At 34.7% G+C, this 72,089-nt stretch overlaps 1 long non-coding RNA gene and 1 other non-coding gene across 16 annotated transcripts; both read right to left on the bottom strand.

The window, feature by feature from the left end:
- Window positions 1-43,409: 43,409 nt before the first annotated feature.
- On the bottom strand, window positions 43,410-49,666 carry LOC141671489 (uncharacterized). 15 transcript variants are annotated; one of them, XR_012555157.1, is made up of 6 exons: window positions 49,146-49,662; window positions 48,675-48,798; window positions 48,246-48,299; window positions 48,042-48,102; window positions 45,257-45,395; window positions 43,410-44,450 (listed from the first exon to the last, which is right to left on the bottom strand). It is a non-coding gene; the product is annotated as an uncharacterized LOC141671489 (long non-coding RNA). The 15 variants fall into 15 exon arrangements; XR_012555151.1 differs by having other exon boundaries at window positions 48,212-48,299; window positions 48,675-48,715; window positions 49,146-49,659; XR_012555149.1 differs by having other exon boundaries at window positions 48,675-48,715; window positions 49,146-49,657.
- A 12,517-nt stretch (window positions 49,667-62,183) lies between these two features.
- LOC141676073 (small nucleolar RNA R71) lies at window positions 62,184-62,290 on the bottom strand. The gene has a single exon (XR_012556682.1). It is a non-coding gene; the product is annotated as a small nucleolar RNA R71 (small nucleolar RNA).
- Window positions 62,291-72,089: the final 9,799 nt, after the last annotated feature.

The following is a 72,089-nucleotide window of genomic DNA, read 5'->3' as shown; positions in this document are numbered from 1 at the left end:
GTTTTTAGGACATGTGGTGAGTAGCAAAGGAGTTTTAGTTGACCCTGCCAAGATAGAGGCGGTATCCAATTGGGAAAGACCAGCAACCCCAACAGAGGTTAGGAGTTTCGTGGGTTTAGCAGGATATTACCGAAGATTCGTGCAAGACTTTGCTAAGATAGTCGGTCCACTGACTAGACTTACCCGGAAGGCAGAAAAGTTCGTATGGACGGAAAAGTGTGAGGAGAGTTTTCAAGAACTGAAAAAGAGGCTGGTGTCAGCACCAGTGCTCGCTCTTCCCGATGGAAAGGGAGAGTTTGTGATATACAGAGATGCATCGCTTAAAGGATTAGGATGTGTACTAATGCGGCACGGCAAGGTTATAGCGTATGCCTCTCGGAAATTGAAGGAATATGAGAGCTGATACCCTACGCATGACCTAGAATTAGCAGCCATAGTATTTGCCCTAAAAATTTGGAGACACTACCTATACGGTGAGAAATGCGAGATCTACACTGACCATAAAAGCCTCAAATATATTTTTACTCAGAAGGAACTGAACATGAGATAGAGGAGATAGTTAGAGTTGATAAAGGACTACGACTATGAAATTTTGTATCACCCGGGTCAAGCCAATGTGGTGGCTGACGCCCTTAGTAGGAAGGAAAGACTCAAGATAATAATGACATCGGAGGAATTAATTAAGGAATTTGATAAGATGGAAATTGACGTGAGAGTGACCGGTAAGGGAACGGAAGGATTATTTGAGATTAAGCTAGTACCAGAACTGACTGAAAAGATACGAGTATGTCAGGAAAAGAAGATGAGTGAGGAAAAAGGGACATTGACCGGTGAAGAAGTGAGATGCGAGAAGGATAAGAAAGGGATCATGAGGTATGCGTCCCGGATTTGGATTCTGAATGTGCAAAAATTAAAGGACGAGCTGCTGCATGAAGGGCACAGCTCTAGATATTCAATCCACCCAGAAAGTACGAAAATGTACCGTGACCTTAAGGAGTATTATTGGTGGCCTAACATGAAGAGAGAAGTTGCGGAGTGGGTCAGCAAGTGCTTGACATGCCAGAGAGTGAAGGCGGAACACCAGCAACCTAGTGGACTGTTACGACCCCTAGAAATTCCGGAATGGAAATGGGAACACATAGCCATGGATTTTGTGACAGGCTTACCAAGGACAAAGACTAATCACGATGCGATATGGGTTATCATTGATAGACTGACCAAGTCCGCACACTTCCTACCAATCAATGAAAGGTACACTGTAGACAAGTTGGTAGATATTTACTTGAAGGAAATTGTAGTAAGACACGGCGTTCCTGTAGCCATAGTGTCAGATAAAGACCCGAGGTTTAATTTCGGATTTTGGAGAAGCTTCCAGGAATATGTAGCACCAGACTAAACATGAGTACCGCTTACCACCCCCAGACTGATGGACAAAGCGAAAGGACTATACAGACCCTAGAAGATATGCTGCGAGTGTGTGCCATCGATTTCAAGGGAAATTGGGATGATCACTTACCCCTAATCGAATTTTCTTACAACAATAGCTATCACGCTATCATAGGAATGCCCCCGTATAAAGCTCTTTACGGGAGAAGATGTCGCACTCCCCTGTGTTGGGATGAAGTTGGAGAACACAAGATATTAGGACCAAAGTTAGTCCAGCAGACCAGAGAAATGGTAGGACTCATCAGAAAGAGACTGGTAGCAGCCCAGGACAGACAAAAGAAGTACGCCGACCAGACCAGGAAGGATAGGGAATATGAAGTAGGAGATTTTGTATTATTGAAGGTATCTCCGTGGAAAGGAGTGATGAGATTTGGAAAGAAAGGGAAGCTGAGTCCCAGATTCATAGGACCCTTTGAAATTTTGAGGAGGATATGACCTCTAGCTTACGAGCTCGCCTTGCCTCCTAATTTGTAACAAGTACACAACGTGTTCCACGTATCCATGTTGAGAAAGTACCATGCCGATGCCTGACATGTAATAGAGTATGAGCAGGTAGATTTACAACCAGACCTGACCTACATCGAGCAGCCAGTGAGGATAATGGACCAGAAAGAACAAGTGCTGAGGAACAAAATGGTGAAGCAAGTTAGGATCTTGTGGAGTAATCAAAATGTTGAGGAATAAACTTGGGAACTTGAAGACACAATGAGGAAGAGATATCCCCACTTATTTTCTAGTTGATTCCGCGATGGAATCCTTGTTAGAGGGGAAGACTGTAATAACTCGAATTTTTTAGACCCTGTAAAATGTTATATTGATAGTAACCCTGACAGATGGGAGAAAAACTTTTGAGCCCACACTATATAGTGCATGAGAAAATGAGTTTCGGAATAGATATTACGACTATACGTACCAAATGAGTGTATGTAGGCGCTATTAGTTTTCAAAGAAAACGAACTTTGAAAAATGATCGTAATTACGACTTATCGAGGATTACGGGAATCATAATATAATTATGAGAATAAAATCCTACGGATTTATATTCAAGTAGGATAAATAAAAAAATAAGGAATAAATACGAAAGGAATTTCATTGCGAACCACTTACGAGTAAGTATTACGGAGAACGTTTAAGTAACTGAGCGAACGCGTAAACGATTAATTAAACGTAACACACTAACTAAACCATGGTAAGGAAGTAACCATGGTTACTTCATCAAATAGTGAGCTAACCCTAGGATGACCAAGCTAGCTAGCAAATAGTGTGCTAAGGAGCTAACCTTGTAGTTTAGCTTGTAAGCTAGCAAGCTACAAAGATAAGTCCATGGATTTGGAGACAAGGAATAAACCTAATGCTATCCTAGGAAGAATAAAGATCAAGTTACAAAGATATCAAGTCACCTTCCAAGAAGCAACCTAGAAATCATCCAAGAGAAGCAACCAAGTGCTATAAATACCCCCCCCCTCACAAAGCTCCCATTCAGCTATTTTGAAGAAAAAAGGGGAATTGGAATTCCAAACTCCAAGCTCTAGTTCTTGTAAAATCACACAATTAATTCCCAAGCCTCCTAGAAACTAAACTAAGGTAAAAAAAATCTTTCATCTCTTTTTATCAAGGTTTGATGGGTGGAATAAATTCAAGAAACTCACTAGTGAATAGTGTCAATAGTAACCTCTCTTTGGTTTCTTGATTTTAATGGTGGTTTTAGATCCTAAAAATCATACCAAGCACTTCCAAGCCTCCACCATCCTCAAGAACACATCTCAAGATTTCAATAAAGGTAAAAATCTTTGGCCTAACTTTATTTAAGGTTCATGTTTAAGATCCATTTAGTGGGTGTTAGTAAACCTAGCTTACTAAGTGTTATTGATGAAATCTTGATGATTAAGTTAAGTAGATTTAAGGCCGATTATTGTTGCCTCAAGAACATGATGTTCTTGAGAGGAGTTTGTGTGTTGATGATAATTTGATGATTTTTGGTGGTTGTGTTGATAGTTAAGGCGTAAACAAAACCCCGATCGTAAACGTAACTTCGTTAAAACCAACAAACCGTAACTTTAAGTTTCTGCAGAAAGTACCAAAGTTGTAAACTGTATATTCTTGAAAAATAACATTTTTTAGGATATAAAATGTTATAAGGATCGTTTAGGCGCTTGAATCACTTGATTCCGATTTACGGATCAAAAGTTATGGTCGTTTTAGTAAAAGTGATTTACGCGACAAAAACTGCTACGAATTATGAACTTTGAAAATATAAAGGATAGACTTAAAAGTATTCATAAATCATGAAATTTTTACAGAGAGTAACATATTGAGTTTCCTAACTGTCATATAAATTTCAAGTGAAAATAATGAATTCCCAATTTTATAAAAATATCGGAGCCGAGACCGCACGAGTAGAAACCGTAAGAATCCTTAAGCGGAGCCGACGACGATATTGAGAATGAACTCAAGATACTTAGGAAAATGAAGTGACCATAAAGTGATTATGACTTAAAAGAAATGTTAAGGATAGTATGAGTTGAGAGGGTGTATAATGAGTAGCACATGAGTGCGAGTTACCGTAAGTTATGATGGAACCTAACGAAATGAAATATGTTTATGGTTATAGATTTCCGAGCGGAACCTAGAGCATCCTCCATCTCGAGATACCCAGGCAAGTTTACAAACCCAAATCTATTTTTACTGTGTGTTGTGAAAGGACTGTTTTACTATCATCGCTTAAATACCATGTTTGCCATGATACGTAGTTGTTGAATTTTAGCATAATATAGCGATGTTGTACGATAAGTATATATCATGAAATATTATTTCGCTTTAAGTGTGACGTATTATATAAGACCGAGGGTCGGTCGGGATTTAAGATAAAACCCGGGAATCATTCCGGAGATATTATAGGACGGTTATAAGTCCATAGTAGTACGTTTTAAAGGGACTCATCGTCCCATTACGAAATATTAAAACACCTCGAACTTTTAAAATGATTTCCCAACGAGCATATTCCCTCAACTATATTTTATTGATTCGGATAATAAATATTATTTATGTATCCCTTTATTATAAGAGTAGTATACTTCAAAGTTTATTTATTCAAACTCGATTAATCATTATAGATTATTAATTATATAAACACAAACTAGTTGAGGAATATTATTTAAATAAATCTTTTAGAGAGTAAACTCATTCGAGGTATGATTAATATCAATCATCATTTAATTATTTATAGACTATTATTTAATTAATGATTATTTATTAAAGAATTGTTATTGATTTAAAGATCATAGATCCTGATATACCTTCTGATTTAGAAGTATTATTCGAATAATTTCAGATCGTCGGTGAATGTTATCCCGACTTATTATTATATTGAATATAGTTCCGAGAAGAGACTTTTCCCCTTATTAATTATCTGTTGACAACGGTCAACTCACATCCCTAGTACTTCCTCCGAAATTCTCGGATGTACGTATATACATATATATACACTTATATTTTAAAAAGATAAACTATCTCTATCAACAAGCAAAACGCTTGGGGAACTTCGATGTGGTTCAAGTTCTCGAGATTGATAGAATTCTGTTGAAGGACAATGGAGGGGTAGACTCTGGTACTATGTTTGCTAGATGGGCTACCAAAGGTACCGCAGGCGAAGGTACTCTGTGTACTCAGGAACTTGTGAAGTATGTGCATACCCGAAAATGGGACACGTAGCCCGAATGCGGCCAGGGTGATACCCGAGAGATGACGGTTTCGTCCTTTTACTAGTAAAGAAGGTTATTTCCGTAGGACGACTGATCATCGTATGCGGTGGCTCCTGTGAGATGTCCAAACTCTTCCAATTGGAATTGATATGCAATACCGTAACCCAAGCCTAGGTGCTGGGATTACTATTAAGGTATTCGCAGGTTATAAAACCCCTTAAAGAATTGTTTTCGTAAGAAGGTGTGGGACACCAAGAAATCTATTTTTAAATAAAACATATACATAATATATGATATTATTATACAGTCATTTTCATACTGTACATTATTATGCTGAGCATTATAACTCACACTTATTTTCTTAAATTGACACAACACAACAGTGAATCAAGATGCCTGCCATGAGAACTACAGCCAGGAAACGGGTAGGAAATGGCCAGTTGTTGCGTAGATTGTTTGGTGCGGCACCTCAGGTAGTCAGAATAAACTGGATTAGTTTTCAGTTGTTTATAGTTCGACTTATTTATAAGTATGGTTTATTTAAGATAAGAAATAAGAAACGTATATTTGGCCGACGGATTAACCTTACTTAAAGGTCACCCCCGGTAAGACTAATTATATTTGGGTTGTAATAAAATTTCTCTAGTAATGATGGTTTGTTTCCAAGACAATAACCTGTAAGTGTGTGTGTGTTAAGTGTGGGATCGTGAAGCGTGAGTATTTACATATTGTAGTGTGAGTTGTATGAGTTTAGATAGCGTGGCTTCCGAGACTCCTAACCCCGGGTTTTGGGGCGCCACAGTCATAATGCACAAGTTTGGGGAAATTGTTAGATATAATTGATGATATCAACAGAAACTATTAGAAGTCCATATCAGGACTTATATCAGCATTTACTGAAGAGTGACATCATCAATACTTATATCAGTACTTGATGATCAGCAGATGATGTCATCAGGATTTGTCACTTCAATAGATATTCAATATGGAAAAGGAAAGCAGGAATTCAAGGAGGTGAAGGACTTTATCTCATAAGCAATCATACATAGATAGGTTTCCTTATTATAATAGAATATGATTCCTTATTTTATTGTGTAGCTGTGCTCTATATAAAGCACGGATTAGGTTAATGCTATATGCATTGCGAACATTGTTATATCATTGGCATAACCTAGAAGCTCTCAAGGATATTTGTTTATCCTTTTGAGAGAGTACGTTTGTAAACAGTTTTTATCAATTAATATAAAAACTATTTGATTCTGTTGAAACTTTATCGAATTGATTGCATAAACTGTATTCACCCCCTCTACAGTTGATTATGGGCCTAACATATCTAATTTAAAAGTACTAATAAATTATGTAATATAGATAAAAGTAATTATTTTACTATGATGCACTAATAAAAATATTACATTATTCCCTACTAAAAATAAAATTTGTCCTTGAATTTCAAATCAACTACCTTCAAACAAATATGGATGTTTATCACGCATTTCATCTTCCCTATCCCAAGTAGTTTTCTTGATACCATGGTTTTTCCTCAACACTTTTATAAATTTCAGAATTTTATTCCTAAGTACTTTATCCAAATGATCTATAATTTTACGGGTCATTCTTCATAAGATAAGTCATGCTGCAACTTTAAGGGTTCATCGTTTAAAACATGAGAATGGTTAGGAAGATATTTTCCGAGCATTGATGCATAAAACATGATATGGACGCCTTGAAGCGATGATGGAAGCATTAATCGATATGCAACTTATTCAATCCTTTTAGTGATTTCATACGGACCAATATATCTTGGGGATAACTTCTCTTTCTTTCCAAATTGTAAAACTCCTTTAAATGGTGAAACTCTTAAGAAAACCTTATCTCCAACACTGAATTCTAAATCGCATCTTCAATGGTCAGAATAACTTTTATGGCGACCACGAGCTACTAGAAACTTATCTTTTCTGGACGTGATTTTTTCTGACATCTCTTTCATAATATCCATCCCAAGTATACGATTTTCTCCCACTTATGTCCAGAAAAGTGGTGATCTACACTTTCTTCCATACAATGCCTCGTAAGGTGCCATGCCAATACTTGAGTGATAGCTGTTGTTGTATACAAATTCCATGAAAGCTAACTAACTGTCCCAACTACATGTTAAATCTAGCGTGCATTCCCTTAACATATCCTCAAGTGTCTGAATGGTTCTTTCTGTTTTTCCATCAATCTAAGGATAAAAAGAGGTACTAAAACTTAATTGTGTTCCCATTGCTGAGTGTCAGGCTTTCCAAAAGTGTGAATTAAAATCGAGGGTGATGATTAGACACAATATTCACAGGTACTCTATGTAGCTTTACCACTTATTTGATATATAATTTAGCAAGCTTCTCCATACTATCACTTATATTGACTGAAATGAATCTAGCACTTTTGGTCAAACGGTCAACAATTACCCAAATTACATTTTTACTGCCCGTTGTTTTTGGAAGTCCTATAACGAAATCCATTGTCATATTGTCCCACTTCCATTATGGTATTCGTTGTTGTTGTAGAAGTCTAGCTGCTCATTTATGTTCTGTTTTCACCTTTTGACACAATAAACACATGGACACAAATTCAGCGACATCTCGTTTCATGCCATTCCACCAAAAATATTTTTTGAGATCTTTGTACAGTTTCTTTGATTCCTTCAATAATTGGTATTCAATTTCATCCTTGATACCTTAACAGTCCATTATTTGATACGATAAAGTAATTAAATTTGGATAATTCCAGTTTGGACTTGATCTTCATAATATCGGAACCTCTTTCTTGTCCATGTTTAATTCTTAGTAATAGTGATGATCGAATCCTAATACTTGCCATAATTAATCCATGGTTGCTTGAAAAAGACTTCCATTCATGAACATCTTCAAACAATTTCTAGTCTCTTACCATCAAGGATGCTATTGACATCTTTCGACTCAAGGCGTTTGCCACCATGTTGGCTTTTTCAGGGTGATTATTGATTATACATTAATAATCACTAAATAATTATATCCTCCTTCGTTGCCTCATGTTCAAGTCTTTTTGAGAGAATAGATATTTTAAGCTCTCATGGTCGTAAAAGATCTCAAATTTGGCCCTGTACAAGTAATCTCTCCATTTTAAAGAACGAAAATAATAATAACTAATTCTAAATCATGTGTAGGATAATTGAGTTTGTGAGGTTTCAATTTTTTGGAGGCATATGTTATTACCTTTCCTCGTTGCATGAGTACGCATCCTAATTCTTCTTTCGATGCATCACAATAAATTACATAGTCTTCACAACCATCAGGCAAACCTAACACAGGCACGGTGATCAACTTATGCTTTAATTGTGAAAGATTTTCTCGCAGGGTTCGTCCCACAAGAACTTGGTAGTCTTTCTCATCAACCGAGTTAGAGGTTGAGCAATCTTCGAGAATCCTTTGACAAAGCGACGATAATAGCCAACCAATCCAAGAAAACTTCGAACTTCTTTCATATTTGTAGGATTTTTCCAATTTATTATAGCTTCATTCTTTATAAGGTCTACTGCCACTCCTTCCCTAGTAACAATGTATCCTAGGAATGCCACTTTCTTCAACTAAAACTCACACTTACTGAACTTCACGTATAATTTTTCTTTCAATAATATTTTCAACACTGTCATCAAATGTTGTTCGTGTTCCACGTTATCCTTCGAGTAAATCTATATGTCATCGATATAAATCAGTATAAACTTATTCAGAAATGGTTTGAACACTATATTCATCATATCCATAAATGATGCCGATGTATTAGTCACTCCAAAAGGCATTACTTTAAATTCAAAATGGTCATACCAAGTACTAAAAGCCGTTTTCGGGATGTCTTCTTCTCTCACCCGTAATTGATGGTAACTTGTCCTTAGATCCAATTTAAAAACATTTTAGCTTGACTTAGTTGATCAAATAAAACATCAATATGAGGTAATAGATATTTATTCTTTATGGTAACTTGGTGTGGTTGTCGATAATGAAAACATAAGCGCAAGGTTCCATCTTTTTTCTTCACAAATAATACTAGATCCCCAGGGTGATACATTAGGTTGTATTAATCATTTATTCAACAAGTCATCTAATTGAACTCTTAATTATTTTAACGGTGCTCTAGAAATCGGTGTTATATCGGGAACAACCTTTATACAAAATTCCAAGTCTCATTTCGGAGGCAAAGAGGTCAATTCATTAAATAGTTCCTCGTAATCTTTTACTACCGGAATATCTTCAATTCCTAATTCTGTAGTCGACTTCTCAATCACACAAGCAATATATGCTAGACTTCCTATTTTAAAGTTTATTTGCTTTAATTGCTAAAATTAAACATGTTGAGAAGAATGGTTTATTTCTTACAAAACTGAACTGCACTCTTTTTTGAAATTTTAAAAGTGACAAACTTTTCACGAAAATCAACTGTATCATAATATTTTGCAATCCAATTCATCCCTAATATAACCTCAAAATCATTCAAGGGTAAAGACACAAAAATCTGCAGGTAGGGTTTCACTTCCTATTCTTATGGGACAGTCTTTAAAAACTGTTTGTACTAACCAACTTTCTCCCAATGGCGTATTAACTTCAAGCGTATAAGATAACAACACTGAAGGTAAATCAAGTTTGCGAGCAAAATTTTAGGCAATATAAGAATGAGATACTCCAGGATCTATTAATACTTTAATATCAAGGTGAAGTAGTCGAAGTGTACCTCCATTACGTTAGTAGCAGTTTCAGCATCTTGTTGTTCAATTGCATTTAGCTTACCCTGCACACGATTTCTTGATCCAACTAGTCCATGATTTCCTGAACCCACGTTCTGAGGTCTTCCTACTTGAGCTGGCCTTTTCCCAATCCTATTATTCATTTATTATCATTTTCTGCCATCCCATTTGTGGTCGGTTTGAAGCCATATGACAATCCTTTGCAAAATGATTTCCAGATCCACACAACATACATCGATTATTTTTCGATAACAAACATCTTCAGTATATCCTTGACGTTGACAAAACTTACAACTGATTGCATTTTGCACTTTACTAATTTTTTGTTGACCATGTTGTAAACCTCGATTTAAATTCCACGTATTCCCTACATGATGTGCCGAACCTCGTTGAGCAAAACTCTGACTTCCTTGATTAGCTCTCATATAACCATTGCAATAATTTTGATTCTACCATGTGGAAGAACCTCTTTTTTCAGTACCAGGTTGATATTATTTCCCTTTCCACCTCTTATAACTTGCCTCAATGTCCAATGCTCATTTGACTATATCTGAGTACATTCTCAATCGTAGCAGTATTAACTTATCTTGAATTTCCCTCTTTAGACCCTTCAAAAACCTTTTGATTTTCTAGCCTCCCCTTTAATCAGATACAAAGCAAACCTCAATAACACTATAAATTTTGACTCGTATTGGGATACTGTCATTCTTTTTTGTTATAATTCCATGAACTCGGCTTCTCTTTTGTCTTTCAGCCATTTAGGAATATCTTTAGAATTGAACTCTTCCAAGAAGTCATCCCATTTATTTTGAGCAGTCCTCCTATCAGTGGCGGAGCCAGCCCTAATATGCACTGGGGACGAAAAAAATTTCTTGAAACATTATAAGAACTAATAATTTATAACAAAAAATAGTACGTTTAGCATATTTTACGATTCATAGTTGCATTCGTGAGTTCCTATTAAAATCTAGCAAATTGGAATAATTTTTATTTGTCAAAAATTGTGTCGATCCCAAGGATCAAAAAAATAGTTTTTTGAGTATTATTAGACTATGATTCGACTAGTATCCGTTTTTTTCTTATTACAAAATTATTTATGCCTAATACATATTTATTTAGTTTTATGGATGAAAACCTTTTGAATCAAATTAGAGATTTGATCAATACTAGTATTTATAGTTAGCTTTTCGTTCCAAAAAAAATTAATTTTGAAAAAACTACTAGGATGATCTTTTTCAACTAAATAGTAAGAAAAATTAAGTAATACATCTATTTACCAAATAATTGTTTTTGAAACATCTGAATTCAACGAGACAGTCAAAACAATTAACCCAATCCGTTAATAATAGTTATTTTAAATGAATACATTTATTTAACTAGCTAATACCGAACACGACATATATATATGTAATAAAAAATTAAAAAACCTAGTGGGGTCCGGTGCCCCCACAAGCCCTTATCTCCCTCCGCCACTGCCTCCCATCCCAATTTCCTTTTATCATTCTCTACCAGTACTTAGCCTCCTCCTCTAATTTAAATACCACCAATGTAAATTAATTAGTATAAGGATGGGATTTCAATAAGGAGTCCTTGCCATATTAATTGGATTTGGAAATCCTGTAAGGTCATATAGAAAATCCCGTCCCTTGATAATTCGAGGATGGTCTCCGTTAAACCTTTTTGATGGAGCAATAACAACTCCCTTCATCGATCTGCATGCAGTTGATCATTATACTCTTCCAATTCTCATACTACCCTTTTATATGTATCCAGATCTTCTAAAGCACCTTGGGTTTTTGCTTCTTGTATCTTGAGCTTGTGATAGGAACTTTATTCTAGTTGTACTTATTCTGACATACCAAAAATCCCTATCCACTTTATTCATTTCTGCTTGTGAGGGTGTGTGAGCTCGTAATGCTCTCTGGAGATTTAGGGGTACGAGAATCTTATCCTGATGTAGCTGATCTCAGCTCTGATGCCAACTGTAATGCCCAGCCCAGATTAACAAGCCCGAATTAGGATGTTATAATACAACTAATTTAAGCACACTGCAAACCTTATAAAATAAAAACATCATTACAACACAACTGGATCATCCTGAACCAAAAGTTATAATTTACAGAAGTTTAATAGAATATATTACAACCTAGCTAATATATCGGCTTCTCGGTTACACAACCTACACATCTGTATCATTAACTAGTGGGTCCACAAATACCTCCTAACCAGAAATTTTAATTAAAAGAAAATGCGTCAACCCAAATGGGTTGAGTGATTTTGAAATTATTAAATAATATAAGTGCACAAGTTTTGAAACGTTAACAAATTTTAGCGAATACTAAATCATACTCTCTCTGCCCTCTTTATATCATTTTTTATCACGCTTTTCAACGTTATTAAATCATACTCTCTCTGGCCAAATGTGTGGGTTTGAACCGCACATTCTGAAAGAATATCTTTGATGTATTATTTATTTTGGTATTTGTACGATTAAACATAAAATTAAGAACACGTAGATCCTCTCCATTATGACATGAATTTAATTGATCCAAATCAGTCAAAAAGTCAAACTAGCAAAATCATTTCTTTTAAACAGATAAAAGAGATATTCCATTTTTGCAAGATATCAAAACTATATCTTTATGAAATATATCTTTAAGGAAATATGATCAAAGAAGAAACATCAAGATATGATACTTCTTAGATCTGTGTTGCAACAGGAATATAGCAACAAGCTCGAATAAGAAATATTGCAAAAATATTCTTTAGAGGTCTCGTGCTATATCAAAAATATTCAACTCTTCACTCCAAAATGTATCTCTATATATTAAAAAAGTTTTATTCAAAAATTATTAATATTCAAGGTTGGAATATTAATATCCAGTTCTGTAACTCATTTATGAATACTTACAGTAATTTTCTCTCGTTTCGTAAAATCAGCATTTCTCGGAGAAAATTGTTCAAAAATACCCAAACACATTTCCTATCATCCAAATATATTTTATATATTAGGAAATATATTTAAGTATTTATATAAGTCAAAACTTTGGTCAAAAGATCCATCTCCTTTATTTCAAGACCAACAATATTTTTATTCGGAAGAAAGGCTGACAGAACAATTTCATTTTTAGATAAAACACTTCCACATGCTAGAATGACTTGAAATATGGTATGGATCATTTAAATGGTATTTTCTAAGTATGCTAAAAATTTTGTAGCATTCAGAGAATTTTTGTCCGGGCACAAAAATCGAGGCAGTTGGTCCCACAGTTGACCACATTTGATACACTCCATCCACCATTCATTCCCACTTGCATATAAACATAACCTACTTGCCATGTCATCAATCCATGTGATACACTCCATCCACCATTCATTCCTTCTCAAATCTCAACCATTCAATCCACCCAACTCCTCCTATAAATAAACCCCCACCCCAACCCATTTTCTTCAAGCTAAATAGCCACAAAGTTGCTGGGATTTTTTCAAGAAGTGCTTCTCTTCATCTTTTTCAAATTCTATACACACACTTCTTCTCAAAAACCTTCTCTCTCTTCTAAATACTTACATATATACAAGGTTTTTGAAACCCAAGCTTAGTTTCACCCAATCAACCTTTATCCCACCAAGTGAGCTCATCCATTACCACTTCGCGGCCTCCCGAAGGGCTGCCCAAGTTCGACCAAAGTGCCAAAATCCGGCCGAACCTCCGACGAATTTTTCCGGCGAACTTTTCCGACCGTTTTTCAAAAGTGGGTAGTTTTAGCTTCTTATTTGAGTTCTTTGTATTTAAGCTTTGTACTTAACTTCTCTACTTCATCTTAAGCTCTAATACAAGCTCTCTTATAAAGGAAGTTCTCGGGGAGAACTTAGATTCGAACTCGGAATTCGAATAAGTACTTGATCTTCACATAAATCATTACAACGAGAAGATCTAAAAAGAAAAGTACTTTATCTCCAAGGGGAGATTATATTTGACACAAGTACGAGTTAGCCAATTAGTTCTTGCACTTTAATTGGATCTTGGCTAACATTCATTCGTGCTCATTAAATAATTACAAGGTTTAAGTGTAATCCTTTCTAGCATCTTTAGTGCTCTCTGGGGGATTATTACTTGTCTCATATAAACACTTCGTAATTTGTCAAATCTTAAAACGGATCGTACGAGTTAGACAATTACTTAACGCTCTTTAATTGGATCTTGTCTAACTAATAACGTACATATAAAATATTACGAAGTAAAAGTGTAATCCCTTATAACATCTTTAGTGTTCCGGGGGATTATAGCTTGTTCCATATAAACAACTTCGTAATCATCCGTTAAAATTAAGGACGAATCAAATCCACGAATTAGCCAATTAATTTACGCTATTTAATTGGATCTTGGCTAACACATATCGTGTATATAAACAATTATGAGTCATATCGTATAAGCCACTTCTAACATCTTTCAGTGTTTCATGGGGTTATACTACGATATCTATAAAATACTCATAATTATTCGTCCAAACTTCGAAAGCACAATCTTAAGCCAATTACTTGCACTTATTTAATTGGATCTTGGCTAAGACTCATAAATCTTATAAACGTGCTTGAAGTTAAGAGAGTATACTTTGACCTTATAATCGTCAATATACAAGTATACCTTAAAACCTTAAGTTGATATACTTAAAAGTAAAATTACAACTCCGAGGTTGTAATTAAAGTATTCTTCGATCTATAAATAATTAATCGAAAGAAGAAGAATACTAAATAATTCATAAGCCATAAGTGCTTAATATAAAAAGACTTCTTATATTACTCCACCTATCTATTTAATCTATAAAGGAGTAATCATAAAAATACTTGGACTACTATTTATTATCTTAAGTCAAGTATTCTTATTTTGTTTAATATTCTTATTTGAATATTATACTATTTGTGGGCTAGTACAGTAACATACTAGTTCAAAACAAATCTTTTCCTACTTGTTTTGTTTCGTGGATTGTCTTATTAGTTTTGTTGTGAGGTGAAGTGACGTGAGGTAATTCTCCTTCTAAGACCCAAGTCCTAGACGTACTAACGGGGAGTTAGTAGTCTTTGCACCATGAAGAAGAGGAAAGACCCGAGACCGGATCACTAAGATCCAAGACCGGCAAAAGCTAAGGAAGACAAGTCCACACAAAGGCTCTACAACAACTTTGAAGAAATAGCGGGAAGTTATTGTCTAAGATAAGTTGTGTAGGTATTACATTTATTTTGAGGTGTGACCCTTGTGTTACGCACCAAGGCAAATACTTGTAAAGGGTGTAAAGGCTTCTCCGCCTATTAAAGGAGCGAGTTTATTATAAGGGAAAATCCCGAGTCCGGGAGAGGAGCTCGGGGACTGGAGTAGGGGTGAGCGAATCTATTAGAGGTTGCGCCATCGCGAAATAGGATAAAATCACTATGTGGTATTTTCTTTCCTTGCACTTTATTTTCCGCACATATAAACTGCATAACCACTCAGAAAGTTTTAAAAAGGGATAAAATATTTTTAAAACGCCACAAAAATTTTTTAATTGGTAATTAAGCTATTCAACCCCCCTTGTAGCTTAAAATAGCCCTCTTACGGGACCTTACAATTGGTATCAGAGCAGTGCTTTTTAACGTGTTTGTTAAGTGATTTGTAGATTTACAGGCACAACAAAAAGTGATCTGGAATGGCGTATATTAATCCCGTTGGATGTGGTGAAGGTCTATCTAGCTCACGACCTCCTCTATTTGATGGCACCAACTTTGCAACATGGAAAATGAGGTTTCGCATTTATGCTAGATCGCAAAGAGTCAAAGTTTGGATGGCTATCAAAGACGGTGTTCGCATTCCTACCAAAACTATCAATGACATCATCGTCAAAAAGAAGGTTAGTGAATACAACTTAGAGGAAGAAGCCACAATGAATATAGCCGCAAAGGCGGAAATGGTTCTCACAAGTGCACTTGCAGAAAAAGAATATAAAAGAGTAAATAATTGCAAGTCGGCACAAGAAATGAGAAACAAATTAGTGGTAACCTATGAAGGAACCACTGATATAAAAGACTCTCGGATGGATACATTGATCCAAGAATACGAGAACTTTAAACTCCAAGAAGGAGAAAATATCATCGATATGGAAACAAGATTTACTCGTATTATCGATGAGTTATCTCAACTTGGAAAGAATTATACTCAAAATGAAAAGAATAGAAGAGTGCTCAAATCTCTACCTCCTAGTTGGAAGGTTAAAGTCACTACTATAAAAGAGATGCACAACTTAAATGAGTATAAGATTAATAACCTATTCGGAAATCTTCGTGCTTACGAAGAAGATAATGTTCCGGAAAAGGTTGCTCCAAAGGTGGAGGATAAAAAGAAAAATATGGCTCTAAAGGCCATATTAATTGATGAAGATGAAAATGACGAGGAGTTAAATGAGGAAATCCAAAATCTAGATGAGACTGAAATTGCTCTACTCACGAGACAACTTCGTCGTGTGCTTCAAAGCAAAGCTCAAAGATACGGAAAAGGCTTCCTAAAATCAAATAATCAACAAAGAGTTTTTAACTCTAACGGAAGGCCAAATTACTCTCAAAATTATTCTTCCAACTATAAGAGTAATTATCCATCAACGAGTTACAATAAAGGCAAAGGCAATCAAAATATAAATACTTTTAGTAATGCCAATGCCTCTACAAACCATCCTGTTTACACTCCTCCAAAACCTAAAGATCCATCTCCGGAGGAAACACAAGATGTGTGTTTCGAGTATAAACAACCCGTTCATTATAAAAGAGAATGTCCTAAACTTTTAAAGGGACGAAGTCACGTGGCCGAAAATGGTTGGGATCTAAGTGAAGATGAAGAAACTCCGGAAGCTATTGAAGAAGTGGTGAATCTATGCTTGATGGCTCTCGGAGAAGAAACTACATCTAGGGAAATCTCCTCTACAAATGAAGAGGTAACATCTAACTACGTCTCAATTAAATCATTATTGGATGAATCTAATTTATCACTTATGGACATGAATAAGCATGATTTAATTGGACTTGTGGTAGAATATAAAAGTAAATACAAAGATGTTGATCAAAGGCTTCACTTAGTATGGTCCGAGAAAATGAAAATAGAAGAAATACATAATACTCAAAATAAAGAGTATACTCGGATGATGGACTCAAGAGTCCAAGATGAAAAAGAGATTACATCTCTAAAAGATCAAAACCATCTCATCAAGGTTGAAGTAAATAAACTTCAAGAAAATATAATCAACCTTGAAACAAAGAATATATCATTAATTCTCAAAGACGAAGAGATGGAACGTGAAAAGATACAACTGAATGATAATATTTATAAACTTCACGTTGATCTATTGAACTTAAAGATTCTAAATGAATCAAATGTTCAAGATATAGAAACATCTTATAAAACCAATCTTGATAAAGAAAATGAGCTATTAGAAACCAATGAGCTTAAAGGTGAAGCTCTAAGGCTAAAAGAAGAAAATTATAAACTCAAAGCTCAAATTAAGGATCAAGAAAGAATCCTTAACAACAAGATTGATGCCTTAAAGAAAGAAAATGAAAATCTTGAAGAAGTCATTCAAAGATTTACAAAAGGCAATAAGATGTTGGATCAAATGGTGCATACAAAAACCTCATATAATCATGAAGGTTTGGGATATAATAAGAATTCTTCTCCTAAAGGAAATACTCGGAGATTTGTATCACCAATAAAGACTTCACCCGCATCACCATCTTATAAATGTTCTTATTGCAATAAAATGGGACATACCATTCAATATTGCAAATTCAAGAATGGTGAAGTTAAGAGGAAGCATGTATGGATTCGAAAGGAATCATACAAGAAAGATGATAAACGTATGCCTCATAAAAATATGGAATATAAGAATCCAAGGCAACAATGGTCTCATCAACCAACTATGGGTCAAAATAGAAACACACAATATCATGTACATGGTAATGCATTTAGAAGACAAAAACCTCTTAGTAGAAATGCTTATGCTACTTACCATGCTAATAATAGATATAACGTTTATCATGCTCCATCAAGATTTCATGATAGCTCTAGGTATTATCAACCTCAAACTAGGCCTTATGGATCTAGAAATATTTATATGCCTAATGATGATTATACCATGCCTAGATTCTTTCACAAATCAAATGTTATATATGATGTACTAACCCCAGGACCCTCAAGACAAAGGGGTACCTATAAATTTAACTAATCATGTATGTAGGTTTATGTAATATCCCATATTTTCAGATATTATTTTTATAATTATTTGGAATTGTTTATGTGATTTTATGTGAATTTTGGTGAATTATCTGATAAGTGGAATTGATGTTTGGGTGTTTAGATGTGATATTATTTGAGTATTTTAATTTTTATATGTCCAGAATAAAATATAGATAATTGTGATATATTTCTGGTAATTTTTGGACTGTTAGATGATTTTATATTGATTTATGTATTATTAATTATTTTCTGAATAATTACCAAAATTATTTTATAAAGCCGGGAATCGTCCAACCTCAACCGTTTTTGCATTTTTATAACCCGAAACTCTTCCGAAAACTCCTTCCTAACCTAATCTGGTAATTCCGGACATTTTCCGTGTTTTGACTTTTTCGATCCGGATTACGGTTTGACCCGTGCGTAGCCCGGCGCAATATTTTCGATACGATAATCATTTCGGTAATCGACAAAAACCCGTATTCTCGAGAGACGGGATATTTCTACGTTATTTTCGTATATAGTGTTTTATAAAAAGCTCGGTTTTGATAATTATCCAATTCTGGTATTGAATTGTATTGTTTTTGTAGTTACTTAGCGGCTAAGCAACTAATTTAACGATCCAAAACGATCCAGAATGATCCAATATTTCATAAATATAAATAGCCTATTTCTTATTTCTTTTATTCCGTTTATTCATTTGCAACCAGTTAAAACACCGTAAATACAGAGAAAAACCTGAGAAACCGATACGTTCCCGAGAATCAAACACACGAACGAAGGCGTTATCGAACTCTGATTCGGGCGTGCAGCATATCAAAACGAAGCTCTCGAAATCTTCTTTCTGAATCAATCATCAGTTTCTGCCCAGAAATCATGGTAATTTTCTTATTTATTTATTTATATTCGAATTATTTGATAATTAAATTATGAAAATTTGTACTTGATGTTGTTGATGTGATTTGATGCTTCCATGTTGTAGAGCATGTTTTTCTGGTCGATTTGGTATATTATACTTTAAAAATAGAGTTCAATATCATATAGAAATTAAGGTTTGATTTTCTGAAAATTCTTTGAATATGTGTTCTTGGTGTTCTTGAAAAGTTCTGAGAATCAAACCCAAATTTGAGGGTGATGCAGACTTCAGAATTTGAAGTATGAGTAACCAAAATGTTCAGATTTTCATGCTCTTTCTGTTTATGCCATCAAATCATTTAAACGATAGGTAAATTATTAATTTCGTAAATTAGGGTTTAATTCGATTTTGGGTATTTTAATTTAAGAGTTTGTTGATTGAATTGGTTGATGTATAGTTATAGATCGTTGTCTTGTAAGTCTATTCATGTATAATATGTTGATGTTTGTGTCCGATTTGGGTTCGTCGGAATTTTGAGCCGCCACCAGAGTTCTTGATTTTCCGGTTGATTCGTAAGCTATTCGACTAAATTAAGGTTGCAGATGAATTCCTGGTATGGATAAGACCGTGTCTTGTGTATTTGGTTGATTTCTGGGTTATTATTCGGTCACCGGAAAAGCTTCGTACGGCGGGGGTCGCCGTTAATGGCTTCCCCGACCGTCGCCGGCGAAGAAGGGAGGAAGACGATGGCTAAATTGCAGTTTAGCCATCGTTCTTTTCTCATATTTACATTTAAACCCCTGCAATTTTAAAAACTTACAAAAATCATATTTCTGTGTTATAATTTTCAGAAAATATATTTAAATATTTTAAATTCCCAAAATTCATTATTTTTAATTTTAAAAATTATTTTTTTTAATTCTGAAAATTTATTTTTAATTCAAAAATAAATCGAAATTATTTAATTAATTAATTTTTGTTGATAATTAATTATTTAATTAGTCAATTAATTTAAATATTAATTGATTAATTAATTTAATTAGTTATTAATTAATTTTAGTTGATTATTTAATTAGATTTAATTATTTATTTTTGATTTAAAAATTCCAAAAAATTGTTTCGAGCTTTAAAATATTATTTTAAATTATTTTCCAGGCTCGATAATTCATATAAAAATTATTTTTGAGTGTTCGAGCCCTATTATTTAATTATTAAATGATTCGGAGACCCGTTTTAATTCCGAAAAATGTTCAAAAATTCATAATAAATCAACCGTTCGTCCGTTTAATACGAAACGAACGCGTACAGACTCAGAAAAATATTCCGCTTTCAATAAAAATACTTTCGAGACTAAAATCCTTTTTGTTTCGAAAGGCCGCTTGCTTTGTAAATTGATTCTGAGTCGCGTAGTGACTGAAAAATCATAATTTTAATCCGATTTCAGTTTTAAACATAACGAGTCGACCCTTCTGATGAATTGAGTCTTATGTGATATGAATTATGTGATATATGAGTTATGTGCTTATGTTCTATGTGAATTATGTACATATGTGTGTCAAGATTCCTATGTTTGGCTGATATAATTATGTGTGGGCTATCGTATGGGTAGACGATAGGATTTTGACGCGCAGTTCATTGAGTGATTATCGTTTAGACGATTAAATTTGTATCTTTTAATTATAGATGCGAGTCTTTCAAGACGATCAGAACCAGAGGGCATGGATGGGGACTAGAGTTGAACAGTGTGGAATATTAGGTTGCAGCATTGCATGAGCAGCAGACCAAAGAATTAGTAGAAGAAAGACGGTGATGCTTTGAGACAGAATGTCAGAATAGATGCGTGTTTGCGAGTGTGAATAACTGCTAAATCTCAAAGGCAAGTATCCCTGACTTCACTTATCATTCAAGTGACGTTTATTTCAAATCATATTATGCAAGTATCCCTATCATCACTTATTGTTCAAGTGATATTTATTTTAAATCTTTTGATGCAAGTATTGTGTTCCCCATTCTTAGTTTAGAATCGATAAATGTTTTACATATCGCTGAATTAAATAATTTTGTTATGCTAATACTCGTCTGCTGTTCTATGTTAAGAATAGTCAAGTGATTTTACTTATCCAATTATCGGATTTATAAATGTTTTGGATTTTGAGAAAAGTGATTTGGTTGCGAATATTCCTACCCAAGAATTGGGGGAAATAAAATTATTTCGGGTGTTGAGTATCATGACCCCATTTCAATAAAAGGTTTTAAGATTGGATCATAATTGCTTAAGTGACCGGGACGGACGGTCCAGCGGAGGGCTATTTCTAAGTGCCATATGAATATTATGACACCATTTTGCCACAGGCTAATTATGCCTTTTTATTTGAGTACTCGTGTTTTTGGGGTCACGTTTCTAAGAATCATGACCTTGTGATATCACACGGGCTGATCAACATGTGATAGTACGTCCGTCGGAGAATGATCGTAATCTAAATTATCATATCATTTCTGATATTCATAGAATAATGATTTATCAACTGATTCTGTTTTGGATTAAAAGTATTGATTCTGTTTTGGATTAAAAGTGAATTGTGGCTTTGATTCAGTTTCTGATTTTGAGAATACTTAGTTTGTTGTTAAATATCAAAGGTGGTATTAGTATAGATGACTGATGTTGACCTCAGTATGGGTGTTGTGAGCATCAGAGTTCGTATTGATATCTAATTTGATATGATAGCAAAGTAAGTATTAATTTGAAGAGTTCGGTTTTGACTGGGTTTATGATCCACTCTATAATCATTATTTCATGTTAGCATTGTTTACGATATTTCCGTAACCACTGTTTTACGAGTTTTATTCTTATCAAGATTCAAAGTATTGCTGAAGCCTTTCGCTTGAAAATATCATAAAGAATTTTATGATTAGCAATTATGAGTTTAAATGTTCTGCTCTGATGCAGATGTCGGTTTTATATCAAACGACCCTATATTTACTATAATGAACTTGCTGAGCATTTCTTCCGCTCATACTTGCCTGTTTTTAAATTTAACCTCCAGTGAGGATTAGCTTGCGCTGTTTAGCTGCGTAATTCGAGGAAGAAAAGAAGAAGGTTTTGGAAGGTGGTTGGTCCACGGTTTGCGGGCTAGTGTAAGTTCTATTGTATAAAGTTATTTATATTATATTATATTATAGTTGTGTATTTTATTTGGGCCTAGTATACTTCATTTCGAAGTTATACTAGTGGGTTTAATTATGAGTTGGAATTTATTGAAAAGAGTGTCAAAAGAAAGTGAAAAAAATTATTTGTGGAATTTGGAATTCTTGTTTCTGGAACTGTAACCTTAAAAGATCTTGGATTAGTTGGGGTCATTTATGTTAAATATCTTCCGCTGGCATTTATTTATTGATTAAACAGGTTGATTTGGATTAAAGTTTTATAGTGACGACCAAATCCTCTGACCCCAGATTTGGGGGCGTTACAGGTTGGTATCAGAGCTGAGGTTATAGTAAACTAGAAACGAGAATGTGTAGGAGTGTGTATAGCTATGTGAGGACGCTTGAGCTCATATCGAGTTCCTGTTGGACTATTGGATATGGTACCAACGAATAAGTTAAGATAGGCGCATTTGTTTGAGATGGTTGTGCTGAGCTGGATGGAACTCCTGGCAGTTGCAAAACTTCTATTGTGGAATCTTTCGAGACTACGATTCGACGACGATGAAGATTATCGATATCCCTGGAATATGAAGAAATGTCTAGAATCAGAGGGCGAGTCAACTAAAGAGTTTAAATTGAAGATAAATATTAAGACTTTGGCAATACCTTCTATTTTTTTATAATTTCTTTTGTCATCTTTCAAAAAGAAATAATTGTTAGAGGATATTCCCTAACACCCGTTTATTCATTTTGTGCCAGAATTTTGTTCTCCGGACTTCATTTCCTTCAGAAATATCATCTTTGAAATCTTATCAGTTCTATTCATTTGATTTTTAATTCATTTATATTCTTTTATTCTGACTGAGATGAACAACCCTAACTATAGGGGACACAAGGTATCCCTGTCTGTGTGATAGGAGTTGGATGGGACGCCATCACTTGTGTGTATTGTGAATACATGAAGGTTAACAACCTTTAGTAGTGTCTTAATTTGGACACGCAATACCAAGTTCGTTTGGTCATATTGATCTCTCAGTTATTCTTTTATTTCAACAATATCTTTCTCAAATTCAGATTTTGGTTCCGTTATGGTATCAAATTCTTTTCTTTTAAAATTCCATGATTTTATCATTCCAAATAATCGAAGGTATGCCAATTAAGTTAAGCTGAGTATCCTGGCCAAGTCAAAGTAAGGAGATCTGATGGAATTATGAAGGACGATAGTGGAGTGCAATGCGATTAAACTATCACTGGCATATAGTGAAGTCAATCTGTTCTTTTATTTCTCTCTCTCTCTATCTTTCTTTCTTTTCTTCTCTCTATCTTTCTTTCTGTTCTTCTTTCTCGCGATCAGTAAAAGTGATTCTATTGAGGAATTGGTCAAAGAATGTAGACGGAACAGTGGTACACAGTAAAGCTCCTGTAAAAGTATTATTATACAAGGAATACAAGATTTATTTGAGATTATGGAAAATTGAGGTTATTTGGAAATGGAAAATTTGTTATAAGATCCTTAGTGCTCTCGTCTGCTGATTCCGAGGACGGAATCATTATAAAGGGGGTAGATTGTAATATCCCATATTTTCAGATATTATTTTTATAATTATTTGGAATTGTTTATGTGATTTTATGTGAATTTTGGTGAATTATCTGATAAGTGGAATTGATGTTTGGGTGTTTAGATGTGATATTATTTGAGTATTTTAATTTTTATATGTCCAGAATAAAATATAGATAATTGTGATATTTTTCTGGTAATTTTTGGACTGTTAGATGATTTTATATTGATTTATGTATTATTAATTATTTTCTGAATAATTACCAAAATTATTTTATAAAGCCGGGAATCGTCCAACCTCAACCGTTTTTGCATTTTTATAACCCGAAACTCTTCCGAAAACTCCTTCCTAACCTAATCTGGTAATTCCGGACATTTTCCGTGTTTTGACTTTTTCGATCCGGATTACGGTTTGACCCGTGCGTAGCCCGGCGCAATATTTTCGATACGATAATCATTTCGGTAATCGACAAAAACCCGTATTCTCGAGAGACGGGATATTTCTACGTTATTTTCGTATATAGTGTTTTATAAAAAGCTCGATTTTGATAATTATCCAATTCTGGTATTGAATTGTATCGTTTTTGTAGTTACTTAGCGGCTAAGCAACTAATTTAACGATCCAAAACGATCCAGAACGATCCAATATTTCATAAATATAAATAGCCTATTTCTTATTTCTTTTATTCCGTTTATTCATTTGCAACCAGTTAAAACACCGTAAATACAGAGAAAAACCTGAGAAACCGATACGTTCCCGAGAATCAAACACACGAACGAAGGCGTTATCGAACTCCGATTCGGGCGTGCAGCATATCAAAATGAAGCTCTCGAAATCTTCTTTCTGAATCAATCATCAGTTTCTGCCCAGAAATCATGGTAATTTTCTTATTTATTTATTTATATTCGAATTATTTGATAATTAAATTATGAAAATTTGTTCTTGATGTTGTTGATGTGATTTGATGCTTCCATGTTGTAGAGCATGTTTTTCTGGTCGATTTGGTATATTATACTTTAAAAATAGAGTTCAATATCATATAGAAATTAAGGTTTGATTTTCTGAAAATTCTTTGAATATGTGTTCTTGGTGTTCTTAAAAAGTTCTGAGAATCAAACCCAAATTTGAGGGTGATGCAGACTTCAGAATTTGAAGTATGAGTAACCAAAATGTTCAGATTTTCATGCTCTTTCTGTTTATGCCATCAAATCATTTAAACGATAGGTAAATTATTAATTTCGTAAATTAGGGTTTAATTCGAATTTGGGTATTTTAATTTAAGAGTTTGTTGATTGAATTGGTTGATGTATAGTTATAGATCGTTGTCTTGTAAGTCTATTCGTGTATAATATGTTGATGTTTGTGTCCGATTTGGGTTCGTCGGAATTTTGAGCCGCCACCAGAGTTCGTGATTTTCCGGTTGATTCGTAAGCTATTCGACTAAATTAAGGTTGCAGATGAATTCCTGGTATGGATAAGACCGCGTCTTGTGTATTTGGTTGATTTCTGGGTTATTATTCGGTCACCGGAAAAGCTTCGTACGGCGGGGGTCGCCGTTAATGGCTTCCCCGACCGTCGCCGGCGAAGAAGGGGGGAAGACGATGGCTAAATTGCAGTTTAGCCATCGTTCTTTTCTCATATTTACATTTAAACCCCTGCAATTTTAAAAACTTACAAAAATCATATTTCTGTGTTATAATTTTCAGAAAATGTATTTAAATATTTTAAATTCCCAAAATTCATTATTTTTAATTTTAAAAATTATTTTTTTTATTTCTGAAAATTTATTTTTAATTCAAAAATAAATCCAAATTATTTAATTAATTAATTTTAGTTGATAATTAATTATTTAATTACTCAATTAATTTAAATATTAATTGATTAATTAATTTAATTAGTTATTAATTAATTTTAATTGATTATTTAATTAAATTTAATTATATATTTTTGATTTAAAAATTCCGAAAAATTGTTTCGAGCTTTAAAATATTATTTTAAATTATTTTCCAGGCTCGATAATTCATATAAAAATTATTTTTGAGTGTTCGAGCCCTATTATTTAATTATTAAATGATTCGGAGACCCGTTTTAATTCCGAAAAATGTTCAAAAATTCATAATAAATCAACCGTTCGTCCGTTTAATACGAAATGAACGCGTACAGACTCAGAAAAATATTCCGCTTTCAATAAAAATACTTTCGAGACCAAAATTCTTTTTGTTTCGAAAGGTCGCTTGCTTTGTAAATCGATTATGAGTCGCGTAGTGACTGAAAAATCATATTTTTAATCCGATTTCAGTTTTAAACATATCGAGTCGTCCCTTCTGATGAATTGAGTCTTATGTGATATGAATTATGTGATATATGAGTTATGTGCTTATGTTCTATGTGAATTATGTGCATATGTGGGTCAAGATTCCTGTGTTTGGCTGATATAATTATGTGTGGGCTATCGTATGGGTAGACGATAGGATTTTGACGCGCAGTTCGTTGAGTGATTATCGTTTAGACGATTAAATTTGTATCTTTTAATTATAGATGCAAGTCTTTCAAGACGATCAGAACCAGAGGGCATGGATGGGGACTAGAGTTGAACAGTGTGGAATATTAGGTTGCAGCACTGCATGAGCAGCAGACCAAAGAATTAGTAGAAGAAAGACGGTGATGCTTTGAGACAGAATGTCAGAATAGATGCGTGTTTGCGAGTGTGACTAACTGCTAAATCTCAAAGGCAAGTATCCCTAACTTCACTTATCGTTCAAGTGACGTTTATTTCAAATCATATTATGCAAGTATCCCTATCATCACTTATTGTTCAAGTGATATTTATTTTAAATCTTTTGATGCAAGTATTGTGTTCCACATTCTCAGTTTAGAATCGATAAATGTTTTACATATCGCTGAATTAAATAATTCTGTTATGCAAATACTCGTCTGCTGTTCTATGTTAAGAATAGTCAAGTGATTTTACTTATCCAATTATCGGATTTATAAATGTTTTGGATTTGAGAAAAGTGATTTGGTTGCGAATATTCCTACCCAAGAATTGGGGGAAATAAAATTATTTTGGGTGTCGAGTATCATGACCCCATTTCAATAAAAGGTTTTAAGATTGGATCATAATTGCTTAAGTGACCGGGACGGACGGTCCAGCGGAGGGCTATTTCTAAGTGCCATATGAATATTATGATACCATTTTGCCACAGGCTAGTTATGCCTTTTTATTTGAGTACTCGTGTTTTTGGGGTCACGTTTCTAAGAATCATGACCTTGTGCTATCACACGGGCTGATCAGCATGTGATAGTACGTCCGTCGGAGAATGATCGTAATCTAAATTATCATATCATTTCTGATATTCATAGAATAATGATTTATCAACTGATTCTGTTTTGGATTAAAAGTATTGATTCTGTTTTGGATTAAAAGTGAATTGTGGCTTTGATTCAGTTTCTGATTTTGAGAATACTTAGTTTGTTGTTAAATATTAAAGGTGGTATTAGTATAGATGACTGATGTTGACCTCAGTATGGGTGTTGTGAGCATCAGAGTTCGTATTGATATCTAATTTGATATGATAGCAAAGTAAGTATTAATTTGAAGAGTTCGGTTTTGACTGGGTTTATGATCCACTCTATAATCATTGTTTCATGTTAGCATTGTTTACGATATTTCTGTAACCACTGTTTTACGAGTTCTATTCTTATCAAGATTCAAAGTATTGCTGAAGCCTTTCGCTTGAAAATATCAAAAAGAATTTTATGATTAGCAATTATGAGTTTAAATGTTCTGCTCTGATGCAGATGTCGGTTTTATATTAAACGACCCTATATTTACTATAATGAACTTTCTGAGCATTTCTTCCGCTCATACTTTCCTATTTTTAAATTTAACCTCCAGTGAGGATTAGCTTGCGCTGTTTAGCTGCGTAATTCGAGGAAGCAAAGAAGAAGCTTTTGGAAGGTGGTTGGTCCAGGGTTTGCGGGCTAGTGTAAGTTCTATTGTATAAAGTTGTTTATATTATATTATATTATAGTTGTGTATTTTATTTGGGCCTAGTATACTTCATTTCGAAGTTATACTAGTGGGTTTAATTATGAGTTGGAATTTATTGAAAAGAGTGTCAAAAGAAAGTGAAAAAAATTATTTGTGGAATTTGGAATTCTTGTTTCTAGAACTGTAACCTTAAAAGATCTTGGATTAGTTGGGGTCATTTATGTTAAATATCTTTCGCTGGCATTTATTTATTGATTAAACAGGTTGATTTGGATTGAAGTTTTATAGTGACGACCAAATCCTCTGACCCCGGATTTGGGGTGGTTACAGTTTATCTTGCCGTGAAACAAGATATATGGTACCTTGATAGTGGATGTTCAAGACATATGACCGGTAATAAGTCACTCTTGAACAACATTAAAAAGGTTACCGCGGGGAGCGTAACATTTGGTGATAGTAGTAAAGGAAACATTGTCGGCATCGGAGATATCGAAAATGGGAAAGTTAAAATTTCTGACGTTCAATTGGTCACCGGGTTAAGGTACAATCTTCTCTCCATCAGTCAATTATGCGACAATGATTACAAGGTAATTTTCTACACTACTTATTGTTCTATATTAGATAAATTTGGAAAGTTGGTTCTCACTTGCCCTAGAAATAAAAATGTTTACACATGTGACATGAGCAAACAAGTGAACGTGTGCCTAATCACTATAAATGATGATCCATGGCTATGGCATCGAAGATTAGGACATGCCAACATGAAGTTGATTAAGAATATATCAACTAAAGACCATGTCTGAGGTATACCAAAACTAAACTATCATAAAGATCATACTTGTGAAGCTTGCGAAGTTGGTAAACAAATTCGAGCTTCTCACAAAGCAAAGTTTATGGTATCTACCTCGAGACCTCTCGAGCTACTACATATGGATCTTATTGGTCCGGTTCCTATACAAAGTCTCGGAGGTTGCTCATATACGTTGGTAGTTGTGGATGATTATTCACGATTCACATGGACTGAATTTCTCAAAGCCAAAAGTGATGCTTTTGAGTCCTTCTCATATTTATGTAAAAGTATTCAAAATCAACAAAATAAAACCATAGTCTATATAAGGACTGATCATGGTAAAGAATTTGAGAATTCAAGTTTCACCAACTTTTGTGATGAATATGGCATCACACATAATTTTTCCGCTCCATACACTCCTCAATCCAACGGAGTAGTTGAACGGAAAAATAGAACACTCCAAGAAATGACTAGCACAATGCTAAATGAATATCATCGGGCTATGTCAACCGCTTTCCATATTCTTAATCGGGTTTTGCTACGACCTATAAAACAAAAGACTCCTTACGAGTTATATTTTGGAAAAACTCTGAAACTAAGCTACTTTCGAGTATTCGGAAGCAAGTGCTTCATATTAAATTCAAAAGAGTACCTTATGAAGTTTGATCCTAAATCAAACGAAGGTATATTTCTTGGATACTCGAACAATAGTAAAGCTTATCGAGTGTTTAACCTCAAATCGTTTGTGGTGGAAGAATCTATGAATGTCGCTTTTGATGACAATAAACCACCGACGAAATATAAAGATCTTGTTGACCAAGAAAATATTGAACAAGATGATATTGAAAAGGTTATTCGACAATTCGAAAATATGGATCTCGGGACTCCCGTACATAAAAATCCATTATAATTGGACGAAAAGGAAGATGAACTTCCTCAAGCAATTCCCACTATAAAAAGTCATCCATTAGATAATGTACTTGGAGACTTAAGGAAGGGAGTTCAAACGCGGTCACAAGTTCAAAACGTTGTGAATCTTCTTAGTTTTCTATCTCAAATAGAACCTAAGACCGCGAAAGAGGCTTTATTAGACGAGGATTGGATTTCTGCCATGCAAGATGAATTGCTCCAATTTACTCGTAGTAAAGTGTGGGAACTTGTCCCTAAGCCTCATGATACTTCCATAATTGGCACAAAGTGGGTATTTCAAAATAAATTAGACGAGAATGGAACGGTAGTTCGAAATAAAGCAAGGTTAGTTGCACAAGGATATACCCAAATGGAAGGTATAGACTTTGATAAAACATATGCACCGGTAGCAAGAATTGAATCAATTCGAATGCTATTGGCTTATGCTTGTCATAAAAATTTCAAAGTCTGTCAAATGGATGTGAAATCTGCATTCTTAAACGGGATTTTGGAAGAGGAAGTATATGTGAAACAACCTCCCGGGTTTGAAGATGCAACACATCCCGATCATGTCTATAAATTATATAAAGCTCTATATGGCTTAAAACAAGCCCCAAGAGCATGGTACGAAATGCTGAGCAAGTTCCTACTAGACAATAAATTTAAGATGGGAACGGCCGATAAAACCTTATTTACGAGGCAAGAAAAAGATGATATATTGCTCGTACAAATATACGTAGATGACATCATTTTTGGATCAACATATGATGCACTATGTAAAGAATTCTCTGAAAATATGAGTAAAGAATTTAAGATGAGTATGATGGGAGAATTAAATTTCTTTTTGGGATTGCAAATAAGGCAATCTGATGAAGGAATCCATATCTCTCAATCCAAGTATTGTAAAGAGATGTTGAAAAAATTCGAAATGGATAATGCCAAACCTATCTCTACTCCTATGTCTACATCCGATAAATTAACGGAAGATCCAAATGGAATTCCCGTAGACACAAAGAAATATCGAGGAATGATCGGTAGCTTGCTTTATATAACTGCAAGTCGTCCCGATATTCAATATAATATTTGCAAGTGTGCTAGGTTTCAAGTAGCACCTAAAGAATCTCATTTATCCGCGGTAAAAAGGATATTGAGATATCTTAAAGGAACCACCGATGTTGGTCTTTGGTATTCAAAAGGAATACCATTTGACTTAGTATGTTTTTCTGATTCGGACTATGCCGGGCATTTAGTCGATAGAAAAAGTACTAGTGGTACTTGTCAGTTTCTCGGTGGATGTTTAGTTTCTTGGTTTTCAAAGAAACAAAATTCTGCATCCATCTCAACAACCGAGGCTGAGTATATAGCAGCTGCAAAGTATTTTGCCCAAATACTGTGGATGAGGCAAACACTAGCTGACTATAATATAAAATTTAATATGATCTCAATCTTATGTGATAATACGAGTGCTATTGATCTTAGCAAGAATCCCGTATTACATTCTAGATCTAAACATATAGATGTGAGACATCATTTTTTACGTGATCATGTCAATAAAGGCGATATAAAAATGACTCATATTGATACTGAGATCAATCTCGCTGACATATTCACAAAACCATTAAATTCTGAAAGATTCACTAAACTCCGCTTGGATTTAGGAATGTTGGAATTTACAAAATAATGGTTTATATAAAGAACAGTTGAGAATTATAAAGAAGTCTCAACGATAAGGATATTCTCCCGATCGGGTTATTAAGTTTATCTGAAACTCAGATTTGTCAATAAAGAAATTTATTGATCGGGTTAAGATAACTTAAATAGCCCAGATTTACCGAGAAAATAAACTTAATCGAGTGAATATTTATTATTCCATGAGATTTATAAATATTTAGAAGTCTTCCCTATATAGACTGATTATTATTTTCAGTTATTCATATATATATATATATATATATATATATATATATATATTTCTGTGATATATATTTGAAAAATTATATAAGGATAAATATATGTAATAATCCAACTAAATTAATTGTTTTTCAAATATATTTTCTGGATTGTTTTATCCGGCCCAATCAAATAAATCTGGCCCAAATAGCTTTTAAAAGGGTTTATCTATTTATTTTTAAAACAGCCCAGCCCATTTAATCAAAAACCCAAATTCTAAAAACACCTTCTAATCTCAACCGTCCATTTCTAAATCTGATTAATCTGGTTCATTTATTCCATAAAATAGATAAGCGAAACACTGTTTTGTACAGTGCACGCTCTCAGTTCAATTCTTAACCCTAATCTCTAAACACTCTTTCGTCTCTCTTCTTCTCTCCGCCTCTTTCGAAGAACCCTAGAGTGATTTATTTGTTTTTCTCTTCGATTCTTGATGAAATTCATCAGATATTATACTTATACTTCATTATTCGTAGTTAGGAACATACGATTAATGTATAATCTTGATTGGGTTGGTAAAATCAAATCGATTTTCGGTGATAAAAATTGACGATTTGCATATAAATCGAAAGAGAATCATCAAATCGGACATTAAACTGATCAATTAATATATATATATATATATGTATCTACAGTTTTGATTGATAAAATCTGTGAAACCCTAACGTTTCTTTTAGTTTCACAACAGGAGAAGACCAAATCGATTTAAAATCGATTCGGAGAAGAAGATACAAAGATGCATGCGGCTTGAATCGATGGATTGGATGTTGACTCAGTCCACGACTAAGTCAACCAGGTAAGACATATGAGTCAGGCCAGACTCTAGGCTCAGGTGAGTTCTTTAGTTTCTATTTCAGTCTTATTCAAGTGAATTTATGGTGAAGGGAACTTGACTTGAGTTGAATCAAACCTTATCTAATTAATTTTTATATTCGTGAGATGAATGTTTTGTGATATTTATTTAAAGAAGCTGAAATTTGATTATACTCTATGGCTGATCGAGTTATAGATATGAAGTTCGGATTATTGTTATAGAGGTTGTTATCTATTGGATTTGTGATTTTTGGATTCATAAGTATCTGTTAAGTTAATCTGGTGAAATTATGATTATTTGTTGGATTCATGTTAATCTGGTGGATTTATGATATTTTGTTGGATAAATGTTTATCTAGTAGAGTTGTATTAACTTTGAATGTGTGATTATCTGCTGGTTTGAAGTTAATCTGGTGAAATTATGATTATCTGTTAGATTAATGTTTATCTGGTAGACTTGGGATTGACTTTGAATTTGTTATTGTCTGTTAGTTTGAAGATTACCTGGCAGCTGTGTTATTCAGTCAAGAAAGTTTGTTGATTAATCTGGATAATATTTCAATAATTGCTTAAAATGATCACTTAGTTAAGTTAAGAACAATCTTTATCAGTCTTTGAAGTTTAAATGCAATATAAATATAAGTGTAAAATGTAAACTTGTTGAGTTAATCTGTTTGACTGAAGTTAAAAGCTGTGAATCTGTGTGCTTCAAAATATTTGTGAAATTGTTTTAAATAAGGTCTATTTGCTTGATAAATTATGAAGTTCTGGTATAAAATAATAGATTGTTTATTGATGCTTTTTTAAGTCCAGGAAAGTCAGTATCCTAGTTTTTTTGACTCTCAGTTCCTTGATAACTCAGTGTACTTCATAAATTCTTATTTACCTATTGGTGAAGTTACATAGGTATAAATCCTGTTGAATTGAGTCTTTAACACCATTGTTCGTATTTATAATCTGATTACCTGATTAATCCTTGCAGAGCTATAAGTATATGTGATTATGATCTATATGTTATTAAAAGCATATCATCTAAGTTGTTAACTGAACTAATAAACATTACTGTTCAATAGTACTTCAACTATGATCTGTCTTAGTTAATAAATCACAGTTTTTTTTAACAAGTTCTCTACTAGCACTTTCCTTTAAAAAGAAAACAAACTCGTGTGTTCATTATCTGTCAAGAATAATGTATAATCAAGAATAACCTTAACACAGGTCTATTCTTTCTTTAGTAATAAAATCTGTGTAAACTGAACCCTGAATATGCTATCACTTATTTTCCTGGGTTACTTGGTTGAACTGAATTCTTACATGTTAAATGTAATTTTCTTTGATATTATCTTGGTTGTTTAACATTAGTCTGTTCAAATTATACCAAATTGATCTAAGATTACTGAGATATCAAGTTTGTATAAGTGTGTGTCCAAATATATTTGCAAGCTGTTCTGTTTGCTGTCTTAAGCTGAATACATTAAATCTGGATAAGAAATGTCTTGTTGACTGCAATCCCTACTTGTCTATTTGAACTATGTACTATTCTGTGCATCTTTTATTTGCTTGTGGAGTTACAAGTAATCAGATGAGGTATTATCAAGAACTAGTTTGTGTAATCTCATATTAACAAAAATAAATAATACACTCACACACCAGTCCTCACAGTAAGACCTGGCAGGGGAGCCTTGAGCATCCCTGTATCTGGATCACTGCTGTGATTAATGGCCACTTAGAACAATTAGGTGACTTTTTATAACTTACTGCATTTAAAATATTATATCTGATATAAATTATCTGAGTATTGTATTGCCTTGAATGCTTGATGAATTAAATGAAAACTGATTGTGTATGCCCTGTTATGTGTTTAATGTGCATGACATTCCCTTGGTTGCATCTCATTAATAACATAATTTCTTGAGAAATAAATGTAACAGATTTTATTTGCATTAAAAATCAGTTCTTCTATCAAACTCACTTCACACACAGCTCTTCCTTAAATGCTTCTGCACTAAAAGTACAGTTCCTAAGTAATAGAGTAAGCTAGGATATCAACTTTATGTCACACAGTTTCCAAAATTTGTACTTATGTACTGTGTTGTTTTCTAAAGTAGACACAAAGATAAAGAAATTATACATTCTTTATTCTCTGTTGTACTATTCTATGCATCTGTGTATATGTGTTGCATTACATCACTCATTCATATGCATCATCCTAGTATCTATTCATAAAGAACTTGGACTTTTATGTAACACAGCATGCATTAAATATTTTCCACTGTACATGAACAGTAAACAATTTCTAAAAATCTTAATTTTTAAAATCTTTTCTCTATGAATCTGTGTTAAATGGTTATATATATGCATATCTTGTATGCTGCATTCACACACACACACTAGTTGCATAAACTCCACTTCACTTGCAACATGAACCCAAATGCTAACCCTTTTCACCCTAAACCAAGACCACTGATTAGTTTCATCACCACAAAACCTCTGCTTTCAAAACTGTTCAAACCTCACAACCTAAACACTATCACAACAGACACTTCCCTTCAAGACAATTCAGAAAGGGATACAAGAACCATACCATCCCTTTCTATCAAAGCAGAAAATATCAAAACCCTAAATCCCCTAATCCTAGACCTCATAAACCTTTACAAGCCAAAGTTTACACTAGAAAGGACAATCTAGGACAAAATCCAAACACCTCTATGAACACACCAAAGCCCCCTCCACCAAAACTGTCAAACCCTTCAAACTCCAAAAAATTTCTTGAACTTGTCAAAAATGTCCAACCTGACACTTGTGTTGATGTGAAGGGTGAAGTAGAGTTCATAATTAGATGGGCTAGGTGGGATGGTCTCATGTATAACTTAGGTAAGCACTACTGCACACACCTCATGGGAGAGTTCTATTGTAACATGAATATCATAAACGGGGTAGATGGCATACTGCATTTCACTACATCAGTCAACAAACAGGTCATTTGTGTTGATAACAAAAGCATTAATAGGGCACTGCATTTACCTTTGTATTTGTGTGAGTTGCCTTGTGAGGATTTCTTCTCTCTCTTTGTTTTTAACAAATCTAAATTTGAACTAATGCTTGGCACTTTTTGTAAATCTGACATTCCTGATGGTTTATGTGATGTTAACTGTGGTATTCATTTCAAACACTTCACTGACACTTTTCAGCATATTGTTCTAATCATTAGGGCAAATGTTATGCAAAAACCAAATCAAAGTAACTACTTTGATTTCTTTGATTTGAAAATCATGTATCTTTTATGCACAAATAAAATCCATTTCAGCATATCTTATGTTATTCTTCTAAACATGATCAATGCACATCTTGTAGATTATATGCCTTATGGTATGCTAATCTCATCTTTCTTTGCACTTTGCAACATTAACATGCCTGAAGCATTTTTTAATCTTGCTGATTCTCAAATCACTAATGAACACATTAGGCCACAAGTGCCCCTGATGCACTGTGAGCCTCAAGAGGCAACTCCCACAGTTATTCCTCAATTCATTAGAGAGGAAGATGTGTTTCTGTCTAAGTTTGAGTCTGTCAAAACCATGTTTCATGAATTAAAACTTGAACTTAAGAGGGTTAAGGAAGAAAATAATGAGATTAAAGAAAAAGTAGGAGTACTAGAGAGTCTCACTGCCTCTTGCAAACATAGGATTGCATATTTAGAGCATTTAGCTGCATCTACTCTAGGAACTCCTTGCATGAATGATCATGACATTGTCTCTTCCTATCAAGTCCCTATGCATGATAACACTGCTATGATTCATGAGTTAGAAGAGGTTAATGTGGGTGCTAAAGGTCAACTGATTGATAATTTTCCTGATTTGGTTCATATTTGTGATGCTGCTGGAAATGCGATTGGTTAACTTACCTAATTCTGCTATGTAATGAAGTCTGCTCTGTGATGTTGTGCTGGTACTTGCTGTTATGTACCTATTTTTCTATTATCTGATGTATTTATAACTTATCAGACTTTGTGTTGGTTGTTGTTTGTAATCTTGAATTGTTTAACTTTTTTTGGATTTTATGGAGTGTATGCACTCCTTAGGCTTTGTAATCTCTTAACACAGGTGCAGAACTTTGTTCTATTTAATCAGTGAACCACACTGATTGATATAAACACTTGTATTCTATGTAATATACTATGCATTATGTTACTTCTGGTGTTGCATACTCCATCATTATTATACTACAAGTTTCCTCTTAAACTCACTAACCATTTTATACAGGATCAAAGTCAAATCTGACTTTAAACATTTCTATGTTTTCAGGTATAAAAATATAAGTTTGTGAAATCTGTTTCTCGTGCAGGATTTAAGATCTGATATATAATCACTTGTATTCAAACAATAAACCACATTAATTAAAAAGCACAGTTCTGTTATTGCAGATACCCAGTACTTTATTCTTATACAGCTAACAGTTATGTAAATTGTTGGCAATTGCTTTCTATGTCAAACTAATTTGCAGGAAATATACATCTCTGAGAATCTACCAATATATAGAATTTGACAAAGTCCAGTACAATGCATTCCAGGAAAGCTCATGTTAAAGGTATAAAAGGTGAGAAGAACATTATCATTTATATATTTTATCTATACTATTCACACTACTCAATGCACAAACCATCCCAGTTACCATGATAAAGGTATGTGCACCTTGTTCTCAATTTCATTATTAGCCTGAAGTGTTAAGTATAGTCTCTGGTTAGTCAATTAGTCATACTAGATTGTATTAGTTGGTCAGCTTTGTAAAATCTGTGCTTAGCTACTGTTGTTAAATTGGATCCATTCAAGACAGAATTGTAGTTTGTATTAGACCTTGTTAAATGTAATGTCATCAACTAGTCTGTATTAGATCTCAAACTGTATAAACTGTTACTTAGATCTAGAAATAGACAAAGATTGTATTAGTATTAGATTTTGTACCAAAAGACTACATTGTATTAGTGACAGTTCTTGTAATTTGTGATTGCAGAATTATGTATTCTAGATTGTAAAACACTAAGGCCTCGTTCTTATGCATCAAGATATACTCCAGAATGAAAAAAAAATAAAATTGGCTTAGTACAAGTTGTCTAAAGTTACTTGCAATCTGTCAAAATGAAATGAACTTGCTAAATCTTAATTAACTGATCTTTAAATATAAGTTCAAACAGGCGGCTAAATCACATGATCATGAAATTATTCTTATAAAAATTGTTTTGACTACGATCTTTGGTAAACAAATTGAAAAAGAATCAACTACTAATATTGGCTATTGAACATTACATCCTATCTCTTAAATCAAACCATGCATGCTTAAAACAGTTCTTCTATTTTTTATTTGCTAAACTGACTATATCTCAACAGTATTACATCAATTGTTTTCTTTCAATACATGCAAAAACAGACCAACAATATCTTGCATCTAATTCCCACTTGATCAAAACACATGTACTTGACTAGATCTATGATCAAATTGCCATGCTTACCTAGTCAATACTTTTAGATACAACTCTTCCTCATAAATATACACTATTTTTGGCATATACCAAACAAAAGGGGAAGAGAAATTGTGTTCAATTTGAACAAGTATAAGAGATTTGGACCCCTAATTTCCAATTTTTAGAAAATTGCTATCTTTTTGATATACAAGGATCTATCTGTGCTTCTACTATTGTATGATATATCTAACAAAGTATTTTGCAGGATCTCAAGAAAGAGATTTAATCTCTAAGTTCATAAATGCTTTATGTGCAAAATATTTTTTCAAATATTCATGCATACACCATGGGGAAGCACACACTATTAATTTTATATTTGTTTGACAAATACCAAAAAAGGGAAGATTGAAAGGATATCTTCGATATATTATTTATTTTGGTATTTGTACGATTAAACATAAAATTAAGAACACGTAGATCCTCTCCATTAGGACATGAATTTAATTGATCCAAATCAGTCAAAAAGTCAAACTAGCAAAATCATATCTTTTAAACAGATAAAAGAGATATTCCATTTTTTCAAAATATCAAAACTATATCTTTATGGAATATATCTTTAAGGTAATATGATCAAAGAATAAACATCAAGATATGATATTTCTTAGATCTGTGTTACAACAGGAATATAGCAACAAGCTCGAATAAGGAATATTGCAGAAATATTCTTTAGAGGTCTCGTGCTATATCAAAAATATTCAACTCTTCACTCCAAAATGTATCTCTATATATTAAAAGAGTTTTATTCAAAAATTATTAATATTCAAGGTTGGATTATTAATATCCAGTTCTGCAACTCATTTATGAATACTTACAGTAATTTTCTCTCGTTTCGTAAAATCAGCATTTCTCGGAGAAAATTGTTCAAAAATAGTCAAACACATTTCCTATTATCCAAATATATTTTATATATTAGGAAATATATTTAAGTATTTATACAAGTCAAAACTTTGGTCAAAAGATCCATCTCCTTTATTTGAAGACCAACGATATTTTTATTCGGAAGAAAGACTGACATAATAATTTCATTTTTAGATAAACTACTTCCACATTCTAGAATGACTTGAAATTTGATATGGATCATTTAAATGGTATTTTCTAAGTATGCTAAAAATTTCATAGCATTCAGAGAATTTTTGTCCGGGCACACAAATCGAGGCAGTTGGTCCCACAGTTGACCACATTTGACATAGTTACCATTGAATAAAGTTGACTAAAACTTGCAGGACATCATTTTATATTATTTAAGTATTTATCATATTTTTTATGGTATTTATGTAGGAGTTTTTAAGGTGATCATAATTAATGGTGTTTATCCTTAATTAAAGTGATTAAACAATGATTAAAAGAAAAAGGAAAATGTATATTTTATGTATATATATATCAGCTGAGATTTGAATGAATACTAGTTTGTGCTTCCTTCCCACTTGCAAATAAACACAACCTACTTGCCATGTCATCAATCCATGTGATACACTCCATCCACCATTCATTCCTTCTTAAATCTCAATCATTCAATCCACCCAACTTCTCCTATAAATAAACCCCCACCCCAACCCATTTTCTTCAAGCTAAAGAGCCACAAAGTTTCTGGGATTTTTTTAAGAAGTGTTTCTCTTCATCTCTTTCAAATTCTATACACACACTTCTTCTCAAAAACCTTATCTCTCTTCTATATACTTACATATATACAAGGTTTTTGAAACCCAAGCTTAACTTCACCCAACCAAGCTTTATCCCACCAAGTGAGCTCATCCACTACCACTTCGTGGCCTCCCGAAGGGCTGCCCAAGTTCGACTAAACTGCCAAAATCCGGCCGAACCTCCGGCGAATTTTTTCGGTGAACGTTTCCGACCGTTTTTCAAAAGTGGTTAGTTTTAGCTTCTTATTTGAGTTCTTTGTATTTAAGCTTTGTACTTAACTTCTCTACTTCATCTTAAGCTCTAATACAAGCTCTCTTATAAAGGAAGTTCTCGGGGAGAACTTAGATTCGAACTCGGAATTCGAATAAGTACTTGATCTTCACATAAATCATTCCAACGAGAAAATCTAAAAAGAAAAGTACTTTATCTCCAAGGGGAGATTATATTTGACACAAGTACGAGTTAGTCAATTAGTTCTTGCACTTTAATTGGATCTTGGCTAAAATTCATTCGTGCTCATAAAATAATTACGAAGTTTAAGTGTAATCCTTTCTAGCATCTTTAGTGCTCTCCGGGGGATTATTACTTGTCTCATATAAACACTTCGTAATTTGTCAAATCTTAAAACGGATCGTACAAGTTAGACAATTACTTAACACTCTTTAATTGGATCTTGTCTAACTAATAACGTACATATAAAATATTACGAAGTAAAAGTGTAATCCCTTCTAACATCTTTAGTGTTCCGGGGGATTATAGCTTGTTCCATATAAACTACTTCATAATCATCCGTTAAAATTAAGGACGAATCAAATCCACGAGTTAGCCAATTAATTTACGCTATTTATTTGGATCTTGGCTAACACATATCGTGTATATAAATAATTATGAGTCATATCGTATAAGCCCCTTTTAACATCTTTCAATGTTCCGTGGGGTTGTACTACGATATCTATAAAATACTCGTAATTATTCGTCCAAACTTCGAAAGCACAATCTTAAGCCAATTACTTGCACTTATTTAATTGGATCTTGGCTAAGACTCATAAATCTTATAAACGTGCTTGAAGTTAAGAGAGTATACTTTGACCTTATAATCGTCAATATACAAGTATACCTTAAAACCTTAAGTTGATATACTTAAAGGTAAAATTACAACTCCGAGGTTGTAATTAAAGTATTCTTTGATCTATAAATAATTAATCGAAAGAAGAAGAATACTAAAGAAGTCATAAGCCATAAGTGCTTAATATAAAAAGACTTCTTATATTACTCCACCTATCTATTTAATCTATAAAGGAGTAATCATAAAAATACTTGGACTACTATTTATTATCTTAAGTCAAGTATTCTTATTTTGTTTAATATTCTTATTTGAATATTATATTATTTGTGGGCTAGTACAGTAACATACTAGTTCAAAACAAATCTTTTCCTACTTGTTTTGTTTCGTGGATTGTCTTATTAGTTTTGTAGTGAGGTGAAGTGACGTGAGGTGATTCTCGTTCTAAGACCCAAGTCCTAGACGTACTAACGGGGAGTTAGTAGTCTTTGCACCGTAAAGAAGTGGAAAGACCCGAGACCGGATCACTAAGATCCAAGACCGACAAAAGCTAAGGAAGACAAGTCCACACAAAGGCTCTACAACAACTTTGAAGAAATAGCGGGGAGTTATTGTCTAAGATAAGTTGTGTAGGTATTACACTTATTTTGAGGTGATGACCCTTGTGTTACGCAACAAGACAAATACTTGTAAAGGGTGTAAAGGCTTCTCCGCCTACTAAAGGAACGAGTTTATTATAAGGGAAAATCCCGAGTCCGGGAGAGGAGCTCGGGGACTGGAGTAGGGGTGAGCGAATCTATTAGAGGTTGTGCCATCGCGAACCAGGATAAAATCACCGTGTGCTATTTTCTTTCCTTGCACTTTATTTTCCGCACATATAAACTGCATAACCACTCGGTAAAGTTTTAAAAAGGGATAAAATATTTTTAAAACGCCACAACAATTTTTAAATTGGTAATTAAGCTATTCAACCCCCCTTCTAGCTTAAAACACCCCTCTTACGGGACCTTACACATTCGAGACCGGTTCGTACGAAAACCCGTAATTATTCGGCCCGAAACGGGTTGGTTCAAACCCGCACAATTCGTTAAATTCATCGAGCCGATTACGAATCCAATATTGGAAAACCGAGCCCGGACCGCACAACACTAACCCGGCACGGCTGCAACCCGCGCGAGCTGCACAAGCTGCACAAGTGGCACAACCCGCACAGCCCGGACAGCCCGCACAGCCCGCGGGTGAGCACACACAGATTGCACAGCAGCAGGTCTGGAAATTAGCTTATAAATACATACATACATTTACAAATCTTCACTGACTCTCTTACTCTCTATTCTACTTCTCTCTAATCTCTCTCTAACACTCGACTTTCGACTCTGCCTCTCTCAATCTCTCAAGTCTCAATTAACTTATATTTTTTTTCCTTTGTTTCTGAAATTCACAGACACACACTCATCACAATTTACAGACACAAACAGTGACACAGGCCAGTGACAGTTAGGCTAGGAAGAAAAAAAAAGCAATTCAACCCGGAGCCCGCATCAACCGGCAACCCGCATCAACCGGCCCTCATCAACCCGCGGCTCGCACAGCTTGCTCACGAGTTCAGTGTCGGGTACGATTTTGCTTCTGTCGGTTCAAGCTCAGCCCGGCCCGATTCGTTTAATTAATGTGGCGGTTCAGTGTTCATTGTTTTCGGGTTCAACCCGCTTCCGGCCCGGCCTGAACTGCACGGCCCGCACTACTGGCCCCCTCTAGTCTCAGCACCTTGAATTTTGAAACCAATAGTTCACTTGCATGCCTGTCTAATAAGCCACTCACTACTTCACTTATTCCCAAGATTATAGTTGTGGTAAATTAATGAAAATACTAACACGACACGTTAAACTAGAAAGGTAAACTCTTTACTTATTATATATTTAAAACCATAATTTTTGGTTAATATCTATGCACGTATTTGTGGGCTAAGCATAGGTTTTATTAACTAATACAATTAACAAGAATATAAATAATAGTTAAATTACTTAACTTTGTAACTAAAATTTATTAATAAACTTACCTCAATAATGTACAACTAAAACTCACTTGTATCCCTAACCAATCTCTCATTTTTTTTGTGAGATTAGCTAGACATTAAGTTGTGATACAAGGAATAAATAAACCAAAAACCACTCTTATATGTATTCCTATTTAACTAATAATATAAGCCGTGCTTAGCACACGGAAATTTCTTGATACATACGAAATTAATTTTAAAATATTAATATTAGTTTTAAATTTAAGTTTGCACTTTTCTATAATTGATACTTTATGAAGCTCTGCTGATATCAAATTTAATGTGGTTTTAATGTGGTTCAGTGAAGGTGTGGCAGCAAGATAGTTAACCATCATTTTCATAGATATTTATTTTAGTTTCAGGGAAGCTTTAATTAAAATCAAAAAAAGGAGAAGACCTATAAATATAAAGATACTTCTCTCTTTAACATTCTATTTTCCCTATTTTAATACATCAAATATTTTGGAACATTATAAGTTCAGAATATCACAAACTATGCTAGAAAAAAAATGCACATAATTGCCTCAGCTAATCTGCAGATAAATTAAATTTGATATATTATACAAAAAAAGACTATCAAATTTGCTGCTTGAATATGTAGGTAACAGCTAGAGAAATATGCTAAAAAATATGCAGAAAAATGCTACAGGTCTGCTGCAGAAAACTGCAAATACTACTGCTGAAATGTAGTATAAAAACGCTGCAGATTTCTTTTCTAAAAAATGATAATGAAACTCCAATCCGGATTTGCTGCTTTGATCAGTTCTACTAATCCACTAATGTGTGGACATGACATTGATGTACCTTTATCATATTACTGTCCTGTAGAATGCAACCTTAGATATATAGTTGCTCACTCCAAGTTTATAACCTGTTAAGGTGAGTTTTAAAACCACCGAAAGCAACTTTTTTTTAGCAATTCCAAATCTCAAATTCAATCAAATATTTAATTCAACCAGACTAAATTACCCAAAAATACTATTATAAATTAAATAAACTTAAAGCAAAAGTATACAAATATGATAATCGGCAACACAATTTTACATAGATGATCCAAATAGTAAGGTATCAACTCATAAAAAGGCATACTCATCACCGGTAAAGTAAAATCATGCAGGGGTAATTATACAGCCAGAAAATGTAATTGATTGCAATCTACACCACATGATTAACAATTCAAGGGTGTATACCTAAACCCTTTAGTATTTCAGCTTTGTAGCAATCTGTAATGATATCCTTCTAAGTCTTCCTTTGCCTGTTCTTCGAAAAATCTTTGCTGAAGTCTCGCATTTCATTTGTCGTCTCAGCAGTATTTTGTTTCTTCATATGTTTTATGCCTCTGAATCCATACTTCGAATCTTTAAGTCCATACCCTTCCTCTTTTTGTCTGCTCCTGATTTACCCTTACCAGCAGCTTGTGTGCTTGCCTCTAGAATAATTGCCAAGATGCACACATGGCCACTTTTTATTTGACCTTTGAAATGTATTTCCACCCAGACATTTGTTACATTTCCAGCAAACCCACTTTGTAGCCTCTGCTTCCTCCACTTCTTAACAGGTTTGATATAGTTCTTTTTCTTCTCAGCCCTCTATCTAAGTTTCTGAGCCAGGATATCTTTTGACATGTATTTGTTCTCTCTAGGCCTTCTATCTCTCATATGCTTTTTCATACCTTCTCTTTTAAGAAGGAATCAGTTTTGAGTATTATCAACCCATTTGTTTAACTTAATATTTATTGTTGGTATCATATAATATTTAACTTTAAAAAACTAAAAATTCAAGTTGAAACAAAAAATACTGCTTCTAAGAAAAAATTAATTGCCCACAGAGAACTAACCCCTGAAGCTGAAAGTATAGATCAAGTATGTTCCAGTTGTCAAGCCACTTTCTGGTTTATAGCAGATAACTACATGTTTGCCATGTTTAGTCATAAGTATATTTCCTTACTTCACAAGTCACAATTAAAACCACACAATACATTCCCCTTGCTACCTAATATGTTCATCCTACAATAGCGACAAAAAAACAGATATATATATATATTACACAATTAGTACACACCGTATGACGCATTGAAAATTAACTCTCTAGAAACATATATTCCGTTTTAATGGAGGTGTTAATTACAGTAAACCTCTCCTATATATATTAATTTGACAAATTATAGTCAGGTTAATGGAAGAATGATGGATTAACCACCTTCAACCTCGTTAAGGCATGCTTAATTATAATAGCTACTTAAGAAGATATACATCATAATACCATCAGCAAGGTAAATTTTCTGATTCATGCCTTAAACCTACAATTCCAGACATATAGTAATATTTTGGCAGAATCCCTCAGTGATAAGTAAATGCAAATTTCTGAAGCACTATCTTTCTCCAAGAGCTCAATTAATTAATGAGAAAGATCAACAGTCATGAAAGCTTTAACAGCGGTACAAACTTGATCAGGGCTCTAACTTTATAGCGATTAGCACTTTAGATAGGCCATAAATTCTGAGTTTTACCATATGCTAGATCAGAAACATTTATGTAATGATACAAAAAGTCAACATGCCTATATAGTATAAGAATAAACTCGTAAAACTCAAAAGAGACAATAATGATTTCACTAGTATTTTAGCACCATTGAAGTTAATATTTTCACCATTTCGCCGGTTTACTCAATATTTTAGTTTAATGTTTACCATGTTAGGCAGAGAGAAAAGGTAACTTCAGTGGTGCTAAGAAACCGGCAAAATGGAATGATTTTCTACCGTGCATAATTCTACAAAATTCTACAAATAAAATATTATAAATGATAATATTACCTTGTAAATATCACCAGCATCGAAACAATATGACAGCCAAACTCTTGCTTTCATCTTTTTCTCTGAGCTTCTTCTTCTCATCTTCTGCATCTTCTTTCCTGGCTTCTGGACTTATAACTTCCACCGCTTCATAACAAAGCTGAATAAAAGTAATATGTAGTCAGCGATTATATTAGTATGTATAATAATATGTTATACAGTTAATAAGTAAACAAAATGAAGTAATATGTATTCATCCATTATCAAGCTGCTAATATGTAGTACCAGATGCTACTTTATACTCTATTCCAACTTTAATAAATAGCTTTTCAGTTTTGAATTCGGTGTTGGCCCATGGTAATCACATGTCTAATCACTGTCACTCGCAGTTTTGTATGCTGAAAATGTCTTTTTACAACTTGATGGTACAAAATTAGCTCCAACAAACTTAAAACTGCTAGGAATTACAGTTCAGGGAAAGGCCTTTTTAATGGAGGAGGGATTTGGTGGCAATACTACTCATCAAGTGATCGTTTAGAGAAGCGAGGACTGCAGTTTCCACCCGTGCTTGTACCTAATATCCTAAGAAGCAGGGACACTTGGGTCGCTGCCAAGTCCCCGTGTCGGATTCTCGGACACACGTATCCTCGTATCGGGCACACGAATTCTTCTATGATACTAATATGAAATTTTATCTTCAGAAATTGGAGTTCAAATCTATTTTAGCAAACTACATTTACAAAATTAAGTATCCATGTCTATTAGTTACTACATAAATATTAATTATCGTATTCATTTTTGCATAAACTAAAATATTTTACTTGTATTTTTGTGTTTTATATTAATAAATGATGCATTTGATTCATTTTCAAGCAATTTCTGGTTTTGTTAGTAAGTTTTATTATGTTTAACATGAAATAAATATAAATTTTTTGTTTATTTCACCCGTATCCCCATCTTTTTATATTTGTCGAATTCCCGTATACCCGCACTATGCACTCGCAATCCTGCAACCGTGTCCTTGCTTCCTAGATAATATCACATCAAAGTATTGTGCAATTCTTGCATTTGGTCCATCAAGCTCTTACACATTAACCAAACTATTAGCCTATATAATTAGTTGGAAATTTATTAGAATGAATCTTAAGAAAGAGAAAAGAAGACATGTGACTTGAGAAAGGAGAGAATGATCTCACTATGATGCCCCTGATGCCACCTACATCTATACTCAGCACAGGACAGTCCTTCCTTTTGGTGATTTATTTGCACATTTAAGAGTAACTGCTAATGAAATCATCAACAACATTACAAAACGAAAAACCCTTGTCCTCTTCATGTTTTCTTCTTGTTTTGTAGTCTAAATCATATTACATGTAAAATTGCTTAACTTATATTAATATTCTTGTTATGTTTACCAATTAATATAAGTTTCATTGTTTATATATTTTGTCCAATTTCAAATTTTGTTATAGATATTTTTATGTAGATACTTCTCCGAACTGAAAGACATGATAGCTTGTGAATTTTGAATTGAACAAAATATAAACTATGAAGTTATAACTTTGTAATTGGAATAAAAAACATACAGACTATTAATAAATGAGATTAAGCCAGAGACACAAAAAGAAAATTTACCGAATTTGAAGAAAATGGTACACAAGATCAAGGGAACCTCTATTTTAACACGAAAAAGTTTAAAACTTAACATGACATGTATATTCTTCAACAACAATAAAATTCTTAAGTGTTTTCTATATGGAGTATAATTGAAAGAATGAGATTAGAAAGAAATAAAATGAAAACGCTATAAGCAACCATAGAATATTTAGAAAATAGAACCTGCCATAAAAATTTTTTTGAGGGACATTAAAGTCCAAACTATGTTTGCAAGCAAACCCTTAAGAGAAGTTTCATGCAAACAACACTTATTTTTGTTTTGCTTATTTTTTCTCTACACTCGCTATGCTTACTTGATCCGCGACTAAACAAATAAAAATATGAAATCATTAATATGTTATAGTAGATATATATATATACACTAATTTGAACTCCATATATTTTTTATAAAGAGTTATAAATTACTATGTTAAAAAATTCCCTTAACATGAAATGGTTGGAAAGTCTCTTAACCAATGTCTCCTGGTATTTGTCCGAACCTACTCACATTGCAAGAATCTTATATTTCGCTCTATTTCTTAATTTTAAGTATCGTAGAAACCTAAAAGTTAAAATAAAAAGTGAATAGAACGAAAACCTGCTAAAACAGAAGTAAGCAATCACTTGTAGTTCTTTTCATAACAAATCTATATGTAAGAAAAAATTCTCAATTATCATGAATATATTTTAGTATTTTTATATTAAACCTAAATCATACATTCAAAATTATTTATTTTTAAAATCTAAAATAATAAAGTCTAATTTTAATAAAATTAACTTAAATATTTTGAAAAATTTTATGGCTAATATGTCTAAAATTAAGTATTAAATACATATGTATAAAAAGTTGTATACTTTTTGGGGTCTTTTAGAACTGGCGACTTTATTAGCCTAAGGGAAATTCTTCACGATTTTATTTCAAATAGGGATAAGAGATATAAAAGAAAGTTGGTAATAATCAATATTAATCGTTAAACCATTTATCTGCATTTCTGAAAATAAGAGTCTAAATTTGTGAAAATATGAACTTTTACCATCCGACTGATCTTTACTTGGTCCACTCCAACAACTAAACATTATGTAAGTAATTCACCTTTCTTTCTACATGCATTTATGTTAGATGCAGTTTCAACCACGTCCCTAGACTCACCCATCTCCCAGAGTCACGGCAAGTATTGCACTCATGTCATTTGCAGTAAGGAACTTCATTCCTAGGTCCAAATCAAGCACGCAAGTAATAATTTAATAAGTTAAATATATGAACACATAAATAAACAGTGCATTATAACATATTCGCCATGCCCAACCACAATTATTTACCATATGGTCATCACCATTGCCGAAGAACACTTACATCATTAAACAGGGGGAACTTTCATATGTAGAGACATTGAACTGCCACATCTTTCTGCAAAATGCAAATATAAACATACCACTTACTCAACGCGACAATTGATAACACGGAGAATGAGATTTAGTTTGAGTGGAGCAGGACATTCATACAATAAGGGTCAAACTACTATAACAATTCTGCTGATTTAGTAAGCTGACATTTTACTATGATAATTACACAGATAACAAAATTAGTAGTAAATTTGTGCACATAATATATCAGAAAATATATCAAAAGCATGCCATAATCAAAAGTGTTGAGCTGTCTTTTGAAATAACACATATCCGAAAATAACCTTTGGAACAATCCACAAAAATATAACATAACATAAAAGCAAACCGTGTAAATACTTATAACCATCTGCGCTGAGGCAATTAACATTATACTAACCTGATGACCTTGTTTGACCTTGTTTCTGATAGTTTTGAAATCTGCGAAATTTTGTAATTGAGTTACTCAACTTTGTTGAAATTGAGTGGAATACTTATTGGCGACGCAGTGCGTGCTGGAAATCCTAACACTCAAATTATAAGAATTAAATCTCTTTTCTACCAAATTAGAATCACCATTACAACTGGAAGCACATCAAGTATGCAACAACGCCACGCATCTTTCAAAACTCATAATTGATTAGGCAAAAACAAATGCTATTCCAGACAATTGTATTTTAAACTTTATAATTGTATGTAATTTTATTAATTTACAAACTGAATTAAATTTGAGAGATTATTCTTCGTGTAGTTATTAACATGCAGATGGGAAAATATAAAAACAATTATACAATTGCAGAAGATTCAAAAACATGTAAATTTAGCAAACCTAAACGCTCCATCAGAATTATACAATTGTTTAAATACATACCTGTTTGGGCAGAAGAAGGAGACCACGGTTCCAGACCTCCGACCTTACATCATTAAATAATTAAAATTTATAGCAGTGGCTTGAATAAATTTGATATCTCTGATCATAGCAGCGGTTTGAGACGGAGACTTGCCCGAGACTTACCTGAATTATAGAAGATGAACCTGAACTATTGTTGACGTGAGTTGCAATATAGTTATTTACATGATGAAGATTTGAAATTTTAATCGACACTAATATCAGTTTTGATTTGGGTATTTGCTCAATTTTAAAATTACGAGATTGTTAGATCAAATTATGATTGTTAGGATCAGTTGCAAGATTTTCGGCACATAAGATCCACCGTTTCCCGGGTATCCAAGTTGAGTACGGGTTAAAAAGTTCAAAATCCATGTAAAGTTCGGATAGTCCATGTTTACATTGAAAATAATGGCTAATGGGTACGGGTCACTGCAATGGTAAAGAAGGATATATCTAGTAGTTAAAATGTTTGACCTAAAAGGACATGAATCTGATTTAGCTTAAAAATAGGAAAAGGGGTAAAAGATAAACTAGTACTAGTACACGTTAGGAATATATTGACAACTAGAACATAATCCATGACCCAAAACTTGATCACCATGGTAGATTTAGGAAAGTAGTATATAAATTTCAAAAGATTGTCAAACCTTAAATTAAAACTCAAATTTAAGTGTTAAATAATTAGAGTTTGAATAGGGACTCACTTTCGTTGGATTCTTAAGATCCTTGTGTGTCTGCGGTGAGTTGGGTGATAAGTGGATTTTATATCTACTTGGAACGCTTCATTACAAGTTTAAGTTGGTGTTTTAGACTCAAGTTGTTGGTATTTTTGATATATTTTTGTGTTATTTCATTTCGGGCATCAGTTAAATAGTTAAATGAGGAAATGAGTTTTTCAAAAAATTATGCTGAAAAGAGATCAGAATTGGAAGCCTAGGCTTCACGTGGGCAGTTGAATCACCTAATTCTGATGAGAAATACGGCGAAAAGAAGAATTGTCAGAAAAATTTCCAGAAGGCCAGCGCGACCGCGCTCCAGAAATCACCATTCCAGCGCTGTCGCGCCCGAAAGTAGCGCGCCCGCACCCTGTTTCTGCACCAGAATCCTTATTTTAGTCGAAATTGAAGATTTTGAGAGTCCTAGTCATCCTAGAGCCTATATATATCAATAAAAAGATATTTTTAACGACAAGGAGCGAGGGGGGAGCAATAAGAAGAGCTAGAGAGCACAAGACGGCTACGGAGAAGAAGACTTTTGTTTTCTTTTGTATAGTTGATACTTGGATGCTTGTTTTTGATTTGCCTTTGAACCCTAATACTCTTATCTTGTTTTATATCATATTTTCATTGGAACCCATGGTGACGATGAGTTCGGTTATGAACTAATCATTATCGTGGGGTTCTAACGGATTTACTTATGGAGTTCTATAGTTAATTTGTTTCAATATCTTGGTGTGTGGTGATTGATTGATATCTGATAGGAATAAATAAATTATGATTAAATACTGCAAGGTGTGGGCTGCTAGGCCCAATAAAAGATATATGATACTTAGACCGGAAAGGTTAAGCCTGATGGACCAGATCAGGCCTGATGGAATAAAGAAGGCCCAAAAACCCTGATTATTAATTAATTTCGTAATTAATTAATAAGGCAAAAATCAGCTATTGAGAAGGGTCCCGGTAAGGATATAAATCCTTATAGATTATCCTCAAGGGGACCTAAAAGGATAAGGAATCAGTTTCCTACTATTTAGGACTCCTAAGTCCATTTTAATTATGAGACTTGCCCAACAAGTCTCCTATACCAAGTCCAATTCAAGGACTCTCAACATCTATATAAGGGGCCTCACCCCAAAGATCAGAACTACGTTTTTTGGCTTGATTCTCTAATTCACTGAGATACGTAGGCATCTCGTAAAGGCAGATCGAGCCACGAAACACGAGAGCAGCCATTAAAGGCCTTGAGCTCCCGAATCTTAGTAATAAATACAGCAAATAATAACCTTAGTTTTTTATCCATAACATTTGGCACCGTCTGTGGGAAACGCAACAACAACCATAGCGAGAACACGAAGAACAATTGGAGCTCTAGAGGAAGGAACACCATCAGAGACCACCCAGGTGATTTCATCAACCGTGGAGGTTCCTCCCCATTCGACTTATGCATCTACTCAGGGGGATGCCCAGATAGGGGGAACTCAACCTCAGCCACAAGGGACAACTCCCTCGATTATTCAAGGTACGAATCCTCAAGTTCAACAAGTACATATACCTGTGAATTCTCGACCCGTCGGGTATGAATATTCAACTGTTGTTACAACTAACCCCCTTTATGGGATGCCCCTTCGCCCTGAGGTTGGAGGAAGCGGATATGCTGGGCGAGGCGAAGCACGAGGGCAGTCACCCCCCTATATACAAGGTTTGGGTCCTTTTCCTGAGGATCGAGAATTTTCTGGTCCTTACACTGAGAGAGACTCCGAATCTTCGGATGATGAAGTGGCCCCGAGAAGGAGGCGTCCTGGAAAAGAGCCAATGGCCGATGGAAGGCAACACCCCCAAAGCACCCCAGGGGCGAATCCCCAAGAAGTGCAGGAAAGGATCAGGGCTCATGAGGCTGAAATCCAAAGGCTGAGGCGTGATTTGGAGGCTCACCAGGCCACCAGACCCCAGATACCTCCTAGGGGGAGAAATCCTCCTCCTATCATAGACCTGGATGGTCCGGTAAGAAGAAGGGCTGCTGTCCCAAGAACTGATCCAAGCAATCTCCTTCCCCTTGGAGATCCTGATGATCCAACTCCACCCTTCACAGAAGAGATAATGAATGCCCATATCTCAAGGAAATTCAAGATGCCCACTATCAAAGCCTATGATGGCACGGGAGACCCCACTAATCATGTTAGGACATTCTCTAATGCACTGCTGCTGCAACCCGTGAATGATGCTATAAAGTGTCGGGCCTTCCCTCAAACCCTGTCGGGTATGGCTCAAAGATGGTACAGTCGCCTGCCCCCAAATTCTATTGGATCGTTCAGAGAATTAAGTCAGGCTTTTATTAAGCAATTCATCAGTGGAAGAGTCCATGAGAAAAGTTCAGCATCTCTTATGAGTCTTGTGCAGGGAGCTAAGGAATTATTGAGAGATTACCTGAATCATTTTACAAAGGAGGCTTTAAAAGTCCCAGACCTTGATGATAAGGTAGCCATGATAGCACTACAACAAGGAACTAGGGATGAGTTTTTCAAGATTTCCTTGGCCAAACGTCCCCCTGAAAACATGTTGCAACTCCAAGAGAGGGCAGGGAAGTATATCAAGGTTGAAGAAAGTATGAGGAAGACCGTAGTAAGTAATGAGCCCACTGGAGGCAAGAAGCGAAAAACTGATCTGGAGTATATCGCTAAGGACAAATATCCTAGAACCGAACAAAACCCTGATTCAACCCCCAAGAAGGGAGGACCTGGGCAAAAGTTCACTGAATACGCTAAGCTGAATGCTCCCAGAAGTCAGATTTTGATGGAGATTGAGAAAGACAGAGATATTCGCTGGCCTAAGCCCTTGAAGGCTGATCCCGCCAAGCTAGATAAGGGCAAGTATTGCAGGTTTCACAAAGATGTTGGCCATGACACCGATGAGTGTAGGCAATTGAAAGATGAAATTGAGTTTTTGATTCGAAAAGGAAGATTGACCAAGTATACTGGAGATGAAGGGGACAGAAATAATAATGGAAGGAAGAACTTTGAAGATCGTAGGAGGGACCAAGACGATCAGGGGCGGAATCCCCAACCTAGAGGGCCGGTTATAAATGCAATTTTTGGAGGACCGCGACGCCCTCGAGGGCCAGTGATAAACACGATCTTTGGAGGTCCAACTGCTGCTGGATTGTCCAAAAATTCCAGAAAGGCATATACTAGGGAGGTTATGCATATTGTTGGAGAAGCCCCGAAGAGGGCCAGGACAGAAGTAACATTGGCTTTTGATGATTCCGACCTAGAGGGTGTAAAGTTTCCCCATGACGACCCGCTGGTCATAACACCGATAATAGGAAATAGCCCGGTTAAGAGGGTCCTTGTGGATAATGGTGCTTCTGTGGATATCTTGCTCCACGACACCTTTCTAAGAATGTGGTATAACGACTCCCAGTTGACACCAACCGACATGCCGATATATGGATTTGCTGGGGTAGAATGTCCTGTGGAAGGGATAATCAAATTGCCAACCACTATAGGTACGGAACCAAGGCAAGCAATGCAGATGCTGAATTTCATGGTGGTAAAGGCTAGTTCAACTTATAATGCTATCATGGGGAGAACAGGGATACATGCCTTCAAGGCAGTCCCCTCTTCCTACCATTCAGTCATGAAGTTTCCCACCCGAAACGGGATTGGAGAAGAGAGAGGAGATCAAAAAATGGCTAGAAGCTGTTATGTGGCCTCTTTGAGGGCAGATGGAGTCGGGGGGCAGGTTCTTCCTATTGAAGATATGGATGTTCGAGAAAATGATGAGAATAGAGGAAGGCCAGCAGAAGAATTGGTTTCGGTTCCTTTAGACCCCGAGAATCCTGAGAGGATGACTTTCATTGGAGCCACATTAGAGGAGCCCCTTAGAGGGAGGTTAGTGAAATTTTTGCAAGAAAATGGTGATGTGTTTGCATGGTCAGCAGCTGATATGCCAGGCATAGACCCGGAGTTAATTACTCACAAGCTAAACGTGGATCCAAGCCGGAAGACAGTGAAACAAAAGAAAAATTTTTTTGCCCCGGAAAGACAAGAGGCTATAAAACAGGAAGTAGAAAAGCTCTTAGAGGCTGGTTTTATTGAGGAGATTCAATTTCCGGAGTGGTTAGCAAACCCTGTAATGGTGAAGAAGGCTAATGGAAAGTGGAGGATGTGTATAGACTTCACCGATCTGAATGATGCATGCCCCAAAGACTGTTTTCCGCTGCCTAGAATTGATACTTTGATTGATGCCACTGCTGGACATGAGATGCTGAGTTTCATGGATGGATTTAGCGGATACAACCAGATCAAAATGCATAAGGATGACGTTCCAAAGGTATCATTTATCACTGACTTTGGTGTTTATTGTTATCTTGTTATGGCGTTTGGTCTCAAGAATGCAGGAGCCACCTATCAAAGGTTGGTGAATAGAATTTTTAAGGATCTTATTGGTAAGACTATGGAAGTCTATGTTGATGACATGCTAGTCAAGAGTCTAGTAAAGACTGATCATATAACCCATTTAAGGGAAGCTTTTGAGGTCCTGAGGTACCACAAGATGATGTTGAATCCTACGAAGTGTGCTTTCGGAGTAGGATCTGGAAAATTCTTGGGACTGATGGTCTCAAAGAGGGGAATTGAGGCTAACCCGGATAAAATAAAGGCGATCCTGGACATGGAACCACCAAAAACTGTTAAAGATGTTCAGAAGCTTACAGGAAGGGTTGCTGCGCTAGGATGATTCATCTCCAAGTCGGGGGACAAGTGTTTGTCATTCTTCAAATCGCTAAAGAGCATCAAAGACTTTGTATGGAGTGAGGAAAACCAGAAGGCATTTGAAGAGTTAAAGAAGTATATGGCCCAGGCCCCGTTGTTGGCCAAGCCAGTTCTGAGTGAAATTTTATTCTTGTACTTAGCTGTTTCAGAGAGCGCCTTGAGCGCGGTGTTGGTTAAGGAGGAATTGAAAGTCCAGAAACCCGTATACTATGTCAGCAAAATTTTGCATGGTGCCGAGTTGAATTATTCAGCTATTGAGAAATTCGCTTTAGCCTTGGTAATGGCTTCGAGAAAACTGCGTCCTTATTTTCAGGCTCACCAGATTGAGGTGCTAACAAATCAGCCCCTTAGAAATATCATTCACAGTCCCAAGGCAAGTGGGAGGTTGATTAAGTGGGCAATAGAGCTGGGAGAGTTCGATCTCAAGTATAAGCCACGTACGGCAATAAAAGCCCAGGCACTAGCTGACTTCGTGGTGGAATGTACCATACCCAACCAAGAAGCCGGGGGGCAGGAAGATGCCATACCTCAAGACAAGGGAGTCGATGATGGGGGCAAAGAGAAGGATGATAAAGAATATTGGGTTCTCTATTTTGATGGGGCATAAAAAATGAACTCCAGTGGAGCAAGATTGGTTTTGCAAAGCCCTGATGGGTTCTTAATTGAGTATGCTATGAAGCTAGACTTTCCAACCACAAACAATGAGGCAGAGTATGAAGCCCTGATAGCTGGCCTTGGTCTAGCTGGGACACTTAGAGTCAAAAACTTAAAGGTCCATGGAGACTCGAAGCTGATCATATCCCAGGTAAAGGGAGAATTTGAGGCAAGGGATGATACGATGGCTAAGTATGTTCGCCTAGTAAGGGCTGTGATGACCCAATTTAATGAATGCCATGTTGAACACATTCCAAGGGAAGAAAATGCTAAGGCAGATGCGCTATCAAAGTTTGCTTCATCTGAGATAGAAGAAAGTTCAGGAAGTGTATACTTCCGTGTATTGAAGACACGAAGCATAGATGTTAAGCTTATGGCTCCCATAGGCCTGGGGACGTCATGGATTGATCCCATCAAGGCTCACATTCAGACCGGTTGGTTGCCAAGTGATGCAACTGAAGCACGGAAGTTAACTATTCGAGCACTAAGGTACTCTTTGATAGATGGGATTCTGTATAAAAGATCTTTCGTGGTTCCTTACTTAAGGTGTCTCAGGCCCGATGAGGCACGCTTGGCTCTTGAGGAAGTGCATGAAGGTATTTGTGGGCAACACCTGGGGGGCAGGGCCTTGGCTCATAAGATAACCCGTTTAGGCTTCTATTGGCCAGAAATGATGGTTGATGCCAAAGAATATGTGAAGAAGTGTGATCACTGTCAGAAGCATGCACCAGTTGTTAGACAACCCCCCGAGATGCTGACCTCTATCAACTCCCCAATTCCCTTTGCTATGTGGGGGATGGATATTCTAGGGCCTTTCCCTATGGCCACGGCACAAAGGAAGTTTCTGATTGTAGCCATTGATTATTTCACTAAGTGGATTGAAGCCAAGCCCTTGGCCAAAATCACAACTAAGCAGGTTGCACAATTCCTGTGGGAAAACATTATGTGCCGATATGGAATTCCCCGTATCCTCGTCACTGACAATGGAACACAATTCAACAATGAGGAATTCAAGAAGTATTGTGAAGAAAATGAAATTGAGTTACGGTTCACCTCTGTGGCTCACCCGCAAGCCAATGGGCAAGCGGAGGTAGCAAATCGGATAATCCTGGATGGACTACGGAAGAGGATCGAGAAGTCAAGAAATAATTGGGTGGATGAGATACTTCCAATACTATGGGCCTATAGGACTACCTGTAGAGTCACGACTGGAGCAACTCCCTTCATGTTGGCATATGGGGCAGAAGCAGTTGTTCCCGTGGAGATATCACATTCTTCTCCAAGAATTCAAGCTTTTAATGCTGGGGAAAATGAGGAAGGGCAAAGGTTGGCGCTGGACTTAATTGATGAAGTGCGAGATAAGGCACATACAAAGATAGTAGAGTATTAGAAAAAGGCTTCGTTCTACTACAACCTAAGGGTTAAAGAAAGGTTCTTCAAATAGGGTGACCTAGTCTTGAGGAAGGTGGAAGCTTCTGGTGTAGGGCAGAAAGGGAAACTTGCCCCAAATTGGGAAGGACCGTACAAAGTCAAGAGCGTTCAGGGTAGAGGAACCTACAAGCTGGAGACTATGGATGGCTTTGAAGTCCCGAGAACTTGACATGCGCAAAACCTGAAGGTTTACTATGTGTAAAGACATTAAACATGATTCTCACTTGACAAGTAGGTTGAAAAGCACCTTGAAGCTTTGATTGCTTAGGATTTACATGTTTTAGCTTTATTTTTAGGAGTGGTGTAAGGGATGAACCTCAAGAGTTACCGTAAACCTGTTTTACAATTGTTTAGTTCATCTTATTATAGAACTATTTGATTCGTATTATTATATGATCAAGTTTGCTTATCTATTTTAGTACAAGTACGGGTAAAATAGGAGATAGTTTTTAAAGCTAGCAAGCTAACAGTACAAGTACTTGAAAAGGATAGTAGAAAAGCAAACAAATAACTTAAAATAGCATAATAAGCCCCGAAGGGTAATAAGTTCTGAATACGATTAAGTCAATACATAGAAAGCCACAATGGGCCAAACAAGAAAAACAAAATACTCAAAGATCCTTGAAGAAGTCATCATCGATGTTTCCTTCATCGACAGCAGAAGAAGGAACTGGCACAGGATCAGCACCTCGAGGAGAAACAGCTGCGGCCTCAGCAGAAGTAGTAAGAGTAGGAGAAAGAGGGATATCATCAAGAAGAGGCTCTTTCCCAGGAATATCAGGGACTGGATAGGCAGTGAGAGTCACCTCCGGAATCTTCTTCCCAATCTCCTCTACTATCTGCTCCCAACAGCTAGAAAAGGTCTCCGGGAAGTTAGCATCGTACTCAGCATTTAGGACATCCTGAAAGTCCTGAGATGCCTTATACTCAGCTATCACCTCAGCTCGAGCCCTTTGAGCATCCAGCTCCAGCTTACGAACTTTCTCCTTTTCATCCGCCAGCTCCTTCTCTACCTCACGGAAACGAGTGAAGTTGGCCTCGGAAGCCTTGAGGTACCTATCCCTGTCTCTCTCAGCAATAGTTAGGCTGGTCCTCACATCCTTCAAATTGTGAAGGGCAGCCTGGAGATAGGTATTCATCTACACAAACATATCAAAGTACAGTAAGTAAAAAAAAACAGTTAAAAAAGGAAGAGGCTTACAGAAGCCACGGCCTGAGCACCCAGACGCTCAATCTGTAGGTCATCAGAAGACTCTACAATCTCAGCCCTGTCACGAGGCGTGATCACACTCTCAGACCAAACGGCGGCAGCCTCGGAACTCCCTACCACCGTGTCCCTCCTCTGAAGGCCCCAAGTGACGGTGAAAGGAGAGGTATCTTCATCAAGGCTAAGAGGCCTTTGGGATAAAAAGGTAGGGACGGCCTCCTGAACTGTGACTGAAGGGCCGTCACTAATCCTAACCCGCTTGTCGCGGTGGGTCTCAACAGCAGAGCCCTTGGCAGCACGGGCCTCCCGCTTCTTGAAGATCGTGTCCAAAGCTGCCCTAGCTGCAGGCAAATACAGGCACATAAGAAGAAGGACAAATAGAGAATGGAGAAAATGGAACAAAAAGGGGAAAGAAATACCCTCGGGACCAAGGTCACTTAGACCTAAACCTTGCAAATTACCCTCTGAAAGGATGAGAGCGCAATGGTGCAAATTATCAGCAGTAATGGCCTTGATGGCCGCATCCTCATATATCCCCAATTTTAGGTCTCTTAAAGACCCGTCTATACCTTTTAAGAAGTCGGGCCTGAAAAAATGGTCCCAACCCTCCTCGGAATCCAGAAATACATAAAACCATTCACTCTTCCATGTTGGATACGAGTCGGGGTTGGTGCCAGAAATAAAGCAGGAACGGGCCAAGGATCTATGAACTATTTTGACCCATCCTTGGTCCTCAGAAGCATTTACAAATTTAAATAAATAACGAAAGACACAAACATTTGGCTCAAAACCGTGTTTACGAGATTGGGCCATATAACAGTGAATAAAACGCCAAGAGTTGGGTGTGAGTTGGGTCGGACAGACTCGGGCCTCAGCCAAAAGGCGAAAAACAAAGGGATGAGGAGGTAGGCGAAAACCAGCATAGAAGGTTTCCTTATAGACCCGAATGGCCCCAGGCTTTGGGTAGCAGGCCCTATCATTTGGGCCTGGAGCCTCGGCCCTATAAGGGTGAGAAATGCCAAAAAGGCGGGCTATGGTACCTACTTGATCTGGACCAAATCTAGAAGGATAATTATATGCATCTAAGTGTAACATGTTAGGAAAGGCTTGCCCGAATTCGGTTAAAAGATCCCTAAGAGAAATAACTGAGGAATGTACAAGAGATTTTTTACCTCGGCTGGCCCTAGAGGGACGGGCGACAGCTTGGGGGACATGGGAGTGAGATGAATCAGAATCCGCCATGGATGAAGACAAAAACCCAGGAAGCTCTTGAAGGTAAGTGAAGAAGATGAAGATTCAAACGGAATCTTCAAAATAAGCCCAGAAAGCGGCGGAGTAGAAAGCCGGAAATCGCTTTGAGGTGGCGATTCTTGAGAGACTAATTGCAGAATAGAAGTTAAGAGATTTTTGTGAAAGTAAAGTGTGAGAAATGAACTCACACTCCACCTCTTATATAGAAGAACTTAAGGATGCACAAACGTGCGTGGGCCTAAAAAAAAGGCGGGAAGCCCATAAAATTTGAATTTTGAAAAGATTTGCAATCAAAAATCAAAGTTCATTGAATGAATCAAGGCTCGAAAAGCCTCAACAACGCCTAGGATGCATTGTCCCTAGCCGTTGTTAGAAGTGTGGCTCCTAGGCGTGGTCCAACAACGCCCAGGAAGCATCAGTCTTCAACAACACCCAGGGTGCATTGTCCCTAGCCGTTGTTAGAAGTGTGGCTCCTAGGCGTGGTCCAACAACGCCCAGGAAGCATCTGTCTTCCACAACGCCCAGGGTGCATTGTCCCTAGCCGTTGTTAGAAGTATGGCTCCTAGGCTTGGTCCAACAACGTCCAGGAAGCATCAGTCTTCAACAACGCCCAGGGTGCATTATCCCTAGCCGTTGTCAGAATGTATGTCTCCTAGGCGTGGTACTAAACCTGTCTCCTAGGCGTGGGTGCACAATGTCTAGGATCTATGAATGCATCGGCCTCCAACAACGCCCAGGACGCAAGTTTCCTAGACGTTGTTAGGAAACTGTCTCCTAGGCGTGGATCAACAACGCCCAGGAAGCATCAGCCTCCAACAACGCCCAGGACGCAAGTTTCCTAGATGTTGTTAGGAAACTGTCTCCTAGGCGTGGATCAATAACGCCTAAGATGTATTGAGCAGCAAAAGTTCTATTATTTAATCAGAAAATTAGGGAAAATCCAGAAATTAAAGGAAAAATCCCAGAAAATTAGGGAAAATCCAGAAATTAAAGGAAAAATCCCAGAAAATTAGGGAAAAATCCAGAAATTAAAGGAAAAATCCCAGAAAATTAGGGAAAATCCCGGAAATAAGGGAAAAATTCCTGGAATTAAGATAATTCCTGAATAAAAGGAAAATTCATTGTAAATGTGTAGGTCGCTCCACACTTTACGCGAAAATGAAACCTGTAAGGGAATAAACAGACTTAACTTCTGCGAAACCTAATCAATGTTTCCCAAAAGTTGGGGGGCAAATGATAAGAATAAATAAATTATGATTAAATACTGCAAGGTGTGGGCTGCTAGGCCCAATAAAAGATATATGATACTCAGACCGGAAAGGTTAAGCCTGATGGACCAGATCAGGCCTGATGGAATAAAGAAGGCCCAAAAGCCCTGATTATTAATTAATTTCGTAATTAATTAATAAGGCAAAAATCAGCTATTGAGAAGGGTCCCGGTAAGGATATAAATCCTTATAGATTATCCTCAAGGGGACCTAAAAGGATAAGGAATCAGTTTCCTACTATTTAGGACTCCTAAGTCCATTCTAATTATGAGACTTGCCCACCAAGTCTCCTATACCAAGTCCAATTCAAGGACTCCCAACATCTATATAAGGGGCCTCACCCCAAAGATCAGAACTACGTTTTTTGGCTTGATTCTCTAATTCACTGAGATACGTAGGCATGTCGTAAAGGCAGATCGAGCCACGAAACACGAGAGCAGCCATTAAAGGCCTTGAGCTCCCGAATCTTAGTAATAAATACAGCAAATAATAACCTTAGTTTTTTATCCATAATAATATCCTAGTATTGGTTGTGCTTATTCGTCTTATGTGCGTAGCTAACATATAAGATAGCGTGTTAATCTCTATTGAAGCGAAAGTGAATACAGAGATTTAGAACTTGCCATGCTAGCATAGGTTCATGTATAATTGTTATGCATGATTCATAGGTAATTTTAACCATCTTACTTGCCCTATGTAATCATGATAGATAACTTGTTTATTAAATCTTTATGTTGTCAAATTCTATAGATATATAGGGTCTCAACATAATTGGTGTCAATTCAGCTTCTATCTCTTTTGTGGATGTCTGGTAGTAGGGTATTTGTGCAACGAAAGTTGGCATTTACTAGTTTCGTGTTATCTGATTAGTTGTCATCACCATCACATGGTAAGGTTAAGAACAATGATTTTGAATAAAGTAGTAATGAAGTTAGAATCCCATATTTGTCTTATATAGTTTAATTCAATCACTTTTATTCTTAGTTAATTGCATGTTAGTTTAGTCTTAGTTATCAATATCTCAACTTGTTATTGTCTTAGCATTGAGCGATAGCCATACCATTGTTGCATAGGTGCATAATCTTAAGTTAACTAAAAAGAGTCTCTATGGGTACGAATCTGATTTATATCTTATATTACTTGCGAACGCGTATATTTGCGTGTAATTTTAGCGCGTGTTTTCGCCCTAACAAGTTTTTGGCGCCGCTACCGGGGACTCGGTGTTAATTTTTAGTTTATGTGCTTGACATCAGTGGTCTTTAAAGTTCACTGAATCAGATTCTTTTAATTTTACGGTTTACTTGTTTGTGTTTTAGGTACTCATTACAATGGGAGATCCAGCAGCACCAACGAAAGGGTTGATGGATTTTTCTCAACCCAAGATCAATGATATTCAATCTAGCATTTTCAGGCCAGCGATCGCAGCTAATATCATTGAAATCAAGCCTGACACGATTCAATGGATACAGAATTCAGTCCAGTTTGGGGGTTCTCCAACGGAAGATCCAAATATACACACCAGGGATTTCATAAAGATTTGTGATACCTTCAAGTTCAATGGTGTGTCTGAGGATGCGGTGAAACTGAGACTGTTCCCATTCTCTCTGAGGGACAAGGCGAAGAGCTGGTTACACTCTCTACCATCTGGTTCGATTGCTACTTGGGACGATCTTGCTCATAAGTTTCTCACTAAATTCTTCCCTATGGCGAAGACAGATACACTCACGAATGCTCTTACTCAATTTGCGCAGCAATCGGGAGAAACTCTATGTGAAGCTTGGGAGCGCTACAAGGAGATGCTGAGGAAGTGTCCTCATCATAGAATGCCTGATTGGATGATCATCAATTTTTTCTATAACAGTTTGGGGGCACAGTCAAGACCCACACTCGATGCAGCATCAAGTGGAGCATTATGGGAAAAGAGCTATGAGGAAACTTATGATCTAATTGAACTGATGACTGCTAATGAATATCAGTATCCAACTCAGAGATTTCCACAGGGTAAGGTAGCAGGAGTTCTAGAAGTGGATACAGCTACGGCTATCACTGCTCAACTAAAGGCATTGTCTATGAAGATCGATTCTCTGGCTAACTATGGTGTTAATCAGATAACCAATGTTTGTGAGCTGTGTGCAAGTTCGCATGCGACGGAGCAATGCACTATATCTAGTGAATCAACTCAGTTTGTGAGCAACTTTCAGAGATCGCAACAACCAGTTCCAGACACTTATCATCCTCACAACTGGAATCATCCTAACTTCAGCTGGAGCAACAATCAGAATGTGATGCAACAGCCATTCCAACAGTTTGGAAACAAGTAATTCAATCCTCCTGGTTTTCAACAACAATTTGCACCAAGACAACAACTCCAACTTCAACAACAAACTCATGGAGGTGCAGGTCTATCTTCGAATGAAAAATCTGAATTGGAGGAGTTGCGGCTTATGTGCAAAAACCAGGCTCTTATATGCTAAAGCAAGGTTGTTTTTATCAAGACTCTGGAGAATCCGATAGGGCAAATTGCTAATGCCTTATTAAATCAACTATCAAGAACGCTTTCTAGTGATACAGGAGCCAATCCAGGCAAGAGGGAAGTTACGAACAGGTGAACGCCATCACCTTGAGATCCGGAAAGGTCGCAAACCCCCAAATTCAGCAAGACGAAGAGTATGAAAACTCTATCCAGAATGCAGGTGCGTCTGTACCCTTTCCAAATCCAGAAAATGAGATTATAGCTGAAAAAGCGGTGCAGAAGGATGCCGAGGTGGAATCAAGGAAGAAAACTGTGGAACACACTCCTCCTGAGGGTAATACAGGGGAGAAACAGGTCTATCATCCACCTCATTTTCCTAAAAGGTTGCAGAAGCAGAAGTTGGATAAGCAATTTGCTAAGTTTCTAGAGGTGTTCAAGAAACTGCATATCAACATACCTTTCTCTGAAGCTCTTGAACAAATGCCTAGCTATGCGGAGTTTATGAAGGGTATTCTATCTCGGAAAGTGAAGCTCGATGACTTAGACGTCGTTGCTCTAACGGAGGAGTGCAGTGCTATTCTGCAACAAAAGTTGCCTCCGAAGCTTAAAGATCCTGGAAGTTTCACTATTCCTTGCACCATTGAAAACTTGTCGTTCGACAAATACTTGTGTGGTTTGGGAGCTAGCATCAATCTGATGCCCTTGTCTATCTTCAAAAAGCTTGGTCTACCTGATCCGAAACCGACATACATGTCATTGCAACTAGCTGATCATTCCATCGCTTATCCGCGAGGAATAGTGGATGATGTTTTTGTTAAGGTGGATACACTCATCTTCCCTGCTAACTTTGTAATTCTTGATTTCGAGGAAGATAAAAAGATTCCCATCATCTTGGGAAGACCATTCTTGGCTACAAGTCGAACTATGATCAATGTGCAAAAAGGAGAGCTTACGATGAAGGTTCACGATCAAAAGGTCACTTTTAATGTGTTCAAGGAAATAAAGTTACCCACAACTAAAGATGAGTGCTTTAAAGTAGAGTGGGTCGACTCTATCGTGAATGTTGGGTTTCGAGCACATAAACGCAACGGAAACAGTAATTAAAAACGTAAAAAAAAATCAGAATCCAGTGCGGCCACGCCCGAAAGTAGCGCGCCCGCGCCTTGTTTCTGCACCAGAATCCCGATTTTAGTCGAAATTGAAGATTTTGAGAGTCCTATTCATCCTGGAGCCTATATATATCAATAAAAAGATGTTTTTAATAACAAGGAGCACAGGGGAGCAATAAGAAGACCTAGAGAGCACAAGACGGCTATGGAGAAGAAGACTTTTATTTTTTTTAGTATAGTTGATACTTGGATGCTTATTTTCGATTTGTCTTTGAACCCTAATACTCTTATCTTGTTTTATATCATGTTTTCATTGGAACCCATGGTGACGATGCGTTCGGTTATGAACTAATCGTTATCGTGGGGTTACAACGAATTTACTTATGGATTTCTATAGTTAATTTGTTTCAATATCTTGGTGTGTGGTGATTGATTGATGTCCTAGTATTGGTTGTGCTTATTCGTCTTATGTGCGTAGCTAACATATAAGATAATGTGTTAATCTCTATTGAAGTGAAAGTGAATATAGGTATTTAGAACTTGCCTTGCTAGGATGCACTAATCAAAATATTACAGCTTGCATTATGCTTACATACTAAGAACCATCATTTGATTTTGGTTAGAGGCTACATGTTGTGGTAGACCTTGATAATGCCAATTCAAACCCATGGTATTCATCACTATACAACGAAGTAAAAGGGAATCATAGCACATATCAAGTGCAACTAGACATGCAATGGCTACATGGTTTGATAATGATATTTCTGATGGGAAGCCATTCAAATCCACTTCAATTAAAATGGAGGTTCAAATTGACAGAACGACATTCCCTCAGAACTATTGTCTAAGATGCATATTATCTTCAAGGTGTTGAGACAATAAGTTAAACTATCCTGATTCTTCAGTGACAGGAAATCGACATTTGTGGTGGTCTCTTTTTCATAGAAACCAGGGTTTGAGAATGCTATGTATGTTGAAGGTGCATTCAAGTTCCCCCTAGTTTACTAGAGCTTCGTGCAAATGAAGAACACATCCACATAACCTCAATAATAGGTAATCTCTTACAGATCATCCTTCTTGTGAGTTAAACTGTTCTTTTCGAATAGGAGGCATCACTTAGTGAGCTTAATATGAAATTCTCTTATTTTGCAAGAGAATTGCCAAAATTCCACTATTTTCTTAAACAATCAAACACAACTTCCATTAAATAGAAATTAATCTCCAACTATTTTTCTGTTGATGAGCCAAAAATTTTAAGTGCCTTGGTGCATGACACCTTTTTCACCATCACAAATATGGAGGTTTCATCAGCTTTACTGGAGACTCTGTGATCAGGAAGACCTTTAAAATCTTAGTATTCTTTTGTAAAGAACTAAAAGTCATTGTCTCCGTATATTCTTCTCAAAGAGATAATCAAAGTCTTTTTTGAAGCATCTTAAGATTCATGTAGAGGCATTTGTTCCAAAAGTCACTAACAAGCCTAAAGGGGAGAAAAGAAGCAACAATAGAGAAGAAGTAGTGGAAGTAACCAAAAAGAAGAAATGTAAGAAAAAGAGCTAATGAAAACTGCAAAACTAAAAGTGGGAGATAACTAAAAGAAGAGATAGCCAAAGTTGAAGAAGATGAACTATGATGTTGAATCCAATCAGTAAACTGCCACCAAAGACAGATGGAAAACTTAGGCCTAGCTTTAGGAAATAGGTAACTTAGATGAATATCATGATGACACAATCCTGAAGCCTGAAAGCCCTGAGTGAAGGAGTCAAAAGAAATGACTTAGAGATCAAGACCACAAAATATTAAGGACTTAATCAGGACAACAAAAGATTGATCATTCACCTGATTGAAATAATGCAGAAGAAAATAAGCTTCAGAGATGTGGAAGATCTTGAAGTGATAAAAAGTACTGAAAGACCATACCAGTACTGGTGCTAAACCTATTTAAGGCTCAAGGTGATATAAGGGTGGAACAATTAATAAGTCAACTTCTATAAGTCTTTCTCATGTTTAAGTGAATATATTGTACTTGTAATTCAATAGTTCTCATCTGCCTATTCTTTTATATATGATAAACTTGTTAGTAGACTTGAAATTGTGCCTAAAAATCTTTCTCACAATTTGTGGGAGATTGTTAGGTGCATGAGATGTCTATACCAACATAACAAGCCTACTGAAGTTACAATTTCACTTTACATGGATAAATGAATTCAATCATTTGGATTAGTGATACATTTCTTTTGTACATGTATTTTTTGCCTTCTATACAACTCATAATGCTTTAAAAGCTTAGGGATTTCTATGCAACACATCTGTATATAATAAATATAGAATAAATCAATTTGGTAGAAGTTTAGTGAATATTGTTCAAGCATCAAATTGCTGGAAGAGGACTCATGAAGTTAATAAGTTGCAGAAATTTCTCTAAGATTAATATCGTGAAGTCTAGAAGAGCTATGTAGTGAAGTTCGTCAATGCCAAATAGTAAAGTCGAGTTTAAATCTATACCGTGAAGTTCAAATTTGGTATATGTCGAGAAGTCCAAATTTGTTCAAGATCGTGATGTCCAAACCTGCAGTATATCGTGAAGTCTAACTTTGAGCTGCATCGAGAAGTCAAGAAAGATGCTACATTATGAAGTCCAGACTTATTCTAAATTGAGAAGTCAAAAGCGAATTGTATCGTGAAGTCAAGAAAAAACAGAGTTCAAGATATCTTTACTTAGCCATTTCACAACAAGACAAATGATGGTATAAATTATCACAATTGAAGAAACAGAGTCACATAACATATTATGCATAGAGGTGGTCCATGAACATATGTCGAGTTTACCGCTATTCCCGGAGAGAAAGAGAAAAAGAAACACACAATAAAGAATGGGGAGCGTATCAAAAAATAAAGTGGTCCTAAAAAAACTGCAACGTGTCGCCATGCAGAATAAGACATCTGGTTCTAAATGGGTGTGCACACTTTGTAGCATGTTTTTATTTATATGGTGCACATTCCATCTTTAGTTGGTGTGAAATAAAAAGCAAATTCATTGTTGTAATATATTTTTTCTATGTAAGCCAAATTCAATAAAAATTTATTGAGAAGAAGCCAAGAAAAACCCTATCATTTTTCTTGGAACTGTAGCAACGATTTCTTTATATCTTATTTTAAGTAAATTGACCCAAAACTCTTAGTGTTTTACGCGCTTTATTTTATTACACTTTAATATTTGATAAACCAAGTTTCTAATTTTGAAAATACTCCAAAAGTTTTTGAACTAGTCATTCACCTCCTCTGCATAGTTTTTAGATCCTTGTTTACTAACAAATTAAAGATATAAGCAGTGTTATAAAAATCGGAAATCGGACTAAATCGGTGGAGCTACCGATTTACGATTTATCGGAAATCGGGGATTTATCGGAATAATAAATCGGAATAAAATCAGATGTATTTTAATATTTTTTAAAATTATATATAGGTTAAATATATTACAGGGTTAGATGGTATAAAATTAATAAGTATAATTGAGCCTTAAAATGCTACATGTACGGTTGGACAATACATGATGTACTATACTACTCAAAAGTAAACTAGTTGTACTGCTTTTCACATAACTCACAAGGTGTACATTTTATTGATATACATGCCTTTTTTATTAAACAATAGTATGAGTTCATTCAAGCATCTTCTTCCTTCTTCCTCCTCCATTACTGAACTTCTTCTTCTTCTTTTTTCTTGACAAACGTCAACTTCTTCTCAATTTTTTTCTTCTTTTCATCCAACTCACCAAGAATCTCATTCAATCACTTCATAATCTTCTCCAATTTCATCGAAAGTTGACCCGATTTTCAACGATTTTGACCAATTTACCGGAAAACGTTTTTCCCGGCGACTTTCAATTACCAGATCGGCAACTGTCCGATTAGCGATTTTTCGGCCGATTTTTCGGGTAAATCGCCGATTTTTAGAACCATGGATATAAGTTGTAAATGGAGTTTTCTTAAATGTCTTATCAATATAAAAATTTCACATTTTTATCCGATAACAAAACAGTATTTGGCAGTGAAAATGGGAATATTTGAAGTTGTTGATATGAGTATTACTCTGGCGTATAGACTCTCAGTTGTATTTAAGTATCAGAAAGCATAAAATTGTTAGGATGATGATACTAATTAAGATTAACGAAAATTGGTAATGATTGTAAGTAATCATTTTATGTATTATTTTTCCTCATCGGTAAGTTAGCCAAGTAATAAGATGTACATGATATTTTAAAATTTTGGTCGCGGTAATAAATTAGCGTAATCGACTTGGATATGGCATGTTTACTTAAATTTCATAAATATGCTGAATTACACTTGATCTGTATGTTAATTAGTCTTCTATTATCAGCGGTTTGGCTATATGGCTAGAGTCAAGAGATGTTTAATATTCCAAAAAGTCATGTGTGGGCATAGTTGGTGGATGTAAGGTGCTGAGTAGTATTATTGTAATTGTCACTTTGGGAAAATGTTGACATTTTTATCTATGCTGAGATATGATATTTTAATTTATCATTATTTGTTGTTTGGATTTAGGTGCTTGCCCACATATGAAAGATTTGGTACACTAATATGTGGTGGGATTTATTGATGAAAGGGAGGGAAGTAAAATTGAATTATATCTGTGCAATGCACAAACTGATTATAATATTTATTATTTTATTATTTTATAAAATAAATTAGAAAAAAAATAATTATATATTATTAAGATAAATAAAGTTAAAATATATACATATTATATTGTATCTATTATATTAGATAGTTAAAATCATGAAAAGTCCTTCTAGGTCGCTTAGCGTACAAGAAAGTAGGAGTCTGTAATAATATATTATTTTCTTTTTAATTTTTTCTTGATTTATAAATTATTTTGTTATATTATAATTTAAAGTAGGAGTCTGTAATAATATATTATTTTCTTTTTAATTTTTTCTTGATTTATAAATTATTTTGTTATATTATAATTTAAATTACTAAGATTAATATTGGAAGTGTTTGATTCCTAGAAAAGAGGTAAAAAAGAAGTTGAGTGCTATTAGAAATTAAGTATGATAATAATTCACACAGTTTTATATTAGATACATAATCTATTTTTTTAAATTAAATTATATTTGTTTAAATTTTATTTAGGAAGTTGTTAACCAACCGACCAAAGAAACCACCATATTTCGCTTATAATAAAATATATATATATATATATATATATATATATATATATATATATAACTGGAGTAAGGGAGTTTTGGTGGTACGGTTTGGTCGTGAGCAGTGTGGGCGACACGTGCTAAAGTGTAGCTAAATAACGGTGGGTTTTTCATTTATCACAATATACCATTATAATAGCTAATAATTTGTATAACAAACAAAATAGATAACTAATTAACAAATTGAACTATAAATATATATTCTTAAATAATATAAAATAATAATAAAAATATTATATTATATATAAATATCTAATACAAACAATAATTATCTTAATAAAAATAAATATAAGTAACAATTAAGAAATCATCTGTTAATCAAGTTAAAGTAGAACCATTTTTTTATAAAAAATTAAAATATGTTAGTTTGATTTAAAATATTTTCGAATAGATAATTTTATTTTTATCTTATAAAATAAGAAACACGTTTAGATTATATTTAAGTATAAATATTACATGTATTTTATTTGTTTTAAAAAATTTAGAGTACATCAATCCAATAAAACATAAAAACAAGGAAGAAATATAATAATAATAATAATAATAATAATAATAATAATAATAATAATAAAACTATTATAATTTCAAATTAAATGTAAATTTAATAAATACTTTATATACTATATTTATTTAATTTATTATAATATTCCATTACAATACTTAATAATCTCTATAACAAACACGATAAGTAATTAATTAAGAAATTAAACTATAATTACACATTCTTAAATGATATCAAATAATATTAAAAATATTTTATATAATACATGTAACAATTATTTTAATAAAAATAAATCTAAGTAAGAATTAACAAATTATTTGTTAACGAGGTTAAAGTCGATCATTTTTTTAAAAACAATTAGAATGGATAAGTTTGAATAAAAAAAATTGTAAAAAGATAATTTCAATTTTTATCATATAAAATAAGAAACACATTTAGATTATATTTAGATATAAATATTAGAGACGTTTTGCTTCATTTTGTTTAATTGGAAAATTACAGATTGTCTTTTTTAAAATTTAGAGTACATAATTTTATAAAACATAAAAAATAGGAATAAATATAATAATACTCGTAAAAAAAATATTCTAATTCAAAATAAATGTAAAGTATTTTTTTACAAAGTCATTACTGGAACCGAAAAATTATGAAATATTGTCACACGACAAGATGCAAACTGTGACTGATTGTCCTTTAAAAAATTTAGAATACATCAATCTAATAAAAAATAAAAACGAGGAAGAAATATAATAATAATAATATTAAGAATAATAATAAAATTATTACAATTTAAAGTTAAAATATAAATCTAATAAAATATATTATATATTATATGTAATTCATCTATTCTAATATTCGATTATAATACTTAATAATCCGTATAATAAACACAATACGTAATTAATTAAGAAATTAAACTATAATTACATATTCTTAAATGATATAAAATTATATTAAAAATATTTACATATAATACAAGAAACAACTATCTTAATAAAAATAAATCTAAGTAAGAATTAACAAGGTATTTATTTATCGGTTTAAAATAGATCATTTTTTAAAAAAATGGAATGTATAAGTTTGTCTTTTAAAAAATTTAGAGCGCATGAATCTTATAAAATTCAAGGAAAAAATACAGTTTGTCTTTTAAAAAATTTATAGCACATGAATCCTATAAAACATAAAAATTAGGAAAAATATAGTAATAATAAAAAAATTATTACAATTCAAAATTGAAATAACAATATAATAAAATATATTTAAAAGTAATATGACAATTAAGTGTAAAGTATTTTTTTCAAAATCATTACTAGAACCGACAAATTATATAATATTATTACAAATGCGTAAGATGCAAATCCAAACAATTTTCTAATTTTTGATCAAATTCCGCAAGATTAAGAAAAAATATATATAAATAAAAAAATAATACGTAAATATTTTATATGATATGATTAAAATATTCTATTTACAAATTTATAAAGTGAAAAAAAAGTCAAACAATGAATGAAATTAAATAAATTATAACATATATATTATATTTAGATTATCAATGTCAAATATAAGAATATAATAATAACTAAATATATAAGTATAAAAAGTACAATTTTTGAAAAATACATTATTCATGAAAAATATAAAATTTATTTAGGAAATTAAATTATCTTATTAAAAATTAATTAAATAAAAAATAAATATTTCAAAAAACAAATTATATAAAAAAAATAATAATCATACCGTGCATTCGGATATAAAACTAGTATTTGCTTAATTAGTAGATAACTTTTAAGCTCCTTTTTGTTAGCACCCTTCATCATATTGTAACTTGTAAGTGACTTTTAGTGACTTTTTTCAAACTTTTTTAAAATCCCGTTTTGTGACATTTTTAGGTTCCAAAGGTAAGCACAGCACATTATCACTTATGTTACCTTATTTACATACGTAACACTGAATTATATTCCTTTTGCTAATATTAAATTACTTCTATTCAACATCTTACATATTTTGCTGCAACTATATTAATCCGTGTTATTTCTACTGCTATATCTATACATTTTATCTCCAATTTTATCTTTATTTTTTTTCTTCCGGGTAAAAAAACCCTCTTTTTTGATATTTAATTTGTTAAAGAATGGAGGCAACTAAAAGAATGGAAGTGATCTTGTAGTTCTTGGTCTGTGAAGATGCCAAGTGAAGAACAAGAGGATGAATATGTGGTAATTAGCGAGAATGGTATAAAATTTTATTTTGATGGAAATAAATATTTTAAAGATAATGAAGGAGAAAATTATGCCGAAGTATTTACTCAAC

This window comes from Apium graveolens, chromosome 7 (assembly GCF_009905375.1).
Source record: "Apium graveolens cultivar Ventura chromosome 7, ASM990537v1, whole genome shotgun sequence".
Taxonomy (NCBI): Eukaryota; Viridiplantae; Streptophyta; class Magnoliopsida; order Apiales; family Apiaceae; genus Apium; species Apium graveolens.
Note: the sequence above shows the minus strand (reverse complement) of the source record. Positions and strands in the feature narration are given on the sequence as shown.